This window comes from Balearica regulorum, chromosome 2, assembly GCF_011004875.1.
Source record: "Balearica regulorum gibbericeps isolate bBalReg1 chromosome 2, bBalReg1.pri, whole genome shotgun sequence".
Classification (NCBI taxonomy): Eukaryota; Metazoa; Chordata; class Aves; order Gruiformes; family Gruidae; genus Balearica; species Balearica regulorum.
The window spans coordinates 31,469,487-31,540,693 of NC_046185.1; the positions used below are offsets into that span (position 1 = coordinate 31,469,487).

The window sequence follows — 71,207 nt, forward strand, 5'->3', positions numbered from 1 at the left end:
CCTCATCTCTGAAGCATCGCCGTTGCTCTGGGGAGTCATCGTTGCGGAAAAAGGGGACATGGAGTGCTGCTGCTCTGTCCCAAATTGGTTTTACTCTGTGCATCTCATTAGACCGCTAAGTAGTTTGATTTTTCTGTCTGCGGTTTCTATTCACTTGTTGAAACATAGCTACGGAGGAGTAGCAATTACCCTGCCAGAAATTTGCATTTCTGGTAGAACTGATAACAAATGCAACTTTCTGTAGGAAGTTTTATGTGGTTTTGTTTGTGGTTTGTTTTCCCCCTATGCTACAGCCAGCTCTAATACAGACTGGGGGAGGAATTCTGAAGTTACTGCTGCTGCAGTGTTCTTAAGAAATGTCAAATAACACAAGTAAATAGTCCGAGGTCATGAATTGGCAACGCAGGGGGAGACTCTCTTTTTATGGAATACCAGGTCTAGGGGTCTTCTTTCCTGTCATTCATTTCTGTATTTCAATTAAATCTTTAAATCAGTACATTCAGATTTCTGGACAGATCCAACATTCAGAACGAGGTATGTCCTTTTCTTATAAAATACAGGGCTTATAACCAAACTACATCCTCACATCCATGTATGTTTCTTTGAACTTGGAGAATTAATAACATAGCTGTCTCCTAAAGAGAAGTCTCTTGAACAGTTTGTGTTCTGGGTGAGCAGTCACTGGTGTGGACCAGTGTTCTACATTTTGATTTTTATCTTCTTCACATTTTTAATGCATAGGATCCTAACTCGAAGATGAGAGAAGGAGAGTGTGGAAAAGGCAGAGGAGAAGGAGGGGATTGCCTTGTCCATAGTTTACGCTTGAGGATTTTTTCCCCTTTGAAAGTGAAAATCAGTTCAATCATTTGCTAACCAGAAGCACTTCTCCACTAAATGTTAGTGTCTGTGTTGCGAGTGGTGTAGGTTCTGTGTCATCTTAACAGATGGTTCAGGAACCTCTTTTTCCAGGGTTTCTTCTTCCATAGCGCTGGCGTTTCTTTGTAATGGCTGCTGGTGCTACTAACCTGTACCCTCATCTTGTTTCAAAGGGCAGCAAAGGTTCTGTTCTTGGGCCTTCTCAGGTTGTGCATTGCAGGGCAAACCAGCTGAGTGAGGGCTTTTCTGAAATGTTTTCGATCTTCTTCCAAAGTTTGACTTCCTTTCTGTTTCAGATGCAACTGTACAGCTTTGGAAGAGTGGGAAGGTGACAAAATGCAGTCCTTTATTCCAAACAATAAAAGATTAATGTATTCTTATCTTGTAATAGATATAAATGACAAACTGAAGTCATCCTCTCTTATGAGTAATAATGACTGTTGGCCACATATATCCTGCTGTTGCTTTATAGATGATTCTCCAGTTGGATAGCTTGAGTGTTATACTGGAACAGGAGATGTTGCTCTTGTAATTTCTCCTTGGGCTGATGAATTCAGAACCATTCTGGTGGTTGTTCCAGGCAGGAAAAGGCTGCCATGAGATGTGTCTAAGCGTAACCCCACACATCACATACAAATCATCTTTTTTTCTGCTGGTGGGCACATTTTAGAGCACCAAACTGCAGTTTTATCCAGCATCATCAAAATAAAGTGATACTAGTATTGAAGGATCCTGGTTAACAAGGGTCAGTGTGAGTTACCTGGAGGCTGCCCGGAGCACAGGATGTGCACAGACAGGTGTTTCTGAAAGACGGGTGTTTTTCACTGTCATTTAGAGGTAAGAGGGAGCATAAAGGAGCTCTGCAAATGGCCAAAGTTACTGAGTCCTCAAGTGTAATTCTGTGTAGCTGGATAAATCAGAAAGCCTGATATATAAGCCATTCTTACTTCTTAACAGCTACTGAAAATTTTTGGCACAGAGTCTTTCTGCAACAGAACAGCACCTGACACTAAAAGGACAATCCAGGAAAGCAAATTACTGTGTTCCAGCTGAACTGGCAAAGCTTCTCTTTCTCTTTTTACACCTCTTTTAACTTCCAACTGACAGGCAGCAAAGCAGTCCACAACACATTTCTTGTGTGTAACCCAGGTCCTTGCCCTCTGCCTGTCCCTGTCTGTGTGACTTCTGCCTTTTCTGTCTCATCAAGGACATCACAGCATCATACTGGGTCCCAGCCCAGGCTGGATTTCTGGTATTGCTTGGAAAGTTCCCAAACTGCAGGCAGGGCAGCGTGGCTCCGGAGAAAGAGGAGATTTGGAAATGGTAAACTTGAGTAATAATTTCAGTCCTCAAAAGTGCCGTCGCTGCTAGCCAGAGCTGAACCCTCCAGCTTCAGGAGACAGGAACACGTGTCATCAGAGAAGAGGTTCACCCCCACAGTGCAGAAACCATCAGCACGAGGTCTTCTGCCGGTGTGCGCGGTGGCTCGTCTGATTAACGCACCGGCCGAATCAATGGGAGTCTGAGCTCAACTCCCAGCGCTGGCTGAGCCTCACCTGTCTGAAGGGCAGTCAGCAGGTTCTGCACAACCCTTTGTTAAGCCTTCGGGAGTAGGACTCTAACCTACGTTTTCTTGGTTTTCAACACAATCTTCATGGAGACTTCCCCCCCTCTTTTAAGCTCTCACGGAGATGTCAAATGCTTGCTGTTTCATACTCGGTACTTCTGTGACTCGAGGATCATGAAGGTGCTCTCCAGCTAATGAATTTGCCCCCACTCAGTATCTGAGAGATAGGTATTGTATTTCCCTCTGCCTTGCTAATAGGGAAAATGAGGAAGAAAGCAATTATGTGATTCACCCTAATTGCACAGTAAGTCAGTTGGGGTAGTCCTAGTGTTACTGCTGAGCCCATAGACGTGTCAGCAGGTTAAAATTAGATGATTCGCTGATCCGGTGAGACGCCTGTCTGTATACAGGAGTTGTGTCTTGGGATATCTCCACTGGGTTTCAAGGAGATCTAAATATCCTTGCTCATAAATTATGAGCTGCTTCTAGATTTTATAATGCTCCTTTTCTTCTACCAGTTCAAACTGAAAATGCTAGGGCGTTTGCATTAATGTGGTGGAGAAACAAGCCCCCCCTATCTCAGCTCCCTGTGGATTAATGCTTTTCATCCAGCAGAAACCACAGCTGCCACAGCTGTTTTACGGGTGACTACGAAATGGTGCTCCTTTGTTTGTTAGGCAGTTCATCTGAGTTTGTCAAGCACTGCTCATCTGGCAAGTGCCTAATGGGAGAAGGTTGCGCATTGGCCTTTCAAGATACCATTACTGGTTTGCATGCTTGAAATAAAAATAAATACATACATACATGTCGTCTGGGAAGCAGTTGCAACATGTGGCAAACCTCCTACAGGATCTCTCCTCCCAACTTCCCTGTGGCTCTTTCCTAGCTGTTCTCAGCAGTTCTGATAACTGGGTCATGGGGTGGATGGTTTGTGCTGTGAAGGGGCCTCTCTCGCCCCCTCATTCTGTACCGTAAATGTGCCGGTTACAGGGACAGGCACAGGCAGTGGGCGAGAGATCTACCCTATTATGGCAGCGGCTTTGTACATTTGAGAAAGTTTATGTATGCATACGGATACAAAAGTAAACTGGATGATGTTACTAGTGTATGAGAAAGTTTTTGCCCTGAAAAGTTTATTTTTTTCTGTGTTGATGTGCATCGTTAGTTCAGAAAACTACAGCTTATCTTGTAGGGTAACGTAAACCTGACTAAAAACATCATGCGATTCCTCTTAAGAGTTGGGCAAGGGGACTTGTGTGGGAAGAGGCAGATGAGAAAACTGTCTCATTCTATGGAATCTTTTGAAAGGCATTAAAATCAGCCATTCGATACGATGGTGATGTGCCTGTAGAGGTGGTGTTTCTCCTTACGCATACAAGAAGAGCCCAGATAAGCCAGCTTCTTGTGGAGATCACTGCTTTTTCATCTCACACCAGTCAGATCTGACTCGGTCATTCTTACTTGAATAGATAATTAAAAAATAAGTTGAGAGCATTGCAAAATTAATGTGCAAACTAAGGCTTTATGAAGGAATATTAAACAATGAAAAATTAAGCTGAAACTTGCTGTGAGTTAAAAGTAATTATGTTCTGTTTCTCAGGTTATCTGTCTTTGCTGTTGGCACGCTGTAGCCAACCACAGGCACCCTCTGTGCAGTAGTGAGTGTTTCAGTTCTGATTCCAGAAAACCACGGAAAGATCAACATCTTTCACTTCTCAAATGACGTGAGTTACACAAGACCCATGATCGTCCAAAGGTCACAGCACAAGATCTCTTCTCTCAACAAAGGAGCAGCTCTGTTCTGCTCTGGTGAAGCAGCTGCTGGCTCAGATTTCAGTTTATTCAGACACAATATGTGCTCTAGACAGATTCTCAGTCTACATAAATTAATGTCTCGACTATTTAGCATTTTCCCCCCATCATTTTTTTTTCCCATTGTCATCTTTGTAAAAAAAACAACAAAAACAAACCACCTCTTTGCATTCAACCACAAGTGTCTGATACAATACATAGATAAGATCTGCTGTCAGGTTAATGCTATTACAAACCTTTTCCAGAATTTCTTGGTCCACGCAGGATTTTTTTCCTAGTTCAGGAAACTGAATCGATTAGACACATTTTGCTGACAGAGCCTGCAAAGTATTGGGAGCTCAAGGTTTCAACCTGAAAAGCATGAGGTGGTGTCTGCTACTAACCTCTGAATTATGGCATTACAGCCATAGGAAGGTCACTAGTAACTTAATCCATTTTACTTGTGTATCCATATGCAGTTTCCACTGTATTTGTTTTATTTTAGCAGAAATCACCTGAGCCAAAGGCAGGATTTTTTTTACTTGCTCTTGTGACCAAATTTGGAATTTGCCACTGCCACCATCTCCAGCTTAGCCAAGACACTAACAGACTCTTGCTGCAGAAGATCCAAAGGGCTTTTTCTCTCAAGCTCTTGCTTGTGCAGCGTAAAAAGTACACGTGCAAAACGTGATGAAAGAATCAAAGCATTATCTATATGATTTATTCTCCTTGTTCTTAATATTCTCCTATTACAGCTTCCTCTTCCCAGCTTATTATCATCCTTCAGGAGGAACAGCACCTGAAGGGGATACAGGTGAAGTTGCAGTGTACAGCGATACTTCTCCAAGCGTGGTACAGCTTTTTCTGGTGAGCTCAGTACAGGACCCTTGTTACACATAGGCACTGCACTAGAACAGCTAACGGGGCCGCAGAGTTTGTTCCTTAGCGGATGAAGGGCCCAAACCCAATGCAGCTCTATGATGTGGCCAGTCCCGAAATCGGCTGAATGTGTCAGCTCAGACTGAATTTGCTTTGATAAATAAGACCTCACCTTCTTGGTAAAATTACCTTTTAAGGCCCAAATCCTCAGTAAATCAAAGTGATTAACATCCTAAACAGCGTCAAAACCAACAGCTGGAATCCCTATCAGCATGTCCCACGTGTTCCCGCTGAACCCAACATGGCACTGGCATTACCGCACAACTACAGACGTGCTCTGAACCCTACCAAGGGCTGAGGCACACAGACTCATCCGAGAAATCCCTCTTTGCAGTTCAACATCCTCAATGTGTTGCAATGACATCCAGCTTGCCGCTGGTCACTCACTGCAAAGCACAATTCGCTGAAACAACGTTAAAAGGTTAAGTCCATTCATCATGCTGGGCTGAACTTCTCTCCAAAAATGAGAGCTTTTAACTGATTTAATCTTTGAGTCATAGCTCCAGTTTGTGATGGTGTGGGTGCTTAAGGAGGGGGCTGGTAAACCTCTGCATGAAGGTCTGCTGCTAAGATCCTGCTGTCCTGCGTGTTTGCAGGGCCAGAGCAGGGGACCAAGCTGGGTACCGACATGGCCATGGACAGGGGAAGCTAAGAGAAGAGACAGAAACCAGAAAAGCAGCCAAGAAGGTCGGTTAGAACTTAACATTTAGCATTTTAGCTTTGAAAAAGTGGGAATTTGCAGAGGGAGTGGGGAGGGTGGGAGGGTTCCTCCTCTACGTTTTGAGCAGCACTACCTTTTCCCTCCAGTATGAGCAATAAGAAAGACTGAAATTGGGTCCTGTGTGAAAATCAGTCTTCCCAGTCTGTTGGAGCATCTTGCTGTATGCTGAACCCAGAGCTCCTCCTGGAGGTCCACAGAGTCAAAGCCCTGCTCCTGACAGAGCTCATCACTGCTGCTTGGCACAAACAGCAGCACACCAGGCACTTTAACAACCCTATATACATATAGGGTATATACAATAGGTAGGTAAAGGGTAATATAGTAACCCTACATACAGCTATACATATGCTGCCCTAGCTGACTTCAGTTAGTCCAGCAGCTGGACGGAGGTCCCTTTGGTTAGTTGAATCCAATCACAAAAGTACATGTAATACATCTGAATATATTTACATATTAACTATATCTGAAGACTTACATTCCTCCTAAAGTGCACAGGGGGGATTTTGTAGAAAGGGTGCTAAACTCAGGGTGGAGAGGGGTCCACGTAAATCCTGTTTGAACCCACAAAACATTCCTTGCACACTAAGACAGCACGTCTTTGAAAGCTGCTATCATGCCAACAAGAGATATCAAGACTCAGTACCTGCACGAGACAAGACCACTAGCTCAGACCAATTTGCTTCCCACCTACATCATTAAATTAGGCTCATTTACAAACTGCAGATCCTCAATTTAAACACACATTGCCATTCAAGTCTAGGAAAATCAGGTGCCTCCTCTTTGAGGAGGTAGGTGGGTACCTACACAGCCCTGCTGCCTTAGAAATGGCCTGGGTAACACCTGCTGGTAAGACAGCCCCAGGGGGGTGAGGGTGTTGGGCAAGGGGGATGCCCAAACTGCCTGGAAGGGCATTTACCCAAAGCTCATCTTGGTAAAGAGGGAGACAACGATCAGCTGTATTAAACAACAACCAGGGAATTACCAGGAAACTTTTAGTTGGGGGGTGGTGAGGTCAGCTAAGCAGATGTGCAAGCAAATCGTGAGGATTTGAAGGGTGCGGGAGAAGAGGGGAGCAGGGCTGGTGGTGGCCCTGCCAGGCGCAGCCACCCTAGTTGTACAAGGAAGTTTAGAAATTTCTAGGCACACATTAACATTTCATAACTATATTGTCTATCTTTATCTGTTGCACTGCAGATATTGATCCTAAGTGTACAGTTCAGCAAGTTAATTACATGTTAACAACAAAACAATAAACCACTTAAACTGTGATCGGTCACATCAACCGGGCAGGTTTTCCCTACAGCGTCTATCTGACCGAACAGTGCTGCAGTGGCAGGTCTTGCAACTGCCTCTGCAATGGGCGCACATGCAAGAAAATATGACAGCTACGTAAGATGAGACTGCTGATAGCTGGGATTTCTTAAGATGTTCAAGCGAGTAAGTAATTTTTGAGAGTAAAGCTTCCTCTTTATGTTTCTAGAAAATGACATCATAAAGTAATTTAGGCTCTACCTCTTGTAAAACTGTGATATTTTCTCATCAGAAATACTCACCATACATGCCCATCCTCTTCTTCCGCACCACCTGCCACCAAGCGGCTGTATCCACAGCAGGCACATGTATGTACCAGAACGGTTCCCCGACATTTTGTGAGGAAGTCTTTGGGCTTTACAAAGAGGCAAAGATGAACTGCCCGAGGAGATTCCAAGGAGATGTATGAAAAAATGCATTATTTTATTTGTTTGAATTCATCCTTGCCTGCAGTAATTTTATTTTTTCATGTTTAAAAAAACTTGACCATTCTTCCTTTCAAGTAGGGCCTGGAAAGTAAAACACACACATATCTGAAACAATGAAAGATCTTTGGGGCGGGGGAGGAAATGAGGAGATAAAAGTAGGTATTTTGGATGTATTAAAATAAAAGACTCTCTTGCAACACAATTGTTAAGTGTGAAGGAACGCAGCCCAAACACCAAAGCAAAAACTGCTTTTTTCTTTAAGCCACATCAACTTTGAAGAACTCTTGAATTCTAACCTGATGTTGAAAGACTAATACATCAAAAAATGTTTCAAAATATCTTCACATCCTCTAAAGAGCACTGTATCCTAATGACAGTGTAAAGAGTACTTACAGTTTTGCCTGATAGGAAAATAAATTTAAATACAATCATATAACACAAATATGGCACCAAAATATTTATTTACAGCATATATATATTAATTCTTTTCACTTTTTATGACTATATTTCCCCCCTTTTAAAGCTATCCAGATTAAAAATGTCCAAGTCTGTTAAGAGAAGAAAACATTCCCAAAATAAATAAGAAACAAGAAAGGAAGCCAGCTATAGCACACCATCTGCTACCAGTCCTCTTGTAAAATACATTCCAGTTAATAGAGAGTACATTTACAGTAACACATTGACACTATTCACTCTCATCAGCTTACATACTAAACAAATACCATGTTGGCATGAAGAGAAACATATGTTCCAAAAAGGAAGAGCCATTTGTCCCTGTGTCATCTGAATTTGCATAGGAAAGAGCCACCTCCTCACCTGAATTAAATCCCTAGAACCCCTTTGCTTTTGAAGAAAACAGCCATCTACTGTCTCCGAAACAAATAAGGCAACAAGCACTCCAGTTTGGGAGGTTTGGTTTGTGGACATGACTGAGTACAGCTTCACCAACCACACATGTCCTAGCCTGTGAACTGCTATGTGATTGCCTCCTCCAGCCACTACACACCAGCTTTTAGAGAAGCTCACCCGAATGACCAGAGTTTTTCTTTGCCCCTCAGAAATTTTGTTCCTGAAGTACCTGGTCTGAAATCAACAAGCTGAAGACACCTGAAGCTTCTCAGGATCAATATTTGGCCAAAACATTGCTGGAGGTCAGCAGTCAGAAGCTAGCTTGCAAAGGAGACCTTCCCTTGGATTTCTTCTCCCCTGCAGAGTGTTCACATGGAAAGTTTTTGCACAAAACCAGCAGGTCCACATTTTCTAAAACAGACTGAAAATCACTTTAGTTTCAAACTGGAAGCTTAGAGACCTATTTTGGTTAGGTTGTAGAGCACTTTAAACATGCTAAGTGCTACGTTAGTGCTAAGTATTGGAAAACTACTAATTCGACCAAGAACAGACACTAAAGCCAGATTTTTCCAAGCTAAGCACGGGACTGTGTTGGCATGGCCTCACATTTAGAAATACCAGATGTGTCCACAAGCACACGGCCAACCTCGCATGGCGATGCAATCAGTGCATGCAAATACTTTCTGTACCCAATTCAGAGACTTGCATAGACTGCATACCTTGAAAACAGGATTCCAGTCAAAATGATTAGCAAATGAGTTCTAAATAACAACTCAGAACATTTCTTATTTTATTAAATATGCCTGCTTTCAGCTGGCATCTCATCCTGAATTTCAGCAAGCATTAAAACTGGAGTAAGATTTTGTTAGTGTTTGGTTTCCTACTGAGAGTTCAAAATATGTTTTCAAATTTAAGGCAGTTCTTTAATAATTTTTGTTTTAAAACAAAAAGTGAATAGTTTCAGGTTTTCTATACTCTCAACAGAAAGGGACAATTTTCCAGGTGCTTCCAAACTTTGGGACAGAATTAACACACTTACTTTTTTCCAGTAGGAAATTTATCCAAAGTGGCAAGGCTTGATTCTCCTTTCATATGGAAGCAAACCAAAAGCAATTCCACTACAGGGAATGAAAAAGTCCTGAAAAACTAAATCTCTCCACAAGGTTTGTAAATTTTGGGTTTCATCCATGGAATTCAACTTGAAAGCTTCTGAGCATGCTAGCATCCAATGTCCAGAAACACACATTAGCTTATGCTTAACCCAAAATCCAATAAGCTGAAGCCTACTGGAGGTAAATATCCAGCAAATCACAGGCTAAAACCCCCAGGAGAATGGCTTAGTCGCCTTTTCCTATAGATCTACAGAAACCAAGTCTCCCACTATTCCCAAGTGGTTCAATCATCAGTAAATTTAAATTAACTTGAAAACAAGAAACCTAGATCAATGTGAGACTGCTTCCCACATCCCTATGAACTCCACAGTGTTTTACTATTTCCTTGTGATTGACAGCAGGCTACTAGCATAGAGCTTAAGTCTTACTTAATAAAATTTGTGAGTACAAAGCAGCCTTTTTAATTTTTGTTTTGTATTTGAACAGTGATTTCTCTACATACGTAGTAGTTTAGCACTCAGAGTGGCATTTGTTCCTTAAGCTAAAAAGCTGTCAGTTGGTCAATAACATGTCAACTTTACAAGTAATTCAGAATCAGTTTTTAACCAAGGTTAGCAAGGCATTTCAAATACAACACACTGGTATTATTTCTGTTCAGAAACTGAGTAAAAGAAATGAAAATGATTTTGAAATTGTATAATTAAAAAAATGTGTTACTAATTCCTTGAGGATGGGTATTATCATACAAAGTAAAGACTCATCCTAGAAAGACACAGTGGAGGAGAAGAACACAGGAAGGTCAAATCTCTTCTGGACTTTTGACAGGGTTAGCGGAAATCAGTTTTGTTTGGCAGAGATCTATAAGAACTTGGACATTTAATTTTTCCCAATCACTGTAAAACTGTTTTTAACTGAGCTGGAAATAGTTCAAAATACAATTTAAGTTGACCTATAGAAGTGCATGGGATATTCTGGCCACAGTTTAACACAAAACCAAAAACCTATCCCATTTCAAAAAATCTACAGAAGAGTCTCCTCTAGGACACCAGAAGTTGCTCCAGACAGCCTGTTTAAATCTCCATGCCCAAATGAATGGCTATTAGCTCTTGGGCTCAAAGGAACTTAAAAGTCAGGACATGTATAAAGCTGTTTTGCTAATATTCAAATAGTCTGAACCAAATAACCCTCTAGGATAGGGCCTTGATGACTTACCAAACTTATGAATCCAGCTGCGTGCACAAGGGAGGCACGCAGGTTTTACAAACCAGCAAGACATAGTAAGACACTAGGTAATAAAAACCAATACTAATAACAAAACAAATCTCTGGCCAAGGCTGAAAAAAAAAAAAACTTTGATGCTTGGAGGTTTTGGTAACTATTTCATTTGTTTGTTTGTTTTTAAACTAGTTTTATAATATGATAGTAACACTGTTCTTAGCAAGATTTGCCATAAAAAACCAGCCTGTATGAAATGCAACTACACTAAATCAGTACAGTTATAGAACAGCATTACAGCTCTTTACATCTGCACTATAACGTTCAGTCTTATAAAAAGACCATGCTCTTATGAAGCCCAGGCAGCCAGCTTCTTCATTTCATCTTCATCCTCCGCTCTCTTCCTGGTCGATGCTGCAGAGAAAGAGAGATTAACAATAACCGTCAACTGATGTAACAGTCAGAACTTTATTTGTTAGCGTGCAGACTTACACAGTGCTCTTCAGTTTGAAGATCTCGGATCAATTTACTGAGTAGCAAGCTAAACATAGGTAATGCAGTAATGAAGCTGATGAGAGACATGACTATTTTGCCACACCATTATCTCACATGTAACCCTGAGGTTAACGATATAGGTCTGATGTAACTCCTACTGAAAGACTACCGCAGAAAATACATTTAACCTCTAAAAACTGTCACAGAGAGCAAGCATGCAAAGAATGCTGCCAGTTCTTTCACCGCCACGTGGGCGGGCACAAGTGACCTACCCCTGGCCGGCTGTGCATCCTGCTACCTTTCCAAATAGCGCTGAAGGGTTCTGCATGTGCAGGTCCAGTCTCCAAAGGGACTCACTCCATTTTAACAGAGTGTGTCATTTATTAAAAGGGAGAAAGAAATTCCTGAACTTATTTTGTTCAGGTGACATCAGCTAACTGCTGTGTTCACAGCAACAGCAATCCTCAGCTCTGTACCAGGTCCCACACATACTTTCTCTTTTTTTTTTTTTACCCAGATCTCCTACCACACATCTTTCACATTCCCTGAACTAAAACCTCACCCAAATAGTCTTCATTCGCTGACCTACAAATGGCATGCCCTACAGCCCAGGTTCAACCTCAGGCTGCCTCCATCCGTGGGCTGTGCACGTCACGACTTGCGCTCCTCCAGACATCAGTGGAACACTGTAACTGGGTGCAACACCCTCGCGCGTACGTTTACAGCAGCCAGCTGGCTCCTGCCTGTGGCAGCCATACGGCCAGGAGCCCACTGTCTTGAGAGGGGCTGCACCTTGGGGCACCAACTTGGGGCACTAAAGGTGGAGGAGGACATGGGAGACCCAGGGTCCAGTCCCTACTCTGGAGGCAAGTGCTGCTGACTCACTGCGTGACTGGGGATGGTCACCATGCCTCACTCCATCTCAGTTTCCCCATCTCTAAAATCAGGAGGGTAAGAGGCATCTCCCATTACAAGCATTATAGAATTAACTGTTTGTCTTATTTGGGCATTGCTGTGTAACGGTAAGCATCCAGTTTTGTAAAAGATAACACAGTTTTGCAAGGCCTTACACTAAATGCAACCAGCTATTTTTGCCTGAAGCAGTCACACAGATAGATGAAGTAGCAAATTAAGATAGAAGCACATGGAGGTGGAATGGGTTTAATAAAAATGTCAGCTGGCACAGCTGGATCTGGAAGAGGATGTATGAACACGTCATAAATGCCCAGACTGCAATTTGCCCTGGGTTTTCCTAAATCCATTTTTTACTAGCTGTTCTGCAATTGACTTAAGTAGATGAGGCAACAATCCCAGTTTGAACATTTTAAACTGCTTCTCAGGGTTTTTAGTGCTGCCTACATCTAAGAGCCTCTGAGCTGAGCAGATCTAGGTAATCTGTTCTGCAGCAGAATGCACCATAAACAACCTGTGCCACGTGTGTGCTGCCCTTGCCACCAAATATTTATACTCTTTTAGTCTTTCAACTGAGAGAGAACATGAGGGACAAGGGTAAAAGGTATAGTTAAAAGTTGACTGTCTCTGGCTTAATTCAAAATAAACAGGACAGAACTACAGAAAAGTAAGACTGCTGCTTAAAGCCAGGAATAAGCCTGTTCTGTAGAAAGAAAGCAAAGGAATTACAATATTTCTTTAAATGTGTACTTCCTGCTGCCTCCTTCATTTCTAATTAAAATACCAATGGCAAATATCAAACCACTGCCCTATGAAGCTGGATCTTTGTGACGCAAACATTTTGAATCTAGGTCAGACTCTAATTAAAAAAGACTAAGGACTTCATTGCCAAAAAGAGAAAAAAGGTCTTCCTGTTCCTCAGTGATCTCACTACATTTCAGTAGGAGATGCATTATTTTATGTGCAAGGTCAAGTTCCCCAAGTTTGCCTCCCCAAATCTACACAGACTTTGATCTTAAATGTTTTCATACAGCAAACTAGAATTCCACTCTGCTTTTTCTGATAAACAGATACAAAAAAGGAAAAGGAACCTATAATACTTAAGAAGTTAAAGCACAGTTAAAAACATATCTGGAACTCTCTCTTCCCCTCCTCCTCCTCCTCCCAGCATGCCTTAATCATGAGAAACATAAAATGGCAAGCAAGCAGTTTACCAGGGCGAGAAGGCAGTGATGTGGATGGAACACTTGGGAGTCTGACATCTCTCATTCCCTTGTTCAATTCTTCTTGCTCCAGTTCTTCTAATTCTGCCATCAACTCATCCTAAATTAAAGGAAAACATTATTTACAAATTCATTGCCCTGACAGTGATCTCAGGCAAGGGCACATTTAACAACCGTGAAGCAAAGCACTACTGAAAAAAGAGTTTACAACTGAAAACAAGTATCAAAAACCAGCATATCACAGGTATAATTTTTACTAAGTGTGGGCAATAACAATAAACCTTAATTGAAAGGTGAAAGGAGGACACTGGAAGTTAGAAACAGGACAATGAATAAAATTAGAAAGAAAATTGATGGCAGTGTAGTACTCACCAAAAAGGCAAAGAGGGGAAAAAAGGTCCCTCTGCCTTCCTCAGGTTTGTTCCAAATCTAGAGCCTGTACTCTTAGAACAGATTCTAATTTTAATGTGCAATTTCTTCCATTTTAAAAAGCAAACAGCTTCAACTAGTTATAAGGTAGACTGTCATTAAACATTATGCTTCTGCCCTATCACACAAGTTCAGGATTATATACGACGTCAAACCAGCACTGGAATCAGAGCTGTCTTCCCGAGTCCTGTTTTTCACTCTTGAAGCATGAAACACTCTCGGGCCTTTAGCTGCAGAAGCTGATTTGGACAGTTGATCTAATCCACTTGTATAATACTAAAGAGGCTATACACTTTTTTTTAAAAAGTCAAGGACTTACTCCTTGGCCAGAGTTTCCCAAGAAAGGAAGCTAAATTTTACACAATTGTAGAGAAATGGACCTTTGGCACATTGATAAAAATGGTTTAAAATGAAACAATGGGCAAAAGTGGCTGTAGCAAAGTGAGATCTACTAGGTATTGAAATGGGCTTTGCCTACCCATTTATACCTTGCTTATCACCAATGTGAAAATTAAAATTATAATTACAAAGGCACCGCAGGCCTTCCTAGACTTACTTTTTTCATGTTTTTATATTTTTAATATAAAAAAAAGGCTACAGCTTGCCTGTCTGACCTAGTTCACAGTGCAAATACTAGGATATCATCTACAAATTTCAGCATCAGGTCTACACCTGGTGATGTTCAATTAACAGCTGATCTCTGAAAGAAATGTGCAAGCAGGGGCCCCATGTCTTACTTAGGCATTTAGCTAAGGTGCAAGTATGTCTGCACTTCAAGTGTCCCAGTCAGTGGTATAAATACAAGCCTCTTACAAATTTAGTATCCAAGTTGTTGTAAAGTCAGTGGAAACAGGTATTTCTGAAGACCTCTAGATGGTCATCTAACACTCTCCCACACCAAATTAGTCCTTACCACCCTCTGGTGAACAAGTAAACAAGAGATGCATCAGCCATGACCGGGTCTTTAAAAAACCCCAAAAACAAACAAAAAAAAGGTGAAGGAAACAGTGATTATGACCCCTACACTTTTAAAATAATAGTGTAATGGCTAAAATGTTTGTTGGTGAAGTGGAAGACCCAAGTTTTAAGTTCTTCTAAGCATCAAGCACGGATTTAACTTATGTTTCCCACAACGCAGGCATTGCTTTACAACTAGGGTGTGGAGTATTGCAACAGCAACAATAAATCCCCTTTCTCTTCTTGAATCTTGGCCAAAAAGATGGCAAAGAGAAGATATCATGTGAACTCTCAGGTTCCAGGCTTTGTCCACCAGAATGTGGGTATTTTGCATTTGATTATTAGAAACAGGCCTCCAGGCAAGGGTCACCCCTCCCAGCGAGCAGGGAGGACAGAGCTTGTTTGCATTCTTCATTACATACACCATGTAAACCCAAGGAGAAAGAACCCTTATGTTTTTGTGTCTATCTGGAGCAGCAGAAATTACATGCTTCCATGATCTCCTTAAACACATGGCACATGTAAAGAGGAAATCCAAACGTGTGGTCAAAGTGTGCTTCAAAAAGATAAAATTAAATATCATCCTCCAACACAAATCACCTCATCACCCAGCAATTAAGTTATTGATTCTAGCAGTCTAAAGCTGAAGTGGGCTGCAAACCAGGTTTCCCAATTACAGGACAAGTGCTATCAGTATTAGCCTCCTATGCAAAAGCTGGTGCTGGTACAATGATGCCCTGTGTGACAGTGGCTTATTTTCTCAGAACAGAAAACATGCCCGTCAACTTAGACTAGTATCTCTTAGAAACTTCCAGGTCAATCTACAACATGCTTACTAAATCTAGACTCCTAAAAATTAAGCACTGATGAAAAGTAAGTGTCACTGTATAGCTATTTGGGATGGCAGTATGTTTTTCAGTTGTTTGAAGCCTAGTTTATACAGGCCAAATCCCATTCCTTGTGCCAGTACCGATTACTCTGATTACAGAAAAGTCTATTTACATTCAAAGTGGAAAAACAAAATACAAAGAATCATTATTATTTTCAAAAAATTATAAGTGTTGAATGAAACCTCCCCTCTCCCCCAATCAAGCAAATACCATATAGCATATGATTTTTAATTTGTTGTCATTTGGGCACATCGGAATGAATTAGTTGGGGAGAAAGTGAATTGTTTGATTCTTTGGGGCATTCTTCAAACAATCCCTAGTGCTTGGTTGTTTTAAAACATAGTTAAAAACCAAACCCAAACTGGTTATGATACTGAGCCTGATCCCTAGCTCTGGATTCTACGGATTGTAGGAATTTTGATCATACTTGATCCTTGAGTCCTCAGCCATGGTTGGATCAGAAATAAGTAGTGTCCTGCTTAGATACACAAAAATCAAGTCCAGGGACACTGGATGAAAGCTACTGCAACAAATTTTCAGAAGGCCCTAAGTGCATCGTGAGGGTTTCAGAAGAAAAGAGCTCAAGGAAGAAACCTTATTGCCTCCAACAGGAATTACTTCTACCTAATGCACCTACTTCTGTAGAATATCTGGAAAACAGGGAAAGGACTTGCACCTCCAAGCATCAAAAAAAACCCCATTAAAATACCAGTCCAAATGTTCAGAATTGTGAATAGCAGCCTGTTTGTGGCATAGGAACATGCACTTAGTCAAACGGATGTCTATTTGGAGCACAAAAAATTGTATGTTTCAGTGTCCACTTGGAGCATACAAATAGCACATTTTAGCGACCTCCTCCTTCCATGGTAGAAATGAGAATAACAACCATAGGAGTGCAGTTAAAAATGGCCTTTTAAAAATTTATATATAAATTAATATATATATATTTACATATATAGAAATTTTATTTATTTATAAATAAATTATTAAAATGTCCTAGATAGGATAAGCTAGAACCAAGGAATTTCACATCCACATCTTTTGAGAAACAAACCCCTAGAACAAGCCACCACACAACAAAATAACTATGGAGTCATTTAACAGCTAAAACTCACAGGCTTTACTGAAGTACTAACCTCATCAAACTCATCACCAAAGGCAGCTCGGTTTGAGATAGCATCTGAAATTTCCTGGGCAACATCTTGCTGTTCAGTGATATCTTGCATCAAATCATCAATTTTGTTCAAGTCCCTGGCAAGATAACATGGAAACATTTTATAAAAATATATCATTCAAATCCTACAGAAGAGACTCAAAAACTAACAGATCCTATTTTCTTTTTATGCCCATGGCTGTATAAACAGCAGAACTCACAGGGAATAATTTCCCTCACCTACACCTTAATGTTTCTTGGCAACCTTCTGTGTGTTTTAGCCAGTCCCATTTCTTCCGTTTTGGGATTATGAGAAAAGTCAAAGTGCAGCAGTCTGTGTCTGTCTCCCTCTCTGCACTCCTCATACCTCTGCCAGCCAACAGTCACATTCCCTGGGCAGGTCTCCTCTCCTTCCCGAGGTCAGCATCTTTACAGATGCATCTTTTTGATGTTAAGCTTTCACCAGAACTGAGGGAACTTCACAGGACTATATCCCATTTAAAAGCCTCCCCTTATTATTAACTTCATTATTGTTTCAGTTCCTGTTTACTTCTCCCAGAACAACCTTTAACTCTGTTTATTCAGGCAGGAAAATGCCTTATGAAACAATATAGGACATACAAAAACACTACATGCACACAGAAAAAATAACCCTCTTTTTTATTCAGGTCTAATTAGTACTTTAAATCACACAGTCCAGCTTACGGACTTGGAGGGAAAGAGTCCACTTAGTTTCTTCTACTGTTTTCTTCTGGAAAGACCAAGGGCAGAGGCCAGTCTCCACTGCCAAAGCAGACTTAAAACAACAGGTACCACACAGATCTCTCTAGTTAGCTGGACTTCCTTCTAGACTTGCTGTTAAGATATTTTTCCACCAGATATAACATTACAGCACCAATAACATTCCTGACATTAAATGCCTGAACCCAAAATGAAGTCAAAACTGCCAGAATTGATACAATAAACTGTAGTGATGAAATAGTTTGGAAGTGGTTAGTAAGCTCAACTTGAAAGCTATTAGAAAGCACTTACATATTTTCATGCACTTTTTTCATAGCTTGTGCAGCATAACCCATATTCTTGAGCACTTCTGTGTTGGTGTGGGAATTTTCCAGTGCCTCTCTCTGGAACTCAATGGTCGAAAGCGTCCCATCAATTTGACTCAACTGTTTCTCATATCTCTTTTTTCTCTTCAGTGCTTGTAAGGCAGCTGTAAAGCAAAGAGGCAAAGTGCTCTGTATATTTATATAGCAAAACACAAAGACAAGTAGTTCAGCACCAAGCCAACCTGCAGAATTTGTAATTCTCACCCTCCTACCTTACTAGTAGGGAGACAAACTTTGACCACACCAGATCAGCAGCCTGTTTATCACCAACATGCTGTTGCATGAACATGCTGGGAAGCCTCTTAGATTAATTCCTTTTAGCACCACAGGGAAGAGCAGCTTCTTCCTCCACTGCGGGAGATCTTGAACTCCATCCTGCACACACAGGCAAAGCAGGGAAAATGGGGAGGAAAAAGAAAACCGTCAGAGAGAAGTCAGAAAGGAGGAAACAGAGGAAAGAAAGAAACGAGGTTGCAATACATAAGTAAAAACTAAAGACAGAGTAAGAAGATCTGTCATGATAAGCACACCTCCACCAGTGCTGCTTTCTAAACTCTGTCTCAGCAGCAGAAACTGGCAAGTGCAACAGAAAGCCAAGTGGCCTAACCGAGCAGGTGGGCGAGAGCAGAGGAGGACTCACACTTCTCTGGCTTTCAGCTGTATCTATTCCTTACAATCACTTAGGAGCACAATATTTAAACCTTAAAACTTGAAAACGTATAGAACTTTGTAGACATGGCTACAGTCAAATCCAGCTACTCCCCATTATCTTTGTAAACCATTGAGATCAGTCTTTTATATTTGCTAAGTTATGAGCAACATACTTTGCCCAGAGTAAATCATTACCAGAATAAATGCACGTGACAAGCAGGAGGAGAAAAGGGCTTTCTCTCCGCCTCGGGGTGTGGGAGACACACAATCTTGCCACAAGCATTTCCTGACCACTGTCCTTTCCAAACTACAGGTGTCAGGCAAGAACAAAAACCCAAACAAACCAAGAGAGACCGAGTTCACCCATTGCTTTTTCAATGCTATTAATATTGCATCCTTTCCCTTCTCTCTTATATTTAATTTTTAAATCAGGTTCAGAGCCAGCAAGCAACTGCAGCCCCCCAGACTCAACCAACCGATAGCAGCAATTCCTGCTGCTGTCCTATTAAAAAAATTGCCCACGTGCAATAACACTGAACCTTGACACTGGGGTACACAACTTTTCAAATGAAGGTAGGATCCCTCCAAGGAGGGGGCATAGATTTATGGTGTGTAACACCACAGTAAAAATGTTAGTGCTTTGTTGACAAATGCTTGAATCAACACGATCAAAATTGCTCATCATTAGCTGCACAAGGACAAGCATTCATGCAGGCTAAGATACACAATGTCTTTAGCGCCTGCAGTTAAATGTTTCAGGACAGCAAACCCGAATCACAACAGATTAATGACAGCATTCAAATTCAAGATTTTCCCAGATTTTGGGGGATAGTCTAAAGATCATGCATATTCTGAAAAATATGCATGACACCAGATGATGTCATGCCAACAGCAAACGTGAGAATTGTAAAATTCTCATTGGCAATTCCAAAATATATCAGTCTGACTTAATCCCAAATAATCTTTTAACCTACTTATTTATGCCTCTTATTGGTAGTGTCAGGACACCAGCCCCTTCCTTCCTTAGCTTTAGTTGAATCAAAATTTGATCCTGGATTCTTAGGTTAGAAAGCCAGAGATCCCAGTTAAATTTAACGGTCTGAAAATGTGCATAACACCAGCTGCGTCAGGGAGGACTCTAAAGCCCTGCGGGCTGAGGAGCACCAACTAGCTGATGCAGAAAAGCTTCAAATGGAGTAAGTAGCTACCACAGGGAAATATTTCTAATCGGTGATTTTCAGAAATGGGACTCTGTAATGGTGCTGTTGTTATTGGCTGCTCTGAGAGAAAATGGATTTCCTCTGTTGCACACAAAGCAGTTGTTTTCAAAATCCTGAAGGTTCCTGTATTAACATTTAATTAAACCACACCCAAATTAAGAAACCACAGAAGAAGCTAAACTCTGTGTGACTTCACCTATTCATAAACAGCTTTTCCAGTTATTGTAGTGCAACATACCATCTTTATTATTTCTCTTTAGTTTTACCAGTGACTTACAGAACAAAGCACTTCATAGGAAATCAATTCATACTGCTTCCTTATCAACCAAGGCATAATTCCTGCACCACACTATATGATTTTTCTCATTTATATTAAATGAATGCCCTTCATTGCAGTGTTTTGTAATAGTAGCTCCCATAGCTAAGAGAATTTCCTTGTTATTTGAAATCTATTTTTTTCTGTTTTACAGATTATCATGAACTTTAAGTGCTTCCCTACTGTGCATACAAGCATTTTAAGATTTGTGTGCAACTCTTACAAGAAGATTGACATGCTTTACAGAAATGCTACTGCATTATAATAGCCAAACTGAAGAAGAACAGATCTATCAAAAAAAAAAATTGAGCAGAGAACATAAAACTGAAGGTCCAAGAATGGCACTGAAAAAGGGTGTTCCCCATTCCAAAGATTTCAAAGAAGGAATACAGCCCAGGGAGGAAGAGTCTAAGCAGGGTTAGAGTCTGAAGAAGCAAATAGAATTAATACCAATTCAACCAGGAAGAGGTGGAGGTCTTCTCCAGGAGAAAAAGCAATCTCATACACTGTGTCTGTTGTGCTCCAAAGAAGCCAATTCAACTCCTGCATTTCATAATGAAGTGGCTAGCAGTTGGCTGGGCTTTTGCACGTTTCCTGTGTTCTAAGTCCAGCAAGCAGGATACAGCTCACAGATTAGGAACCACTGCTTTTAATCCGAGTTGGGTTTTTTTTTTTCCTCCCCCCCCTCCCCCCCGAGGTAAGTGGCTGGAACAACAGTAGCCTATTATGTCAGTTTAAGTATACGTATTAAAGAACTACTGTAATTAACATACAGAAGGACACTTTTCCAATATCACTACTATGCTGATACTTCACTAAGGAAGCAGAAATGGCCAGCTGGGCAATAGTAATCCTGGCCACACTGGGTATCCAGGTTTCTAAAGGAAAGAACAAAATTGGTGACATAGAAAGAGTTGTGGCACCCTCCTCATGGTTTCATGACAGATCAGAATAAAGAGAGACAGTATGGCGATAACAACACCTTCACCTGTCAAGCCCACCACCAACACCCATCGGAACAGCAATTACTGATGATCAGTTCTTCTGAAGCAGAAATAAAACCATTGTCTAGTAATCCTTAAAATTCCCAGGGGAAAACTGATAAAGAAGGAAAAGAGTGTTTCTTCAGAAGATATAGCACCACTGTGAAAATACTGGATCTCATTCATAGATACAGTTCACAAACCTCCACTTCAGTCCTGCGAGGGATCGATGGATTACAGCTTCTGATCTCTGAGCCTATTGCTCAGAGATGTGCTGGACACACTGCAGCACACTCGAAGCCTAGAGGAGATGAGCCAGGGGCTCCAGACGCAACAGGAACCAACAGGGAAACACTGGGAATTTTTGAATTCCAGCCACGCCAGCAAGTCAGCCTCATCAGGGACACAACTGAAATGCCTCTACACAAACGCACAGAGCGTGGGGAATAAACAAGAGGAGCTGGAGATGTGTGTGTGCCTGCAAGGCTATGACCTTAGTGGCATTACAGAGATGTGGTGGGATGGCTCCTCTGACTGGAGTGTTGGGATGGAAGGGTACAGGCTCTTTAGGAAGGACAAGCAGAGCAGATGAGGAGGGGGTGTCACCCTCTATGTCAATGACCAGCTGTAGTGCATGGAACTCCACCTGGCGATGGATGAGGAGCCGACCAAGAGCCTATGGGTCAGGATTAGAGGGAGCACTGAAGCAGGGGACATCATAGTGGAGGTCTGCTACAGGCCACCTGACCAGGGAGACCGAGCAGATGAAGCCCTCTATAGGCAGATAGGAGCAGCCTCACATTCACAAGCGCTGGTCCTTATGGGGGACATCTGCTGGAGGGACAACACAGCAGAGTGCAAGCAATCCAGGAAGTTCCTGGAACGTGTCGATGATAACTTTCTCCTCCAAGTGACAGAGGAGCCCACGAGGAGAGGTGCCATGCTGGACCTTGTTCTCACCAACAAAGAGGGCCTGGTAGGCGATGTTAAGCTCAAGGGCAGCCTTGGCTACAGTGACCATGAAATGGTGGAGTTCAAGATCCTCAGGGCAGCAAGGAGGGCACACAGCAAACTCACTACCCTGGACTTCAGGAGAGCAGACTTTGGCCTCTTCAGGGATCTGCTTGGTAGAATATCATGGGGCAAAGCCCTGGAAGGAAGAGGGGCCCAAGACAGCTGGCTAATATTCAAGGGTCACCTCCTCCAAGCTCAGGAGCGATGCATCCCAATAAAGAGGAAGTCAAGCAAAAACACCAAGAGGCCCCCATGGATGAACAAGGAGCTCCTGGGCAAAGTCAAACACAAAAAGGAAGCCTGCAGAGGGTGGAAGCAAGGGCAGGTAGCCTGGGAGGAATACAAACTGTCCGAGCAGCCAGGGATCAGGTTAGGAAAACCATAGAATTAGATCTGGCCAGGGATGTCAAGGACAACAAGAAAAGCTTCTATAGGTATGTTACTGAGAAAAAGAGGACGAGGGAAAATGTGGGTCCCCTCTGGAATAAAACGGGTGACCTGGTTACCCAGGATATGGAGAAGGCTGAGGTACTCAAGGACTTCTTTGCCTCAGTCTTCACTGGCAAATGCTTGAGCCACACTGCCCAGGTCGCAGAAGGCAGGGACTGGGAGAATGCAGAACCGCCCACTGTAGGCAAAGATCAGGTTCAAGAATATCTAAGGAACCTGAAGGTGCACAAGTCCATGGGACCTGATGAGTTGCATCCGTGGGTCTTGAGGGAACTGGTGGATGAAGTGGCCAGGCCACTCGCCATCATATTTGAGAAGTCCTGGCAGTCCAGTGAAGTTCGCACTGACTGGAAAAGGGGAAACATACCACCCATCTTTAAGAAGGGAAAAAAGGAAGACCCAAGGTACTACAGGCCGGTCAGTCTCACCTCTGCGCCTGGCAAGATTATGGAGCAGATCCTCCTGGAGACTACGCTCAGGCACATGGAAGATAAGGAGCTGATTGGTGACAGCCAACACGACTTCACTAAGGGCAAATCGTGCCTGACAAATTTGGTGGTCTTCTATGATAGGGTTACAGCATTGGTGGACAAGGGAAGAGCAACTGACATCATCTACCTGGACTTGTGCAAGGCATTTGACACTGTCCCACACGACATCCTTGTCTCTAAATTGGAGAGACATGGAGTCGATGGATGGACCACTCGGTGGATAAGGAATTGGCGGGAAGGTCACACTCAAAGGGTTGTGATCAACGGCTCCATGTCCAAGTGGAGAACAGTGATGAGTGGCATTCCTCAGGGGTCGGTACTGGGACCAGCACTGTTCAACATCTTTGCTGGTGACATGGACAGTGGGATCGAGTGCACCCTCAGCAAGTTTGCCGATGACACCAAGCTGTGTGGTGTGGTCGACACGCTGGAGGGAAGGGATGCCATCCAGAGGGACCTTGGCAGGCTGGAGAGGCGGGCCCATGCAAACCGCATGAAGTTCAACAAGGCCAAGTGCAAGGTCCTGCACATGGGTTGGCACAATCCCAAGCACGACTATAGGCTGGGCGAGGAATGGATTGAAAGCAGCCCTGAGGAGAAGGACGTGGGGGTGTTGGTTGATGAGAAGCTCAACATGAGCCGGCAGTGTGCGCTTGCAGCCCAGAAAGCCAACCGTGTCCTGGGCTGCATCAAAAGAGGCGTGACCAGCAGGTCGAGGGAGGTGATCCTGCCCCTCTACTCCACTCTTGTGAGACCCCACCTGGAGTACTGCATCCAGCTCTGGGGGCCCCAGTACAGGAGAGACATCGAGCTGTTGGAGCGAGTCCAGAGGAGGGCCGTGAAGCTGATCAGAGGGCTGGAGCACCTCTGCTATGGGGGCAGGCTGAAAGAGTTGGGATTGTTCAGCCTGGAGAAAAGGTGGCTCCAGGGAGATCTAATCGTGGCCTACAGGAAAGATGGTGAGGGACTGTTTATCAGGGAGTGTAGTGACAGGACAAGGGGTAATGGGTTTAAGCTGAAGGAGGGTCAGTTTGGATTCGATGTTAGAAAGAAATTCTTTACTGTTAGAGTGGTGAGGCACTGGCACAGGTTGCCCAGACAGGTTGTGGATGCCCCATCCCTGGAAGTGTTCAAGGCCAGGTTGGATGGGGCTTTGGGCAACGTGGTCTAGTGGAGGGTGTCCCTGCCCATAGCAGGGGGGTTGGAACTAGATGATCTTTGAGGTCCCTTCCAACCCAAACCATTCTATGATTCTATGATCTCCCTTCCATCAGGTACAACGAAAAAAAATGCTGCTGAGGCCATGAAAATCATACCACCCTAAGTAAGTTCATAATCAGCATTCATAATCCTGAAAACCTTGTGGGGGAAGCCACATACCAGTTACAACTGAGGTGCTAATTCAAAAACAATAATGCACTTGCCTCATTATAACCATTCCAGTTCATGGCAAGACACGTGAAACAATTCATGAAGATTAGAGAACAATAGCCGTAACTCACAGAACAAAGACACACTAAAAGCTTCCTCCTATCTCCCTGCCAGAAACCCTCAGTCCCAACCTGTCACACACCCTGCCATTGGCATGACAGCCCTGTCCACGTTAACATGCCACTACTACATTGTTGTTTGGTTCCAACAGCCTTCTGGTTACAACTACTTCATTGAAAAGGAATGCTACGCGGCTACACAAGCCCTGCCCAAATATACCACGCAATGTATTTAGCAGCATCTACTTGTAAAAGCCTACCTGCTATTCCAACTTTCTATACAGGTTTTGTCAGTAGTACTACGTGGCTCTTTATGGTTAAGATTTAATCCTATTCTGGATGGCTTCTTTTAACTGAATTCTTTTCAGTCAGCCATTTTTTAGCATCTGCAAAAGATTTCAGGCTGAAACAACACTCATTCAAGTGTATGTTATTTTCACAGGCACACTTCAGAAAACACATTTCCTTTTAAACAGAGTTCTCAAATATTCAGTATCACTTTCTGTCCTTTAAATTTTCCTGTATGACCTTCAAAATATTGAAGATGAAAGGCAAATTTGCAGATGGAGGTGGCAGCTGTATACTGGCTGAAACTGGGATACCCAAAAAAGTACAGCAAGAGATATAAAAAAAAAATAAAACCATGAGTTTATATCTGGAATGGGGACAGATGAAAAGGCAGCGCTAACTGCAAAAAGAAATACTGCTTATCATGATGTAATCTCTCCAGAAGAAATTCCAATACACATCGCTGTTTCAAAAACCCTCAAGTAGTCTAGCTACAGTAAAACATTAATGGGCAATGCTGGAAATGTATCACCCCAAAAGTGTAGCTAATTTCAGATTAGGTACAGGAACTGCAGAGATACTTCATAATGAAGTCAAAAATACGTAAGTGATGTTTCACATCTATTTACATAGCTAACGTGTTACAGCTTTTAAATCAAGTTAAGCCTACTGATGTCACATGAACCTATTCAAGAATCATCTGAACTCATGAAAAATTGCTGGTGCTTGAATCTGCTCTCTCGTGTCAGTATAACTGACTCAGACCCACGCACCTAAAAATCAAATGAGATCATGCTAATTTTTGCATTTTCTATACTTAGATACATCTTGCTCCAGTCTCGGACACTGCTGTTTTAGTTTCCACAGGCTTCTCCGCAGATGCAGTTAAAAAAACCCAACATTAAAAGTTACCTACAAAGTCCCTTTGAAGCATTCACTTTAACAAGGCAACGTAGATTAAAACTTTCATCCTCTCATTTGTGTGTATGTTTACATAATGCTACAATAGATGCTGGTTAGCACAGATTTCATCTGAACTATATAGTACAGTATACCAGCTAATATGCTGTCATATGTAAATCAACAGCAATTAAAGTAATTGATAGATCAAATGAAGGGGTATTCTTGGGGATTTAAGTTTGCTCATTAGCCTGCTAAATTCAAGCACTTTGGCACAGCAAGGTTAGTTTCTCTTCTGACTGTAGTTACACTATCCCATTTTGGCTTTAGAACCATTTTTGGCATGAAAAATTCCAGCTCTGCACTTCTTGCCCTGTCCTTAACTGTAGGTCCCTGAGCAAATGACTAGAAGGGAGTTATTTTTAACCACGATCAGCTCAACAATCCAGTTTGCAGCATGACTCCACAAACAACTGCATAGTTAAAAAACTTCTGGAATTGCACACTGAGCACAGAAGTGGAAACAAACATCTGGGAGAAAAGCTTCCTATGTCAAACGCTGCACGCCCGAAGCACAAGGCCAACACACACCCAAAACCAGCATCAACCAGCCGAGTTAAAGGAGAAGCAGATCCACCTTCTCCCAACAAGTGCTCATTCCTGCCTGTGCACCATCCTTTCCTTCACAGGTGCCCAAGCACCTGTGCGGCTGCCAAGTCAAATGGATAAATGGAACTTAACCTACCCTGGGTAAAAAAATAACCCAGTCAAAAAAAAAACCCACACAACATTTTACAGCTGCATCCAGCTTTCTGAAACACACCCTTCAGGGAGCTCTGCCGAGGAAAGGAAGGGAGCAGCATGGAGCGGGGCAGGAGCAAGGAAGCATTTCTTCTTCCTGCAATCGTGCCAGCTTAAAGTCCAGGCTTGGGATGAAGTTCCACAGCAGCACGTCTGGATCTAAACAGGAATTGCTACAGTCACAGGAGCCGGCCTGTTTTCTTGCATCAGCCCTGCCGCTCAGGTTATTTGCACGATGAACCCAGTCCCAGGGGCTATGTGTCCCACAGCAAATTAGTTTTCAGCTGAAACTAGTTTTCCTGAACTAGCTCACTGTGCCAGCACCTGCACAAGGGGACAAGAGAGACACCAGTTGAAGCCAGGGGAGTAGGAAGTGTGCGGGTCAACCCTGACCAGCCCAGTTGTGCTGCTGAACTGGCTTTACGCCCTCCAAACTATTTGTGCCTTCAAATCTGAACTGTCTTGACTCACGTTTTTAAATCCTTTCTAAGAGTTACTTTATTTAATTTGCTTTTTGCTAATAATTATTAAATGCTTAAGTATTACAAATACGTTAAAGGGCTAACCAAAACACCTTTAACAGGCAGCTCCTTACAAGTTCTAAGTTCATGGCATTATTTTTTTAAATTACTGAGCAACAGCAAGAGCAGATGAAAGAGTTACTTTCTCGTTACGTCACAAATCTTTAATTCAACGTGTTTTTCTTCTGTTTTGAAGTATTTAAAGAAAAATAAAGCTCAGAGTATACAAACAGGACTCCAGGTGACTTTAGGAAGTAATTAACTTGTTTCTCAAAGGCCTGTATATCCCCAAGACATTGGCTGCCATCACTTGTTTCCCAGAGATGACAACATCAGTATAGGCAGGATCCAGACCTCATTATCCCTTAGTATCATCTCCTTTGCAGCTAACAGCAGCCCAGACCAGTAGTTACTAATGCTCCAAACTATCATTCCTTTCTTAGTGGTAACATGTACTACTTATATGATTTGAGGCAATGGAATCACTTTGTTAGTTGCCAGCAGCATATTCTCCAACCCTTATAGTGGGGATAACGTGAATTTATCCATGAATATACATGAATGAGATCCTCACATGCTTCAGCTCCTTCGCTATCTGCACGACCAATGCTCAACACCCAAGCTGCAACCCCCTTCCCACGTTGAACAGTAGTACTTTGCACCACGTATCCAGCCAATTCCTGCATCGACTGCAGCGCAAAGCACAAACAAAGGTATCACACAGTGAACTACAGATATCACTGAGGAAGACAGCGTCCTATTATCAGCCCTCCATAATGACTCCACAATGTATTAAATAGTTGCCAAAGACCCAAAGCCACCACCATGTCCTAGCGTGCAAGCACCGTGGTGACACTTGCTCGGAGCCCACACATCACGAAGCACACTGCATACCTGCACAGCCCACAGACCCGACCCAGCAACAGCCCCTGCGAAACCCCGAGTGTCCCTCTTCTTAACAGAGCCCAGCACTTGGAGGCGCCGGTACCCTGGGATTTAAAGCCTCGCAAGCACCCGAGCTGCCGCCGCCGGCCCGGGCGTGCCCGAGCTTCCCCGGCGGAGGGCAGCGGGGCCCGGCCCGGCCCGGCCCCGGGTAGGCGAGGACTCACCTCGCTTGTTCTTGGTGCCGTGCTGCCGGGCTATGGCCAGCTCCCGCTCGATCCTCGTCTCCAGGTACTCCTGCTTCTTGCTGAGCATCTCCTCCGTCTCCCGCAACCGGGCCAGCGCCTCCTGCGGCGAGGGTCCCCCGCGGCCCTTGGAGGCGGCCGAGCCGCCCCCCTTGAAGAACTTGGAAATCTTGCTCATGGTGGGTCCAGCTCGGAAGGGTCTGGCCGGCCCGACCCGGCTCGCCGGAGCCTCCCCGCCTGGCACACGCCGTAAAGGCACTTCCTGAGCCCGCGGGCGGCGGCACAGCACCTGGCGGCGGGGCGGGCCCGGGCTGCCCGCCCAGGGGCGGCTCCGGGGAGGCCGAACTGCAGCTGCCCCCACGGGCCTCACGCGTACCCTGCGCTAGCGCCGGGTAGAGCGGCGGGAGGCGTAAGCGAGCTCCGCGGGGCAGCCCGCAGGGGTCCCGGGGGGAAGAGGGCAGAGCCCCGGGCGGGGCAGAGGGCGGCCGAGGCGGTGCCGGGCAGGCGTGCCCGCTTTGCCTGCGCTGCAGAGGCGGCTGCTTAGCTTGTGCTCCCCCTTCCCCCCCACTTTCAGTCTCACGAAGGTGCGTTTGAGGAGGGCTGCAGGCTGTAACAGCGCTGGCAAGGCCAGAACAGCCCGCGCCCGGTGCGGGACGGGCAGCTGACACGGGCGGAACGACTCCCCGCGAGGGCGGCGTGCAGAGCCGGGGGTGACACAGACCCAGCCCTCGGTCACCGGCTGTAACACCCAGGCACGGGAACGCACGCGGGTTAGGACTGAGAAAATAAACACTAAACTCTTAACAAACGTGGCTTTTAAAAGTATAAGTGCATCGCTAGGGAAACCACAGCGGCGCTCATAAATTACAAGAGCGCAAGAAGCATCTTGGAAAGCTGGGTTCCCCTTCCCTCCGCCTCTTTCACGAGGCCCTGCTCAGAGGGCTGCCGCGACCAACGACAGAAGCGAGACACAAAAAATACTTTTCCCCCCGGTAGCGGCAGCCTGACGCACGAAAAACACCAGCGGCTCTGAACGGACTGCAAGTCTGAGGCGCCGCTTACGCCCACACGGGCTCGTCAGCGCAGGTTTCCCGGAGCCCGGCGAGGCGGCCAGTCCTGCCGGGGCCCCAGCAGCTCGAACCCGCAGCCGCCCGGGCCCCGGCGGTGGGACGCTCACGCCCAGGCGCCCCTCAGGCCCCGCCCAGGCGCCCCTCAGGCCCCGCCCACCGCTCCGCCAGCCCCGCCCCGGGGCGGGGATCGCCGGCACATCTGCATAGCAGCCCCGCCCCTCCCCGCGCACCCTCCAGTGGGCCCGGCAGCCCTCGCGCGCCCTGTTTCAGCAGCTTCTCCGCCCCGCCCCCGGCGGTACCCGCGCGCGGAAGATGGCGGAGCTGGAGCTGGGCCGGCACTGCGGGGTGCCGGGCTGCCGCCGGCTCGGTAAGGGGGGGAGGCCCTGACACAGCTCCGGCCTCCCGCGAGCCGCCGCGGGCGGAGGCGGGGACGCCGGACCGGGGGAGGAGCCCGGGGTGGGGCGCCGCGGCGGCGGGGCCGGTAGGGGCGAGTGAGGGGGCCGGAAGGTGGTGCCTCCCTCTCGGGGCGTCCGCAGTGCTGCCGCAGGCCTGCGCGATTCATCGCCGGGCCTGTCGTTACGTTGTGTCACTGGGGGGTTAATCCTGTGCTTTGCCAACGGCTGCTACCCTGTTTTTCCGTTCTTCACCCTTGCTTGCCTTCGCTGATGCCAGGAAACTATGTTAATAAAAATGTAACCTTTCAGAATGAGGTAGCAAAACTGCTTCTGCCGAAATCTTACGGATGAAGTGACTGAGATCTTTGTGACTTGACTTGAGCTGTGTAGTCCAGTTGCATGGAGGTCCCTTAAGACCAAATCCGAAGGATGGAGAAATGAAGTAATGGCCTGGAGGTGGCATTTGCTGGGAGTTCAGCAGCCAGTGAAGTGATTTTATCTGTAATTATTGATGTAGTAGATGGGGGATGTTTGCTGAGACTTGGGAAGCATGTGCAATTTAAATTACACGAGGACAGTTTGTATGATATGAAGGACAGAGAAGAAGGAGCGGGCTCATCAGGACTGTCAAGTGGAGGAGATGCTGGCTTTTTGGAAGGGATAGCATCTCCTCCAGTTGGCAATCCATGTAATAAAAATATAAATTGTCTAGTGCTCCAGCAGTCAGTAAACAGTATTCTTTTTCTAAATTCTAAATATTTCCACAATAAATTCAATTTTTAGCATAACTGGTAAGTTCGATGGCTAGCTAAACATTCTAGTTTCAAAGTGTGATCGAGGGCCCTTCCAACCCAAGCCATTCTATGATTCTATGATATTGAAAAAAAATTTAATTTAAAGCATAATTCCAACTTCTGGAATGTATATAAATACTCATATGTTTTCCAGTAATACTAACTAGAGGAGTTAACAGCGTACCTGTGTTATAAAAGCCACTTGTAGGTACTGTGTAGATGCAGTTGCTAAGTGTCCTTGTAAAGATATCTACCCTGTGATATAGGTAGGAAAAAGTTAATCATGTAAAAATTAAGCTACAAACTATTAGCAAAGCAATGACCACATTGTCTAACTTAAATCTCTTTGTTTCAGATTTTCTCCCCTTTGTATGTGACGGCTGTTCAGGTGTCTTTTGGTAAGTTTTCCTAAAAGATCTCAGTGTGGCAGTTATATAGACCTGAATGTTGTATAAAATGTGACTCAATTCAGATACATTTAGTTAAAAAATAATTGTTTCACTGAACTTGCCACTTTTTCCCAAGTGACTATGGTGGAGTTTTGAAATCAGTGGGAATATGTCTAGAATACAGGTAGAATATTTCGAAAGGCATCTAGTTTAGACTCTGTTTTGTACTGATTTTTGGGAGGAGGGAGTTGGGTATTTTTTCTTGTAGAAGGTCTCTAATCAGGGCCTGCACTTTGCTTTACACTTCAGTTTAGCAGAAGGCAGCTGAGGTAAACTCAGATAAGCTGAGGGCAGATTTCACTTTTAACGTTAGAAGCCTTCATGGGATTTCTGCTGTTGTGAAATGTGATTCAAAGTACATTAAAAGACAAACTCCAGTTTCTTTGAGCTGAATTATTAAGCATGCTAATGTCCTTATTCTCTTGAAATGTTTTGTGGTCTTGGGGTGTAAGTTCCAAGAGCTAATGGCTTACATACTCAGAACATGATCAATCCATTTGAGATGTGAAATACATAGGTTAGTACATTTTTTTAGAAGATTCATTATTTAATTGAAGTGTTCCCATGATAAAACTCTTTAAACACGTAAATGTTTTCACATGCAGTTTTCTTTTCCTGAAATGTTGATAACAGTGTGATATTTTCTTCTTTTGCCACACAGCCTTCAGCACAGGAGCCGGGATGCTCATGGGTGTTCTGAGGTAATCTAATAATACACGGCTACCTTAAAATCAAAATTCTGTGCAACTTCACTTACCTAATTTTCAGATTAGATATATACACGTAGTATATAAGTATGAATTATTGAACTGAGAATGTGACCAGCTTAAAAAAAATGAACCTACTCTTTTTCTGCCTGTCAGAAGTAAATTGAGTTTGAATAGAATGATGGCTCTTTTTCTAACTCTGAGCTAAACTTAACCAGCACAAAAGTAGGAGAGAATCACTGGGTTAGTTTTGCCCACAGAATGGAGAGCTAGCACAGTTCTTTTGGAAAGCTGGGGTGGTGACTTGTATCTGTAATATTTGTTTATTTACACAAAATATTTTGTACTAATGCCTAGGTGAATATAAGAAACAATTCTGTGAAACCAGATCAGCACAGATCTTACCCGTGCTCATACAAGGACTGCAACGGAAAGGAGCTTTTGCCAGTTTTATGTCCCTACTGTGAAAAACATTTTTGTCTAAGGTGAGTGGAACAGAGTGTTTAAACGTAAATACTCATTCTTTAGTGTATGGAAGAGGTAATAAAAGTTTTACGCTGTTGTTTACAGACACCGGCATCAATCAGACCATGAATGTGAGAAACTGGACACACCAAAACCTCGAATGGCTGCCACCCAGCAGCTAGTTAAACATATTATAGGCAAGTACAGCAGGATGTATATTCTATAGTTTTCTTCAGAAGGTTATTAGAGCTTGGGATCTCCTCTGAGGGTTCAGGTTTGACCAAGTAAGAAGAAAGGATGAGGGTTGCTTGTTTAAATAGCCCTAAACTCACATGTCTCAGTCTAGATGACAAGACAGCAGAAGCATATGTCTATAAAGAGAATCTTTCAAGATTAAATAGGGCTCAGGTTTCTTTCAAAATTATTGTCTTGTTCTCATTTTACAAGTACTATAATGTAAGGAATTATACCTAAGCATTATTATTTGCATATTAGTTCATGTGCAAATAATGCAATTGTATTGTATTGGGTGCGCATACCAGTCTGCTGGGATTATACCTATACAACCCAGATGGCAAATAAAGGGGAATCTACAATGTAATGCTTTGCAGCTTTTAAAGAAGCTCTAGGACAGGAAGGAGAAACAAACAGCACTGCCTAACTGGACAGTGGGGTTCTATGTAGAAAGGAGGACCTGAAACTGTTGCCATACGAATGCTGTGATGGCCACAGGTATAGAAACTCAGGAATTTGTATGTATTTGGCTTTTGCAACCTGTGTTTACCTCGTGATAGTGTTTGCCTGTTTCTCAGTGTAAATGAGTTCTGCAAGAACTGTAACAATTCCAAATATTCTTGAATAGCAGTACCTGATATCACAGCCTCGGGAGGACGTGAAAGGGACATGAAAGGGATGGGAACCTTGGAGATATAATGAGGCCCAATAGGCTAATTCCAAGATATGTTCAGGAGACGGTCTGAATCAGCACACTTACAGTAATAATAATATTATTAATAATAATATTGTTCTCAGATTCTAAAAAAAATGAGGAAGCAAAGAGCAAAAAACGTAAAGGAGTGAAAAACAGTGAGACAGCAGCAAAAGTGGCATTAATGAAACTGAAAATGCACGCATGTGGGGACAAGTCCTTGCCTCAGGTCAGTCATGTTTGTTTTCAATAATTGAATTTTCAAAGGAAATGGAAAGTTTTCTAAATTTCTTGTTCTTCATCTAGTTCCCTCAGTTTGGTTTTGGATTTAATTCTTCAAGCCCACAATCATTTATGCATCTATCTCAGCCTGGTACCCAAAAACAATCTCACTAGTTTTATGTCTGTTATAAGGCACCTGTGTAGAGTTTGGAGCAGTCAGGTCAAATTCCTTTATTTCCTTTATTTCCAGTGAGGCATTGGCACAGGTTGCCCAGAGAGGTTGTGGATGCCCCCTCCCTGGAAGTGTTCAAGGCCAGGTTGGATGGGGCTTTGGGCAACCTGGTCTAGTGGAGGGTGTCCCTGCTCATGGCAGGGGAGTTGGAACTAGATGATCTTTGAGGTCCCTTCCAACCCAAACCATTCTATGATCTACGTGGTTCTTAAGTTGGATTCATTACAAACTCTGGTTCTATTATAGTGTATCAGCTGAAACTGAGTTTGTGCCCGATTGTAGAGCAGGGTATAATCACAACTGCATGTTTTTCCCACCCAGGCTGAATTTGTACGTTGGGGCATTGCAATGTACCACGGGGCCTTATCATAAGAACATGCCTTAAAAGGTTGAGTTTGATAATTTGGAGGGTTGGGGAGTGAGCATGCCAACTTAGGTTGGTACCAAGATGTTTCAGGAACAGGGTCAGCTACCCACCCAGAATTGGCATCTGAAGACTGAGGGTGGTGTAAACAATACCAACAGTTTGATTCATTACCCATTTGAGAAATTATGTTCATGAACTGAATGATACAATTATCATCCCATTCTTGAAATAGGGAGGAAGAGGGTACAAATAAGGGTAAGTACAATACAGTGGGCGTTGTGAGCATCTTTTTACAGCTGAGGTTTCCATGAAGATAAAGTGATGATTCCTCGGCCATGCTGCAGGTTTGTTCAGGTATATCCATTCAAGTATAGTTTACCTGAAGCAATAAGAAATTACTCGATCTTGGGAATCATCCAAGCCTCTATTAAAGTTAAAGGGAGTCCCCATTTAGAAACAGTTTTCCATATGCCCTTTTCTCTGGGAGTTAGTAAACTCACAGATATTTTAACCATCTGTCGTGGTTTAACTCAGCAGGCAGCTAAAACAACCACACAGCCATTCGCTCACTCCCCCTGCTCCCAGTGGGATGGAGGAGAGAATTGAAAATGGAAAAAGAAAAAAAACCAAAACAAAACCTCACGGGTTGAGATAAAGACAAAAAAGGAAAATAATAATAATAGAATATACAAAACAAGTGATAAGCAGCACAATTTCTCACCACCTGAAGTCAATGCTCCGCAAGACCCCGAGCGGACCCACCTCCAGGCCCACCCCACAATTATGTACGGAACATGATGTCATATGGTATATAATATCTCATTGGTCAGTTGGGGTCAGCTGTCCTGGCTGTCCCCCTCCCAGCTTCTTGGGTGCCCCCCCACCTTCTCATTGGCAGGGCAGTATGACAGGCTGAAAATTCCTTGACTGCTTGGCAATAACTAAAAACATCAGTGTGTTATCAACATTATTCTCATCCTAAATCCAAACACAGCACTAATCAGCTGCTAAGAAGAAAATTAACTCTATCCCAGCCGAAACCAGGACACCATCAAAGGGTAGTTAATAAGAACAGTGTCACCCTGAGAAAAACGTCAGGCTGACAATGAGGGTTTTAGATGTTTTATTGTTTGGAGAGCAGGAAAATGACCTTGTTCCATCGGGCATCTGGTGGGTGTTTGCCAGTTGTTTAAGCATTGAACAGCTTTAGGTAGGGCTTTACCCCATTTTCCTGTATATAAACTTTACCCTAGAGCTCATTTTAGTAGAGCATTCCACATTTCAACTGTGCCATTACTTTGAGGTCTGTAGGACAGGTGGAACACTCTGGCAACTCCCTGATGTTCACACCATTCCTGGAATTATTTTTTTTCTTTAAATGACTGCCATTGTCAGACTGCACAGCAGAGGGCATTGGAGTGTCAGCAAACCGTTGATTCAATCCTGCCACAGTAGTAAGAGCATCAGCTTTACGGCAAGCAAAAGCTTTCCTTAAGCCTGATATTATTTCAACTCCAGTAAGGATATAATGCCACCCCTTAGGTGTTCGAGGGAGAGGTCCAATATAATCAATTTGCCAAGTGGACCAGGGGACTTATTTCCTACAAAAATGTCCCTAAAAAGGTGACCTCCTCGATGGGGCCCTGTTTCTTCATCAGTTGTTTCAGTAGCCCAGTTAGTGTTGCCCTGTATCCAGCTCACAGAATACCCATACCAAGTATATTTAGGTTTCCTAGTTGCATTTGCTATTTTCAGGGGTCAGGGGAAATTCCAATTTTACCTTAACAATTGAACCACTGCTCCATTTACTCCAGTTACTAATATTTTCGGATGTCTCAGAGGGATAGCTTCAGGACATGATTCTGCTTTATTCATTAATAGTTGTGCTTTGGTATCTATGAGGAAATCAGTCTTTAATTTCTTGTTTGCTATGCCTCAAAAAGTGGGACTTGGTCCTCAAGTGGTGGAGGGTAGTGCCATTTGTACCTCTACCAGTCCAAGCCCCTTGTCTTGTGTCCCTGATGCTGCTCTCTGATACGAGATAAGTCAGGATATTTTTGTGGTTTAAAGGGCTTTCCATCTATGGGAGGAGCACTAGGTAGAGATGTGGATAGCTTTTCCTCCTTTTCCCCTTCCTTCGCTAGCAAGCGTAGTTTTTTCAATAGGCAAACCGTGGAGCAAGTCACCAGTGTACCCCTGATTTATGCAGGCACGCCACCACTTGTTTCACTCGGATCATGCACTTTCAGGTTGATTAGGAAGTCTCCAGATGGTATTATATTGTTTATTTAAGTTGGCTGATGGCTCTGTGGAGCACTTGTTTGACCTCCAGGTGAGAATGAGGGAGTTAGAACCTGGCACTGCTCCTGTCATATGGGAGGGTCAGGGCTTAGTTCTTGCATTTGCAGAGCACTTGTGAAAAAGGGATTTCTGCAGGTAAACCCTGGCATATTTGCATAAAGATAAATTTCTCTGACCATACAGCTCCTTTCCCATTAGACCTCAAATCAGAGGACGTAGCAGGAATGTCCCAAGGATAGGTTTCTCACCTGGGGCTTCAGCTCAATGTAATAAGGTTATAATAGCCACTTGTAATTATGCTTCCTGCAATTCATCTGGACCCTGCCAAGGAATTGTAGGTTCCTTGCTCCAGTCTTGATAATGGACCCCTCTTGCCCACTGAATAGCTAAGGTCCAGAAGGTTCAACCAGGATTCCCTCTGAAGGTGAGAAATATTCCAGGACCTAAATCTAAGTCTTTTGCCTCTCCTGCAAACAGAGATACTCTGGCTGCTTCATCATGCTAGAGGTGGCATAACCATTTAACTATTGTCTGCCCAGGTCGGTTTTGGTGTGTTGCCTGAATTTTTCACAAATAATCCATATTAAAATCTCAAATGTTAGTAGTATCCCTTCTCTGCGGATTGTTCCCCTGTGGGTCATCACTAGTGATTTCTTGTGTCAGGGTTTGTATTGGTACAGAATCAATTACTTCCTCACCAGATTGATCTGGGCTGTCCCAAATATCTCCAGCCCAGGCACTGTCATATGTATCTACGCAGACCTTTACAGGGTCTATATCACTACCTTTTAACAGTTTTTTATGATATTTCTTGTTTTTTCTATAACTTGTGGCACTAACTGTTTTTCAAGAGATGCTCTTTTTCCAGACTTACTATCAGCCTTTAATTTGGTTATGCTAATTGTAATCCTTGGCTGACAATTCACCTTTCACTTTTATAATTTCATCTTCTAACCTTTCAACTTGTTCATTCTCAATTTTCCATACTGTGGCTAATAGCCGGCACATTCCTTCCTTCTGTCTGTCCTTCTTCACTTTCCACATATCCTTCCACTTATTAAACTCATTCCATACGGCTTTTGGATTACGGCTTAGTGCCTCTAACCACTTCTTGTTCCACTTGGGATCTTGTTATCTGTTTTCTGTAAACCCCTTTCTCCAGGAGTCCCATTTATTGGGGAAATCAGTCATCAATCTGACCCAAGGATTCTGCCAACTTGGCCAATTTATTCTGTCACTCGACACTATGGGAACAGACAGGTTCTTTTGGGATCCTTGGCAGAATGATGACGGCACTAAGTTGTAGTTACAATTAAAGCTTTATTATTTTAAACAGACATTGATGATCAGCATAGCATAGAATTTTATAATCAGAGCAGCACAAGATTTTTATAATCAGAATCAGTGTAGCCCAATTTTATAAGTAGCAAAGCACAGAATTTTATAGCACAGCTTACCTTGTGGTTCCTAGTCACCTGAATCCTCTGCAGATCAGATGAAAACTTAACACTTGGCTTATATATTACACTACCAATATCCTAGTCATCATCTAGACTCGGAACATGTAAAAGAGTACGAGTCACTCACTTGGTCCTGGGAGGAGGCATCCCTGGCCACTGGGGCTCACAGGTTTTGCAGTCCATCAGCAGTTCTGCTCCAAGTCCCACTTAGGGCTTGTACGTGCTTGATTTTATGGACGGTGCTCTGTGTGCTGGTAGGCTTCCCTGTTCTGTGACGGCTTCATCACTACCAGGTTGCCTGGATGCCTGGGACCTTCAAGGCCAGTAAGGAGGGGAGGAGTCAGCGTGGTGCCCAGCAGCCTTGAGGCTGATAGCAAAGGGGAGAAGAAGGGCCAGGGGGCACTGGTCACACATGGCAAACCCATCTCAAAGGTATGCTCTTCGTGCTGGGTTCCCAGAGGCTTCTGACACAGACAGGACACAGTTTGCACAACTCTGTACCGGTCAGATTGAACCTGCCTCATACAAAACTGAGATTTGTGTTCTGCAAAGCTTTTTTCTGCTACTCAGATTTAATAGACTTTTATTACATTTCTGGATGAGATAGGAAGGGCCTGAGGTCAGTTGTTCCTGCCTTTGGGTTGGAAAAAGGGTTTTGACAGTTGCTTTATGTTTCTTTCAGCCTTTAATTTATTTGATTCTTGAAACATTTCACAGATTCCTTATTCTTTTTCACTACTGTGGCCAGTCAAACCTGGTGTTCAAGTCTTTTCCACATATCAGGATTATGTTGGGTTTAGAAACACCAGGATTCTTTCATCTCAGGTTTCACATCTGTACTTATGAATTCTCTTAAAAGAACTGTATTTAAATTACTTTTCACCACATTATTATGTTGGAGCATATTAAGTTTAGGCCTGTTATATTGATTTTATAATAACTGAAAACACTCTATGTCATAGTCTTATTGTTACGTCTTATCTTAGTAGAGTACATTTAATTATTGTTTTTAAAACTACAGCTATTCCATTACTGAGTCCTGTTATGAATTTCTTTTTTTATACTTTGTCATGCTTAGAAATTAGATAACTCTGCTGAGGCAGAAGTCATAATACAAAGACTTGCTTGTAGCATTCTTCACAGATAGTACCAGTTTAATAAATATGTGCTGAAGGGAAAGTAATTAATTTCAAATATTATGGAACACAATTTAAAAAATCCACCCTCAATATATATATAAGAAAATTTTAGAAGTTACTTCCTAATTCTAAAGACATTAAGCTCTAAAAAGTGTAGCACAAATTACTGTATGCTAATTTCTCTTACTATTCATTTTCTCATTTGGATATTGTTTAATCATCTAGAATAGTGTTAATTCTAACACTGATAAATTAAGCCTGTTAACTTTCAGCAACTCTCTATTTAAATTGTTTCCTAGACTCCTTCTAGTCACCTTCTGCCCAGCTTGTTCCAGTTTGATGACAGATTTTTTGAATAAGAAGTTTCTGGAATGCGTCTTAGGCACATTAGCTCTCTCATCACTATGTAGAGAAGATTGACACGTTTTTCTTGGAGGTGCACAGCAAAAGGACAGGGGGAAATGGGCACAAGCTGCAACATGTGAAATTCCAATTAGATAATAGGAAGAAAAAAATCACAGTGAGGGTGGTCAGACTTTGGAACAAGCTGCTCTGAAAATTTGGGGAATTTACATCTTTGGGATGTTCAAAACTTGATTGAATCTGACTTGGAGCAACCTCATCTACCTTTATAGTTAGGTCCAGCTTTAAAGTGCCCCCTGCTTTGAGCATGGTTTTGGACCATGTGACACCAGAGGTGCTTCCTGACCTTTCTTATTCTATCATAAGGAAGATCAGGTTGTCTTACAAATGTCTTTTCTCTGGCCCCTTTGTGCAGATTAGCTTTCTGCAGATGGTTGCTTTTGGTATCAGACCTGCTATAAGCTACCCTTCTTGAGACTGCCCAGCTCAAAACAGGAGGGCCATGCTGCAAAATAGTGTTAGTTATTGTGTCCCTGACTGACCAGTATTTTCTTGGATATGGCACAGAAATTCCAGGAGGCATATCCCATAGTTAGGAATGCAACAGTAGAATGAGCTGGTTTGTGCATTAAGTTCCAGGGAACTATGGGAGACTGTCTCATCATCCTTAAAACTGGAGGAGCAACTGTAGGAAGGTGCCAGAGCTCTGATAGCAGTTCGGCGATGTTAGCATGTGTCCATAACAGGATGGCCGTTGTGTTAGCTGTTTTACACATTGTGGTCATTTATGTTTTAGCAATATTCAGGTCCTGCGTGCCTTGCCTGTTTGTAATATTCCTCGATGTTAAAGATTTTGTTGTGTGTGGAGAGCACTCAAGTTTTGAGGAAAATGCACAGGTTGAAATTCAGACTCAGTTTTATGAACATAGCTGGGGGAAGGGTAGTTCCTTATTATTTTAGGGAACACATAAGTAAATCCTTTAAAAAGAAGACTTCTGTCTTGTTTGATAGTGTCTGGCTTGGACTCCAGCACAAGTAGTCTTAACTGATGAATATACCAGTCATGCTTGCTCTGTGTCTTCTGTTGAATGCCAAGAAGAAAAAACCTGAAGAAGGGATTGTCCCAGTCCTGTTCAAAATCTCTCCCTCATAGGTTACTCTTGACATTTCTTAAACAAATGTTTCACTCTAGTAGATCTTGAAAGAGCATGTAGTACATAAAAGGAGGAAAAACAGGATAAAGGATTAGCTGGCTGTGACCGGAATGTTAGTTTGTGAAGCAGGCATTTCTAGTACAGTGAATTGTTCAGTTTTAACCGCCTTTGCATTCCAATTTGACGTGATACTGCTGCCAAAAGCCAACACTGCTTATTTGAACTCACCTTTTTCTCCCCAGAGCAGTCATTATTGTCTAGTAAACCCAGGGCAGACACCTTTTTGTGTCTGTCTATATATAACAGTCTAGCTGTGTGGTGAAAGATGTTCTCTCCGCCTTTCTGAATCTACTGTCCATTATATATGTGCCTGCAGCTGGAGGGGATTGGACTTGATGGTCTCAGTCATTTATATTCTGCAGCAAAATGGGGCCTTATGGAATAGAACAAGTTTCAGTTGGTAATTTTTGGGTTGAAGTTTAAGTTATTTACTGAAAAACTATCAGATGCGTATGACTGCAATTATGTGTCTCTTCTGTGAATAATTTTTATTTTTTCATGTTTTTCTAGACAGAAAGAATTTACTTTCAAGTATTTTTACCAAAGGGGAACAAAGAGAAAAGCAAGCCCATGTTCTTTTGCAGTAAGTGGAGTATTGGCAAAGTAGTAGATTTTGCAGCTTCCTTAGCAAGCCTTAAAAATGACAACAACAAATCAACATCCCAGGTAAATCAGTAACAATAACAAACATTTTCCAGGTGGTTGGGTTTTGATGTTGTTTTGTTTTCTACCCTTTTGTCTCTCCCCCACCCCACTTCTTGCATCTCACATAGGCAAATCTGGATGTTAATTTCTGTGCTGTTTGTCTTACAGAAATTGAGATTGTGCCATACTGCCTCTGGAGAAGCCTTGCCGTTTGAGCACACGTTGGAAACATGGCTATCTGATAAAGACTACCCATTGTACAATGGTGGAAATATAATTTTGGAGTATCTTGATAATGATGTTCTATCTATAGAAGATACAGAGTCGTACTTTAGTTAATCAGTAAATTATCACAAATGAGAAAAAAAAGCAAAGATTTTTTTTACAAGTGTGGTATTCAAACCAAGTCCAGATTTTAAAATCACTGGTATGCCAGAATCTGTCCTCAGTTGTAAAAACACAGTTCCCCTCAATTTCTCAATTGCTTGACTGACAGAAGAACTATGTCCTGAAAGGAAAATTAATTATTATAATAACTAATATTACAGATATTAATTTTCTAGAATAAATTCTTGCTTTATTTAGCTGTATAATGTCAATAATGTTTTCTTAAATTTTATATTTATTTTTGTGTAAATGATGGGAAAAGTATATATTAAAACCAATAAATAATGAAAATGTAAACTTGCAGTGTATCAGTTCTTTGAAGGAAAGAAACACACTACACTATTGCAGCATCTTTTCTACAAGAACAGATTTCATTGGGTTTGGAATCCAGCACTGTCCATGCCCCAGGTCCACATTTTCTTTTGAAGGAAAGCTTTCTGAAGCAAAAGTAAATTCACACAGATGTCCATCTTGCATTTGTAAATCTCAGCACCATTGTGTGATTAGGTGGGGGATAAAAAAAGAACTTGAAATTATCCTTTTTCTTATTCTTGCATAAAAGAGGAAGAAATACGGTAAGAGAGGAAGAAATAGAGTTGACTAGAAGCATAGCATTCAACAGCTTGCATTTTCATCCTGGCATTTCCAACGTTAGGTAAATCTGTCTTGTTTCCTCTGCAGCAGTCTGCAAGATGGACTTACTAAGTTTTGAAGCAGTTGTTCACAGTGATTGTACATAAAGAAGTTACACCTCTGGGTCCATAAGCATGACCTATAGAATTAATTGCTTTCTGAATTGTCAGTCTTGAAATTGTTTGGTGAAGATTTTTCAGAGTATCAGTATATCGTGGTTTTACCCCAGCCGGCAACTGAGCACCACGCAGCTGCTCGCTCACTCCCCCCCCCCAACAGGATGAGGGAATTGGAAGAATGAAAGTGAGAAAACTCGTGGGTTGAGATAAAGACAGTTTAATAGCTAAAGCAAAAGCTGTGTGCACAAGCAAAGCAAAACAAGGAATTCATTCACCACTTCCCATGGGCAGGCAGGTGTTCAGCCATCTCCAGGAAAGCATAACAGTGACTTGGGAACAAACGCCATCACTCCAGATGATGATGCCCCACCCTTCCTCTTCCCCAACCCCCTTATAAACTGAGCATGATGTCATATGGTATGCAATATCCCTTTGGTCAGTTGAAGTCAGATGTCCCAGCTGTGTCCCCTCCCAACTCATTGTGCATCCCCAGCCTCCTCGCTGGTGGGGTGGTGTGAGAAGCAGAAAAGGCCTTGGCTCTGTGCAAGCACTGCTCAGCAGTAACGAAAACATCCCTGTGTTACCAACACTGTTTTCAGCACAAATCCAAAACACAGCCCCATACTGGCTACTATGAAGAAAATTAACTCCATCTCAGCTGAAACCAGGACACAATAGTTGATGTACCCCAGTGTTTGGACCTCTTTTGGTGGACTTCAAAGCTGGATTGTAAATTCAAAGCCAACATAGCAAGGAAGAACCACAAGATTATTTTTATCACAGCTGGTTTGAGTTACTGAAACATAAAAACATGTAATGTTGCACACAAATATCAGGGCCAGCACTTTCGTAACTGTAAGTTCTGATGTATAACCAAGAAGCCCTGGTTCATCTTTCTTGAACAGACCTGTTACAACCTCAACTCATTCTGCAGGGGCCTTGAGCCTGTCTCTGTTTAAGCTAGAGGAGTAGACATTTGCTTTAATCTGTTTCCAATTATACAGCCAATGATCTCCAGCTGGGAGGAGCTGGAAACGCAATCCCGCAATGACAGAAGGGACAACGCATGAGTGGGTGTAAACAGAGTGGTGGGAAGCATAAACCCAAGCCCATTTGCAAAGCTGTAGCGTGTTTCTACCGCTCTGTGGAGCTGTGCAGTGTGAGTGAATCACTGAGGCAAACCTATTCATTGGATACTAAATAGGCTAGCAAGACTTTCAGCTGCAGCACGTAAGGTGTGATCCGTTGCTACTGAAATGACCTCATGGCTCGTGATTAGGGCACAGTATTCAGACAGAAGGGGAGAAATCTGTCTCCCACAGCCTGACTCGCTGCTAAGTTAGTGTGACTCATCTTTCAACAGATTTGAAAAGAGCTCTCTGTCTGTTTCAGACATGGGGCGTTTCCTTTCAGGCAACTATCTTCGTGTGCTGTTCTCATGTTCACAAGGATGTTCCAGCTTGTACATGCACGGTGGCTGAATGTACGCAGTAATGGCCTGAGGTGTAATGGCCACAGGGAGACTGAATGTCTACATTGTTCAAAAATGTCCATATGATTCATTTCAGGGGCACAAATCTGGATTTGGTGTTTTGGCTCATGCAGTTACCGTGTTCACTGAGAAAAACTGTCCAGGTTTTTCTCTAGTATGTGGTTGCCTAAAGGGAACCACTGTCCACTCGCTATAATGCTAGGTTCTGGTTCGTTTGGACCGGTTTGAAAACAAACAGGTAGCCATGCATGACATACCTGTTCTAGGCACAGCTGCAACAACAACAACAAAAAAATCACAATGTAAGAGGATTCTGCCTGGCATCTTTCCCCATTGGCAGAAGAGTAATGTGGGCTCGTTCCAGTGGCTGTAAAGTATCATGGCTTTGGTACTGCTAAGTAGTATACCTTTATAACAACTTAGGAATATCTGTAGGATTATTATATATTGATCAGACTTGCATAAAAACCAAAAACATCTCACGAATTGTGTCACTAATTGTTCTTATTTTGCTTTACAGTACTCTTTACTGTAGTTTTAATATATCTTAGGTATTGATAAATTATTTTACTGATGTGGTGTGAGTGTCACAAAAAGGAGGGTGCTTCTGGTTTCCATGAAGGAAGGGGTCTTCAGCAGCTGAATATTGTGGAAGTCTTTGTTTCCTGGTAGCAGGAAGTACATGTGCACTTCTCCACTTCCCCCACCTATCTCTCCAGCTGTTTGTCATCTCCCTTTCCAGTGCAAGAGGAACAGTTTCCTTTTCCCTTGCTATTTCTTTTCCTTCCTTTCCTCTGCAATTCTCTATTCGCTTTTCTTTGCATCTTAGGCTGCTGTGGTACAGAATACGCAGTAAGAGGCCAGTCATCGTTGTGGGACAAGTGAGTTGGGAAGAGCCCCAAACTGAACTCACTCCCCTTGCTGTTGTTACTGAAGCAAGTGGAAAACGCTGCTACAGAACAGCCTCATTTTTTTTTCCACAGAAAATCTCTCTCTACTTACCCCCTTCCTTCTGCCCCTGATTTTTCTGCCTTAAAATAATAGCAGCCAAAATAATTAAAATATTTGTTGTGGACAGGGAGAAGATAGGCGTGGGATGCAGGAAGTAAATCTTTGGGGAGATCTTGAAAGTTTTACCAGGAAGGTTGCTTTCATCAATCATCAGTTATTGCTAAGGGCTAGCAGCTTGTAAATGTCAGTACAAATATGGCAAGTCACAGTTGATAAGACTACAAAAAGTTTTCACATTCACTTTCATCTAATTCCAGGAATATGTCTGGGATTGTATGTAGAAGCTCATTCCAGTTAGTTTTCAGGAACTGAGAAGGAAAACCAAATTTAGCTAGTCTGACAGATAAATAATTGAAGAGAGGTGAAAAGTCTGTCCTAACCATCGACTCTAGGAACAAAAGCAAAAACTTTCCCAGAGCTCCAGTATCTTGCCTAGGCTAGAATTGCTCATATTTTAGCTGTTTAGACACTAACATATTTTTACTTAGAATACACAATTTTTTGTTTTTCTAAAGTTTATTACCTTACCACATTTTCATAGGGAAAGTTAAACAACTGGATTTGGAAACAAACCACCACCTCACACTTTGGAGAAGCCATTTGATATTTGAAACCATTGTTAATTTTACAGGCTTGTGTTTAGAAGTTGCTGAACTGTTTCACTTTAATAAACAAAATGTTAAACTCACTTCTAGTAGATGCAAAGAAAATGTATGCAAAGTTATTTAACTGAGGAGGAATTTGTCAAAAGAAATTATTAATTAAAAGAAACAGTTTATTATACTGTTTTATAATAAACAGTACTTGCAGCTGAATTATTAAAATAGACGAATATCAAGCTCTTTGGTTGTTATATGTGTATAGTAATTTTAGAGAATGCACAAGGTCAACGTTTTGCAAACAGATCCTGGCCTTGTTCTAGTTCACATACTGCTACAAAATTGCCTGGCATATATTTGTGATATATGTAACACAGTTTGGAAAGGGTTATTGACACCAAGAGCTCAATTTTGCTCGGATATGTGACCTGTTAGATCAGCTGGGCAATGCTGTAGCAAACAAGAAATAATACATCACACTAAGAAACTAGGCAGTAATCTCTCATACTTTTATTTTCATCAGTTTCCTTTTGTGTATCTGTTTTAGAAAAGCATGTATCCTGGAGTGTCATCAGTCTGATTTGAAGACTTCTATCAATAGATCACCTCTCTTCATCTTGCTTATCAGGGGTCACATAAAAACAGACCTCCTTGCAACTCAGTTCTCCTCACAGTAGCCTCTTACATGCAATACAAAATTTCCTTTCAGCTGGAATGGAAATTGTGGTTTGGATTAGGGAAATTCTTACACTTGAGAGAATTTCAGGCATTTCTGTTTGGTTTACTTCTGCTGATTTTAGGCTCAATGCAGAATTTGAAATCCTCTTACAGAGCCTGTAAAACACGTGCTGTAATGTTAATTCTACTAGTAGCGATGTTAAAGAAGCCATTTTCCATAACACTGGCGCAATCCAATGTAGCTCGTACTGACGCACGTTTGGCAGCTTGCCTCAACAAAAACTGAATCAGAGCCAAAGCGCCTTTCAATTGGCTGTATGCTTTTAGTATAACCTTGTAAAGAATGACTTGCAAAATGATTAGTAAAAACACACCTTATCATCTCTGCAGTTCTTTCATGACTGTGAATACTGTAAAAAACAGGCTTATATGACTATTCCTTTTTATGGAGTGGGAAGGAGAAAACATGAAAAGGCACAGTGACTTGTCCCACACCACAGAACCGATGGGAATGGAAACAGTGTCATCACTGAGGTGGAAAGGACAAAACTGTCCCCATTGGGCCTTGAACAAGTGCCTAGTTGTGGGTTAGACTGGCACTGGGGAAACGGGGTAAAGCTGCTGCTTTTGGTGATGTAGGCATTTAATGATCATTTTAAATCACAAAGCAAACTACGACCCTTTTCCTCCTTACAGTAGATCATAATTTTACATATGACAGTAAATGACATCAGTTGCCATTTGTGAACACGAGACACCATCTCAGTGTTTTACCTTTACTTAATGGAAGACAATAGGGTCAAAAGACCACAGAAAAATGACAACACTGGTATCAGTCTTGGAAAGGGAAACTTTTTTCCTCAGTGTAACTTAATATAATATTAATTATAGTAATCTTTAAAATGTAGCATTTGAACTGCAAATTGATTTCAAAAATCTTTGTTTGAAAGCTAGGGAGTTTTCTAGGAAATGTATTTACTGTTTATTTTAAAAATATCCACTATCTCTAGTTACTGATTTAGTATTCTTGTAATTAGCATTAATGTCAGCAGGAGGGGCTAGCAAGGGGGCAAAGGAAGCTCTTTTGAGTGCCGAGTTTTTCAGGAAAACATGAAGACCTCAGAGAGAACCACATCTGTAAAAAACTTGCTCGTTTTACTGCTTTTAAGCACTGTAACCTGAATTGATTAAATGCTATTTTACTTCGGGGAGACTGTTACACATACGTTCATGTTCTTTTTCATGGGCCTCCAGGCTTTTTTCCACACGTTGAATAACGCAGTCTCGTTTTCAACCCTGGCGCCTTCAGCAGCTAAAAGCCCAGGTAAACGCCAATCGCGTGCTCCACAGGACAGCGTTTACGGTATCTTCATACTGCCTCATCCAAGTATTAAAAATAAATCGGCATTAAAGGCTAATTTCAACATCTTCACTGTAATCTGAGGGAGCAGACACCGCTACCACGCCCGCCGCGGCGGGCAGCCACGCCCCTTCCCCCCACACCCTGCGCAGGCGCAGCGGCAGCCGCAGAGCACCGGGAGGAGGAAGGGGGGATGAACGGCTTCCACCCTGGCGCCTGCGCACTGGCGCGGCTGCGCGCCTTGGCGAGAGCGGGAGCCGCGGTGGAGGTGACAGCGGCGGAGCGCGGCAGCGGTGAGCCTCTTCCTCCTTCTTCGGCCGCCATTTCGGGATGCCGTGAGGGGAATGTGGTGCTGCCTCGGGGGGGCTCTGTGGCCCTGCCATCGCTCGGGCCCGAGCGGTGGCAGGGTCATGCAGCCGGCCGGCGGGGCTGGAGGGGCTCTCACCCCGGCCGGGTAGTGTGGGCTGCCCTTCGGCCCGGGATCCAAACCTCTACTTTGAATGCACGGCCTGAGTTTGTGGGACAAACTCGTCACGGGGCGTCCTGAGGGGACAAAACTAAGCTGGGGAAAAAAAATACACTTCTTCCAGTCAATGTAGGCGCTGGTATTTAACTAGAATACCTGTTCTGGAGTTACTGTTTTGGTGAGGTTTTAAGTGTAAGTGATTTTTTTCCCTCTGCTACATGAGTCTGTGCCGTTGGACTGGATGTCAGTGTGCTTTAAGGTTCCACTAGTACTACTAGTCTTTTATGCATCACAGAGTAACTTTATCTAGTGCTGTTGTACCCAGCTCTGTGTCCTGACAAATTATTTCTGTGTTTATATAACAGAACCTATACTTTAAAGGCTACGATAAGTAAAGAATGTTACCAGTGTGATTGAAGCATCATACCCCTTGCATTTTACCCAGCTTTTCTGGCCATCTCTACCAGTTTAGGACCAAGGCCGAAAGAGGCAAGGACCATTAGATGAGGATGACTGGAGACTCGTGGATTGTGTTAATTGCACAGGTGTTTTTTATACTGTTTCAGTGCTGAGTTGTTTGTTGGGTTTTTTTTTCCTCTGATCTTTTATCTAATCTTTGTGAATCTGCAAGTGTTACGAAACTGCTATCCAGATCATCACTTTAAATCACCTAAGTAGCAAATACCTAGAAGGCTTCTGAAAGGGCTAGGGCTCAAAAATGAAACAGACTTGCAAAATTCAGAATGCCATTGTGTCATTGAATGAAATTGTGGTCTGTTGTGGGTATATCAGAAATAATGTACAATATACTGATTTGTATTTCACATTGCTCATGAAAGTAGAGATGCATAGAAGATAATGTATCTTGTATTCCTTCATTATATTAAGAATATAGAAGACACTTTTAAATGACTGTGGAATCCTGTAACTTCCTTATGTAGGATCAAAACCATTTCATATTTGTATTTGGAATAAACCCCTAGAACAAAGCATGGAGGGCTAAAATACAGAAAGGATAGATTTGGGGTTTAAGATTCTAATCTTCTAATTTAACATATTCAAAGTATTTAAACCATACTTAAAAATAGACTAAACTGTATGTCAGCAGTGTTCTGCAGTAAATTATAGTGATGATTCTAGTATTTTAAGCAAAAAGGCCCTGAGCTGTACGCTATATTTGAGAATATGCTTGTGTGTAACCACACTATTGCTTTTCAGAGCCTTTATGTACATTGAGGTCACTGTCTAAATGTGGAATTTTGTATATACATGTAACTTTCAAGACTGAGGCTCTGTACTTGTTAATGTTTTTATGTTATGCCTTTTTGATAATCACAAAATGGGGAGAAAAAAATCTGGTAACTTAGAATAAACTTTTAATACTTTTTAAGTTTGGGATTTTTTTCAGAGTAAAGGATAGGACAAACTTCCATATTCTAGCCAGGAAAAAAAAAAAAGTGCAGTCCAGAACAGGAGGAGTATTAAATCAGAATTTATAAAGGAAAAAAACCAAAAACCCCATAATCATTTTTGTGTTAATCTTTCCTTTTGGTAGACTGTATATCTAAGAAAAGATGGCAGATCCTTGGCAAGAATGTATGGATTATGCAGTTGCTTTAGCAAGGAAAGCTGGGGAGGTAAGTGTAAACTATTTATAAATAATAACATTATTTATTGAGTCTAGTATGCATATAGCTTTTGAAGGAGTTTGATGTTTGATATTCTTCTGAGGAGTATTTTGTCAAAAACATAAATTAGCAGACTTGTTCAGTGATCTTCAAGGTGGGAGTGTCTTTCATGTTTACAGCTTGGTTATTTAAGAAAACAACTTTACACTTTTCTTTGCAGAGTCCAATTAAAGACAAAGGAGTGTCTTCTGTTCCTAAAATTTGATTTAAAAAAAATTTAAAATTCTGAACTGAGGTAAACAAAGAGTATCTCTGATGTTCCCCTTAAACCGTACCTGTCTACTGTATTACCTGAAAGCTGTTGACAGTCTTTCTTGCAAACACCTCAATGAACTTTACACAGTGGTTTGTTCTCTTCATGAAGACTGCTGTATTTTTATAAATAAGAAGCATCCCTTGCAGTGGTGGTACTTTGCCCATTTGTGGTCTAAGATGGCTTAGACCAAGAAAGACTGCACATCTTGGCAAAGCCTCAGCATAAGGGTGGTTACCAAATGTTCAGTTCTTGGTAGTTCTGCTTGGTATATTTGAATGCTGTTGCAGCCAGACAAGATGGCACATGTGCTAATTCTGTCCCCTGGAGCTGCAGAGTCTGCAGAACATTGTCCCTGCAACAACCTCATTAAAGTATTCCCTCAGAAAATCTTTCTAAGTTGTAGTAAAATAACTCTGTGGGCTGTGAGGCATGGATTCTTGCCTAAGCTGACTCTGATAGTTTTAAGATCATAAATGCATGGTCTGGCTAAAAATAACTGACTTAAGCTCAGTCTTAAGCATTTCATTCAACTCTGGTATTTAAATTTATAAGTCTAAAACTTGTCCTAACAAAACAGAGCTCAGTTCTGTGTACCAGCGGATCTTTTTGTAGTACTTAGATTTAAGGTCATGTAAAAGTTTGTGCTGAGTAGGACTGGAGATAGATGCAGGGGTAAGCCCCAGCTCCTGCAGTTAAATCCAAGTTTTGTCACTGCTTGTGTTTGTGTTTCGTATGTGCGGTATCGAAAATTACAGTAAAAATGATGCTGAAATTTTTGGGAAAACTAGTATTTTCCATACTGTTAATTGAGAAAGATTTTTTCTTTTTTTTTTTTTTTTTTTCTTTTGTTAACAGATAATCCGTGGAGCACTCAAAGAAGAAATATCTATTATGACTAAAAGTTCACCAGTAGATCTAGTGACAGAAACTGATCAAAAAGTAGAAAACTTCATTATTTCTTTCATAAAAGAAAAGTATCCTTCTCACAGGTACGGCTTCTTATCAATACGCTTTTGATAGAAGAAGGGGAGAGGTGACTGGAAGAAGAAAATGGAAAGTTTATGATTTTGCTTGGTAAAATTTCATTACGATTGGCATTACAGAATTCTCCCTTACCCTCAGTATAGTATGTATTTTAGAGTAGTAGTGGGTTGAAGTTTTGCCCAGGGCTGTAGTAGCAAAATAAGGTGTCCCCAGGGTCTACTGACATGAGTTTAGCCTTGCTCAAGATTTATGCTGAAAGTCACTTCCAGTTGAGCCAGCTGTAAATAATTTCTTTGTTTTTTGTGTTGGAGAAACAAAGGTGGCCCCAAGATACCCAGAACCCAAATTTCTTGTCTGCTGTTGAAACTAGCATGCCTTTGCTCTCTGTGCTGGATGGGTCCCATGGTACTGAGTGTGCCTTTAGAAAATCTCATACAGTTTAAGAACATCAGATGTCCTTAAAAGACAGGAAGGTCTGATTCTGCATAACTGAAAGTCTGTCATATAAAATACTGGGGGTTTAATTGCTCTTCCCTTTTTTTTTTTTCCCCCCTCCCTCTGCCCTTCCACTCCCTCCCCCCCCCCCCCCCCCCCGTAAATTTATTCTTGAAGGATGAATTCTACGTATTTTACTTACTTTTATTTACATGGAGCTTTCTTTCCCATTTTGACATAGTGGCTCAAGTTTAATACAGTTTCTTTAAAGTGGCTTTTCTAAGTTTTCTTGTGTTTTCTTGGAGATTTTCTTATTGTAGCATATGTGAAACGTTAATAAATATGCATAGAATTGGAACAACTGATGTGATGCAAAATGTCAGTAACCTAACTGAATTAGTATAAGCATACAGACTTGTGGAATGACCTTGAAATAACAGTGTCTCTGACATTGATAAACATTTTAGAATATTTTAGCTTCTTTTTATATTAGATAATTGATACCACATTAGTCATACTGGTGTTGAATTTTCTCTTTCTAATGAATTACTCATCCGTCTAAATCACTGTTCAGTCTCTCTCCTCTTTGTGAAGATCCACTGGTTTTTGGAAACATGCTGTTTCTTTCTGAGCAATCATCTTCACTTCCATGGTTAATCATAAAACTCCTAATCAATATTAAAGGGACCTTATTTGTTTACTCACAGCGGTTCTCATTTTGCATGTTTGTGGAGGAAAGCATGTGTTTGATGCCTACTTTTCATAGGTTGAGTAATATGTGATAAATTTAACAATATGCAAAAGGCTTGGAAGAGAATTCTACCCACTTAGACTCATTCCAGTAATTTTGCAACTCAAAACTACTTTCATGAGCAGCAAAAACTGTGAAATTTGCGTTCCTGTGGCACTGTGCCTTGCGTATCCCTTGGGTTTAGTATTATGGTGGAGCATGCACTCTACTGTCTTCTTCAGGAAGAGCTCTGGTTTGGATTTTATCCCTTTACCATGTTACCATTTTGTAACGCTTGTAAAACTAAACAGTTTTGAGACTAACAATTTTCTGTCATATTTGGGTTGAAATCAGACTACAAATTTAACAGTTACTGCAGTGGTCTAACCAGATGCATATGACCACAAAGACTTTCTTCAGTTAAAACACAAGCTCAAAAATAGTGGTTTATAGCACAAATAAACTGAAAGGTATAAATAGCTACAAGTATTCTGACCATAATTTGATGATGCTGTTACTGAAAAAAAAAAAGATGAATACTTCAGTGTTCTGAATGCCAAATTCCAGTAATGGACATTAAAATGTAAAGTTCTTTTCCCCATGTCTTGTGCTTATCTCTGACATCTTAAGTAATGATGGAAGCTTGGTCAGATTTTTCCATATAAATTGTGTATTTCTCAGCTTTTTACGTACAATCACTGGTGGTACAAACACCTGCATCTCACTTTAAGAATTTTAATTTCAAGGGCAGTGTTGTAATTCAGACATTTTAAACAATTTCTTTGTGTCTTTTAAATGTTTGCTACTCTAGCTTCATCGGAGAAGAATCTGTTGCAGCTGGAGAGGGCAGCATTTTGACAGATAACCCCACATGGATTATAGACCCTATTGACGGAACTACCAACTTCGTACACAGGTCCACCTTTAATTTTTTTTGTGTTAGCAACTTCAGCTGATTACCTTTTTTCTTTCTCCAGTTCCATGAGAGTAAGGTTTTTCCACTTTTAAACATCTTTAAAAGAGATAATATGAACTTGTTAATAGTTGCAAATTGCTATTTGCATTTATTGACAGCTATTGGGCAGGTTTTGTCATCACTTTAGCATTTCTGTAAATGTTATAATAGTCTCACTCTGTAACCAACAGCAGTTGTTCCATGAGAGGCCTGTACTATATAGCAGGGGTCAGCAGCCTTTGACATGGGTGCCAAAGATAGGTGGGTAACAGGACTCAGAATTAGCAGTTGCAGCATCTTCAGAGAGGCTTTGGTGAGAAACAATAACAGCTCCAAGTGCGGATTTCTAAGAAATTTCAAATTCATTGAGATCTGGGAGCCGCTACCATGAAAGAAAGCAAAATATCACCAGTGATTGTCTAGTGGTATTTTGCACGAGGATAAGAAGGGGGCTTTCAGTGTAATGCTGACTGCCTATTCCTTCTGTCTTCGAAACATGATAGATTTTGGCCCTGATGAGCTTTTCTGAGGGTACTTGATTCCAGTTTTGAAATGACTGTCGATATGTGCGCCACAGCTGCTGAATCCTGCTAAGTAACATCTTCAAAAAGCTATAAGAACAGAACTCGTTTTGCTGGATTTATAGACTTAAAAGTGAATATTTTGCAGATAGTAAAGCAAATGTTTTGGAGCTGCAAATTTTGAAGAGTAAAAAATAATAGTAATAAAAAAATTAATTGGTTGATTGCTAAAAACTTAGACTGAGATGCAAGCCCACCATGTCCTATATACTCCCACTGCCTTCACTCTTCCCCCTGCGTTCTTCCTTCTCACTTCAATATCTGTCTGTCTTGTTGCTTTGGTGGAGAAAGTGGACGTGGTGGGAGAGAAGTGACTTGCTTTTTTTGATGAGACCATTTTGGCCAGCATGTTCCTTCTGAGAAAGGTTAGTAGCATAGAGGCTTGCTTGTATTCTTTGGCTAGAAAATGACAGTCCCTAAGCTGCAACAGGCTTAGTTTCAGTGGGTGGAAAAGTTTGTATTTTAAATGGTAATCCGTCTTGTTGGGTCTATTTTCATAGTAAATTTTGCAAGTTCCAGAAAACTAATATTTCCTGTATAGTCCAAGTTTCCTTTTGAAATATACATTACATTTAACTGAACATTGTTTTTATTAAGAGTAAGTGTGGTAAAGAAAGAAGCATAGTATCTCACTATAAATTAGTGAAATGTTTTGTTTTGTAGGTTTCCATTTGTGGCAGTTTCAATTGGCTTTGTTGTAAACAAAAAGGTATATTTTTTATTACTTAATACCTGATCAATCAAAACCAAATTAATTCTTTGTTGCTAGTTATAACTAAGATCTGTATTTTCATAGTAAATAGGAAGAAAGGGGAAAAACCTCAAGGAATCTTTACTTTTTCTTGCAGATAGAGTTTGGAATTGTGTACAGTTGTGTGGAAGACAAGATGTATACTGCCAGAAAAGGAAAAGGTGCATTTTGCAATGGTCAGAAACTTCAAGTATCAGGCCAAGAAGGTAAGCTGAACTGAGCAGCTTATTTCTAGTAATTACATTTATTTTGCAAATGAGGCATCAACAGTTTTAGACCTGGATATATTACTGTTTCTTAGCTCATAGTTTTGGTTTGCAGAGACAGGCTTTTTTTGGCCGTGAGTTGTTCAGTTTTGAGAAACAGCTTTTATGTTCTCTTTGATGCATACAACATGCTTGTGATCTTTGCAAAATCAAGACTCAGCAATTGAAGATTGCTGATTCCTTGTGTGTCTGTGTGTTGTAGTTTTTTGTTTGTTTTTAACTCTTTGTATGTCTGTAATCTATCTGTGATTGTTCTTTAGAGTCTGTTACAAATCTACCAAACAATTCAACTTCTTCAAAGTGTAAACTAGTGGTTTAAATCAGTGTCACTCTTGTATACTTACTACCCTATGTAAAGTAAAATTCACACTTAAAGTGAGACCTTTAAAGATCTGAGGACTGTTCTAATTTTTATAGCAATAGAATTTTGTTTACTAATGGCATTGATTGATGTATATGCACAATTGAACTAGATCATGCATTGTTTGCTGTGTTTTATTTTTTCCTGACATTTTCTGTGTAAAAACAGATTTTTATACATTCAATTTATGTAATATTTATATTAAAATGCCTTACTTTTATTCAGTCTTTTAAGAAAGCAATGAAGTAAAGTCTAATAATTACTGTTATAATATAAGTTGTACTGTTGGAAAAGTGAGGTTTTTTTTTCTTTTCCAGACATTACAAAATCCCTTTTAGTGACAGAATTGGGATCAAATCGTGATCCAGAGACTATAAAAATAATTCTATCTAACATGGAAAGACTTCTCAGTATTCCTATTCATGGGTAGGATACTTCCTATTTTTTATATTTACTGATAGTGTTAATATTGTAATAATTAAATACAATCATTTTTAGGAAGGATTGGTTGCATTACATTTGACATCTTAAATGTGAAATATGATTTAAATATTTTTGTCTCATAACTTCTGCAGAGAAACTCTAAGTGTGTTTAACTTTTTCAAGCTGGGACATATATAAGAGAACCCTCACAATCAGTATTGAGAAGCAAACCATATTTGTTTTTGTAGGACTAGAAAGTATTGTATTTACTAGTTAAAAAAATGAAATACAATTGTGTGCCTTTTTTTCCCCAGAAACACAAAAGGAGTAAAATTGGATAGACAGAAGCTATATTACATTTCTTAGTTTCCTTTCCCTGTAGTAATGAAAATCGTTGGGTTTTTTTTATATATATCAGAGGATAAAAGTAGATCTCCCTTTCCGCTTTCAACACTGTGCAATTTTTTTTTTAATCTGTCCAAATAGTTGAAATTGTCCATAAACTGCTCTTACTTTGGTTACATTCCCTGCTTCCTCTCCTCCAGATGAGCCAAAGCCAGCATTTCCACAAACAATTTTACATCTAAAGGTGGTTTCAGTAGTTAGTTTTTTGTTATTCAACGCTACTCATGTTTCTGATCTAAAAGGGGTTGTAGTTTTATGCTGAGATTCTCACGATTCTTGTTTTAACACTTAACGTAGTTTTTTTTTTTCTACTTTCAAAAAGTCTTCTGATGTCATTAAACAATACATGCTAAATTGTAGGTGGGGAATACGTTTTAGGTATGTTGTCAGTTCAACTTTGATATTTTCTTTGTAAACAATAAATTGAAATTTGAGTTGTTTCTTACAGTAACATAGCTGCTATCAGTTACAATTTAATGTATGTTTTACTGATAGTTGAAATAACTGCAATTATTTGTACAAGTCACACTTACTAAATGCATCAACATTTCCAAAAGAGACTGGAATTTGTAAAACAAGGGTTTTGATGAAGTTATTCAGACCAAGTTTATGCTGTGGAATTTATTTTTTGTGATTACTGCTCTTAGGGTTTTTTTGCAAGTCTGAGATGCTTACTGAGCATCACCAGAGAAACTGAAGTAACTGTTTTTTCAATGCTGAGGACAGTGTACACTCTACATGAATTTTTGTATTCAAAAAGCAAAGTAGAATATCTAGTAATTGTTTCATCTTCCGTAATATATTTTAGGTTAAGAAGTTGTTTAACTTGTGTTTGCACTCTAGAACAAAATTGTTTACCAGAATTCATAAATGTAATTTCTGGAAATTTGCTATATTTGGAGAGCTCTTCAAGCTCTACTAAAGCAACACGTCATTCCCAATTTTTTATTTGTTTCACTACAGCGTTCCATCACACTTTCTCTAGCTCGGTTCACTCTGCGTATGCTGCTTCTGTGTTCTCTCTGCACTGTAGACAGACATTGTGACTGTCTTGCAAACTGTTCTCAATTAAAAAAACCAACTATGTCTCTTCTAGGATTAGAGCCGTTGGTACAGCAGCTGTGAACATGTGCCTTGTGGCAACGGGTGGAGCTGATGCCTATTATGAAATGGGGATTCACTGCTGGGATATGGCAGGGGCTGGAATCATTATTACTGAAGCAGGCGGAGTACTGCTAGATGTATCCGGTAAATACATGGGCATGCATGATACTCTTTCATCCTTTTAAATAGCTAATTGGGAGTAAAACATAGCTGAAATGAGAAGGCAAAGAGGTTTTTCAGTCCTCTTTCCAAGTTAGCACTACTGAACAGAGTTCCCATCCAGTTAATAGATGAAGAGAGAGTCAATCGTGTGTTCTTAAGCTACAAGACAACCTTTACTCCCTTGGCTGAGCACCTGGAAGAGTGAAGACAGACAGTAAACATACACTGAAGAGAATTTAAATGTAGCTCACATGAGATACCTGTTGTGTTAAATGCATTTTTGTCCAGACGCAAAGCTTGGTCCTAAATAGTAATGTATCATTTACACTTCATGTTTTTCAATGCTCATTTTCTTGCCAACTTTCAATTTTCTCCAGATGCAAGCTAGTTACTTTGTTTGCTTTGATTTCTAGGTGGACCATTTGATTTGATGTCTCGAAGAATAATTGCAGCAAGTAGTCGAGCTATAGGAGAGAGAATAGCCAAAGCACTTCAAATAATTCCTCTGAAAAGGGATGATGCAACTAACTGAATACCAAAACTACACCTATGTAATTATGTAATGTTGTCTTATACTCCCATGTGGTGGTTGTTCTACACCTTGAACCTGATAAAAAGATAGATAAATAGCTGTTAGTCTTTCAGTACTGGCGTAACTGCTAAGTAGTGTTTTGAGATTGGGCAAACATTGTAAGTAAGCTTTTACTGTTAGGTATTTTATTTAACTTCACAATTACTTAAAGATCTATAAAAAGAAGCAAATGTATACAACTAATATTTTCAAGTTTTATACTACACTGGAAAGCAAGAGACTCTTGGATGTAGAGATAAATAAAAATTACTAGTTCCATAAGTGACAAAACAAAATTTACTGTCTTAACACCACATCATCGCATCTGATCCTGAACCCAAAAAGATGAGGCGTTACTGGTTATCCAGTCTTTCTCTGTCTGGTCTGTCGTTTTCTTCAGTGTCATCACGTATCCATTTCCTTACATTGTTACAGTTTTTGTAGCAGTAGTTCACACATTTCCAAACTTTTTTTAGTTGCTTGTAATTTTGGCTCTAATTTAAAGTCTTTGTTACTTAGCTGTCACTGGTTTTGTAGTCATCATTCTACCGTTCACATGGTAGGTAAACACAATCTCTCCTTTAGCCTCCTATGTGGCCAGTATGTTTGCAAATTCATTACAGTTGCAAAACTAATAAGTTATTGTGCCAGAAAATATGTGCATCTCCCAGGAATAAGTTCTGAGCACACCTTCTATCACCAAATAGACTTAATCTAAGTAAGTCTTGGCAGTTATAATTCCTGTTAATTTTGCTTGGATTTCTCCATGGATGAGTGTGTTTCAAAGTCTAAGGAATAATTAAAATCCAGGATAATTTTCAGCAACTCAGCTGACAAAAAAATAAGCCCACAGTTCAGATTTTTTTTACGTAATGTTCTATAACTTGTGAAAGCAGTGACCAATCTGGATCAGGTTTCCATTGTGTTATAGAGGCACAAAAGAAGGTATGTAACTAAACCTGAAGGGTTTATGAATCTAAGAAATATTAGTAATTTCGTTCTTGGTATCATTTGTTTTAAACTTCAAAAAATATACTAGCTTTTTTTTAATTTTTGTATTTAAGATTGTTAACAGTATCAGTGTACTGTTCAAATAATTAATGCACTTTAAAAAAAAGATTTAACTTAGATCAGTTTTTAGACTGAGTTTTTGGTGTCTAATGTTTCCTAAAGTTGTCTCATTGGTGGTCCAGTCAAGACACAGCAATGCTTTGGAAAACCTGACTTTTTGTGCTGCTGTCCCACTATTTTTATTTTGGAAAATGGTATTCTCTGTCTTGAAGTTTCAACAGATCTCTTATTATAAATTTCACTCTTTTATATCAGTTGATTTTTGCAGATTTTGCAGAAGTATTTAATTTGAAGTTGTATCAAATGCCAAATGATCAATGCCAATGAGATCAGCCTGCTATTTAATAAAAGCCTCTCAAAAAGCCAGACTTACGTTAATTTTACTTTTTAAATTATCATTGTCAAGGATAGAAACTTTTTGAACATTTCACTGTAACTTTATTGCTGTAAATGATATGAGATCATCATTATTTCTTGAGAAGTATGTCTACCATTTCTGTGGCTTTTGTATAACAAATTCTGCATAACTTTTTTAAACTGATTTATTTGTCAAATGGAGACATGTCTAAAAAATACTTGAGATGGGAGAACACACTCAAAATAAATATGCTTTAGCAGCAGCAGTTTTAGATGTGCTTCCTTTCTTAACATTCATCAGAGTCTAATGCTGGGTCCCCACAAGCTGGATTTGTGGGCTTCAAACTTTCTCTGAGTTGAACACTTTCTCTTCTTGGCCTCTGATGTACATAGATCATAAACTGTTGTGCCTTTAGATAAGTGGGATTATGTATACACCTGCAGCAGGTTTTTAGAGTGAATATTCTAACAGCTTCCAATGAGATCGTGGTGTATTAATCATTTCCAATCTCAGTGCTCAAATTTTACGGATGCTCTTGCCTGTGATTTGTTTTGGAGGACCATCACCTCCAAAAGCATGCAGCATTCTCACTGTTAGCTTTTCTAATAATGTTCTTCAAGGAAAAATTTGTATGAATTTCCCTCTTGGCCCTCTCACTCTGTTTGTGTTGGAGACCAGTCCAATTTTTTTTTTTAATCTATAAATGACAGTATTTATCAGCCTGCTTTCTTTTTAACTTCGGTCTCCCTTTCAAGGGGATCAGAAATCCCTTTTGTTTGCTACTTTGCTAAGCATTATCTTCTCAGATAACTCTTCATGTAATATGTGGCCACTTCTTTTCGTCATGTGAAAGGACACCGAAATGTAATTATTAAGTTTAAAGACATTTTGGTTTTGTGTTAGCCTGGAATTTTGGCAAATTTTTGTAATAAGTGTTTTTTATAGTAAAACGCAGAAGTTGTGATTGCTGTGTAATCAAATTGCTTTTGAGAGATTATATATGAGAGGTAGTTTCTGAATGTTCAGAACAATAAACCACCTTGTTTTGTTGCTTTGAAAGATTTAAATATATATATATAATTTAAGATGATAATCTCTGCCACTCCATCTAAGATAAAGTTATATATTTACAAGATACCTTTTTGCTGGGCAGTGAGACAATCAGAAAGGAGAACCAGTTACCACATATTGAACAGATAGACTGTCAAATTAAGATCATGAATATTCCTCGTGAAGACACCAACAGTCCAGTATACAGGAAGCTTTCTCACATAGCTTTCCAGTGAACAAGTCCTGACTTCAGCTGGCAAATTCTGCTGTGGTTTGAATCTCAAGTCTAAATGAAGAAACACTCAAAACTTACAAGTGCAAGAAGGAGGAGATCAGGCAGACCGATTCAGTAACTGGAGCAAGTGAAAAATTCCAAGAAATACAGCTGGAAATTAAAGGACCATATGGGCAAATTTAACCAGTCCCCTCACCTTTACTTTGAGAATTTATAGAATAGAATTTGACTGAATGGTCAACATCATTACTAACTATAGTTGCTACAGACCCCACTGCTATTCTTAACAAAGATCTTCAGAGTAGGGGTACTGATTTTTAGCCCGAGACTAAAACAATCAGTACTACAAAACGAGTAATACTGATTTTTAGCACTGATAAGTATGAAAAAGGGGAGGTAGCCTTAGCCTCCTGTCCTGGCTATCAGCCCTGTCCACTAGTCTGCTCCATTTTATTGATTTGTTGGTAGTTTGTTTTCTATGACAACCTGCAAAGCTTTGCTCCTTCAAAGCAGGGTGTTCTGGTAGATTCAACCCTTCAGTGCTTTTCCCAGCATGAAATGTTGCCAAAGACAAAGTCATAAAAGTCTTCAGGCTCTCGTTCAGCCCTGTTAAGCAGCCCTCGGGAAAATCCCTACCGCCCCCCCAACGAAATACAGACTATTCCTCATAATATCTGTGGCCCAAAGCTAGGGTTTTAATTCTGCATAGTCTAATGCCTAGGTGTGAACTAGACATTCTGACTAGATATAAAACATCAACCTGTGACCTTAGTATGAAGCAATTTAAATAAGGGAGATCTCTTTCTTTTCCTGAGCTGCTTCCCATCCTCTCAAAGCCAGCTGCTAATCATCTCTATTCATTCCTGTGAGTGAAGTTAACTGCTTCACGAGTCGGATCCTGTTGCTAAAGCGCTGACAGGCAACTTTCCAACAGCACATTGTTTTTGGATCTACAGCAGTTGGCATGGCTTCCTTTGTTTGCACAACCTGCAGGCTTCAGGAGGATATTGTCAGTGCTGTGACGTCTCAGGAGTCTCTGCCAGAGTCAGCCAGATCTCCCGGACAGCATAATCCATTCGATCTCTGGATTACTGCTGGTCCTGCACCAAAAGTGACAATGAATGTAGTCTGTCACATCACTCTTTGGTTTGTACAATCTTCACATCACTTCCCAAAGATCAGCAGGAGCTTCTGAAGTGTCCTCTGTGCCCACTGTCTGCTGCCTGCCTGCTACAACGACAGGGCAAACAAAACCTGCCACACTTCAGAGCCACGTGCAACATCCAGAATGAGCAAACTGGAGGACTGGCACTGTATTAAAAAGCTACAAACACTTCAAAGCAGCCCAAAATACAACAGCAACTACTGTACCACGTCAGTAGGAAAGAACAGAAGCCTGCCCGGTTTTGTGCAGTGCAAGATGAAGGTTTATGTTTTGTTATGTCTGGCCTTAGCTCAGCGGTGACCATGCTTACAGCCACGTAAAGCAGTTAATTCAGAGGAAATGATGTTGCCTCAAATACTTGAGAACTACTTTCATAGCAGCTCTTTCTCAGCTTGCCGTGTTAAATCTCCCTCCTCTGCTGTCCCTTGAAGAGATGCGCCTGTACTCTTTACCCTGCCTCTGACACGGGTGGGGTTCAGTCTCGGAGAAGCCTCACGCAGGCTCAAAATAAGCCGCGCACCTCTCCCGGCCTGACGAAACACTAGATGGCAGCCGGAGCCAGCAAAACACCAGAAGGCCCAGGATTCCTTTTTTTTATAGGTGAGATTCCCTTTTCCATTCCCTTCCCACCCTCCTTCTGCTCTCTGTAACTATTGTTGGATACGACTAAAAGCATATCTGAGAATTATTCAAAAGAATTGTACCACAAATTTTTGAGGACTTGGGCTCTGTGTTTCTGTGACTTGACAAGAAATTTGAAATAGGACTTGTGTCAGCAGCATTAACTTTCCCTCCTTTTTAATGTAAGTATATTGAAGATTGTGGTATCTATCCCAAGAACATGAATCGGAATTCTAAAATAAGATAAAAGCCCTACAAATGATCACATTATACTGCATTTAAGGCTGTAGTCATTTCCCCTAGATTTTCGCTGTCATAAATTAGGACATGCCTTTTAGAAGCCTTTTCTTAAACCTACCGGATAATCTTCTGGGCAATCATGCATCAATTTGTATGCAGATACAACAGCCCTGGGACTGCAAATCCAGACACAAATGAGCAGCTCTTTATGATCTGTGAGATGCAACTGTTTTATTTTCCAAGGAGAACACAAAGCCCAGTATTTTACCTCCAAATGTGTTGTGATGATGTAAAGGAGCTTTATCAGCTGTGTCTGCATTGTCCCTATACCCTATAGCCTCCTCTGCTTCCTAATGACGAGTAGCAAAAGGAGAGCTGCGTCCTGGAGTGCCTGCAATGCGCTTTCAGTACAGGTCAGGGTGACTTAAAATGAGCAAGTTACTCTAGTGTGGATCAGCATGATAAAACTCTATTCTACCATGTTTTCTCTATGGTATTGCAAGAGAGTTACACTCTCCTTCCTCCAGCTATCCTCTGCTGCAAGTTCTCCTTTGGACAAGAGAAAAGCTCCAAATGCTGTTTGTGGCAGTGGGGACCTTGGCTGAGGACAAACAGCTGCAGAAAGAGAGTCCCAGCTGAGGAGATGTGTTGACCTGGGGAATTCATGGGGGGGGGGTGGGGGGCTGATCTTGGGGCAGGTAGGAGAGGGGCTGGCCAGAGAAGGCCAACAGCAGCAGGTAGCTGCAAAAGGGACAAGAGGTCCTATTTTGGGACCAGCTTATGGTAGTACCTACAGGGAATTTTTCTAGTTTTAGAAAGGTCATTCTTTTCCAGTTCTCTTGATGAACGGACAAGGTGACATCTATATAGTTTTTCTATATAGCCATATAGAAAGTCGCTGTAGAGATTTTCAATTTTCTACAGCTTTTCCAGGTCTGTGAGTTCATCTGGATGACTTTATTTATTATTAATGGCAGAAACCTCCACATTACTGGATATTTGCATTGGTCTCTTGTAGGCAAACAGCTAAAAAATACTTATTATTTTCACCTCACCACTGAAAGCTAAAAATAATAAAATGTCCCTTTATTTCTGCTTCATTATACTTGAAATTGTGATTACAGTTCTGAACAGTCCTCCAGCAAAACACATTTAAAAGAGAGTAATGGTTAATGTTATTAGAAATTCTTGTTTCAATATTTATTCAGGTGTAATTAGCAATGTATTAGCTGTGTAAAAGTAAATTGTATCCCACTTCATCTGTGCACCTTGTTCGGCTCACGGTGTTGAAATGGAATTCATAATGATAAGCTGTCATAGCAGGGGGAGGTTAAAAGCTTTACTTCTGTAGGCACTTAGATCTTAATAGCAGTTTCCACTGAAAGGAAGTGCAAACCCAGGCATAATGATTCCCATCAACAGTCATTTGTGTATCTGACACTGAAAAAAACCTGCTATTCAGTCAACTGAATCAATTGAGACAGAAAATATGTTTTCCACTACTGCACACTCCTGTTCGGTTAATTTCTCCTATCTTTTATTTAAATATCATGGAAAATTCATAACTAGTAGACTCTGTCAGAAGTATTTCTTTCTGCCCTTTGTGTACCTGCTAGCTACTAAGCCTAATACTTGACATTTTAGGAAACGCCAGCTCAACTCTATACTCAAGTTAGTTCCTCCAGTTCGGCAGGCTCTGTTACTGTTATTTATTTCTCCTTCCTGAAGTTTTCATTGCACTCTTCAACGCACCTCAGCTGAAGTCATGTTGATTACGTCTCCTCGAGAATCCAGAATAGAGACCCGATTGTCTAGTTTTCCTATGCGATAAACATGGAGAACCAGGAACTCCTCAAAACAGACCAATGTTCACCAGTGGAAGTTCTTAAAATTAATCAGTAGGCAGAGCTGAGGAGTGGCAATGTGTTTTGAATCCTATTCCTAGAAGAAATTTAAAACCAGACCTCAAAAAAGGATGTAGCGGAGACTGAAGTTGAAATTCACTGAGAGTTGTTAATTATAAATTACATCTGTCTCGGGAAGCTCTTGAGCTGAAAGCGGCTGATAGCTAGAAGTGTACAGGCTGGGAGGTTCTTTTGTGGTTGTCCTGTTCTTATTGTGGTACTGGAGCAGAAACCGTTTTTTCACATGGCCAGAGACAAAGGCACCTGCCTTGGCAGGAGGCAGAGCCTGCTCACAGCTCACAGGAGTCCACACTGAGTTCCTTCTCTGCTTGAGGAGACTCAAGACCCCCATTCTTGGAGAGTCTCCTAACTACCAAAGAAGAATTTGAGGTTTATTGGACTAGAGAGCAAGCAAGCAAGACTTTAGGGGTGTAGTTTGCAGGGTAGGCTGTACACCTGCACATGAAATGGAGAGTCTTCAGCTCCAGTTCCTGGCCCAAGAACTGCTATGCGTTTTAAATGAAAGAATTACAGACAAAATGTGCAAACAACTGGAAGCAGAGAGAAATCAGAGCCTCCCTCCCTCTCTCAGGTAAGCATGCTCTTCACTGGAGTGCTGATTTCTTTAGACTAGGATACCCTCTTCTCTTCCCCTTCAGAGTGACACAACTTCAAGAAATGTAAAGAAAAGACCATAAAAGTACATTGCAGTCCTTAAACTTCAAAAGAGGGTGGTGATCACAACTGCGTTTTCTGTGGAGTCTGGTCCTGGTGCCACCAGGCAAGTATGCTGGGAGAACTTCTGGACAGAGTCCCTCAAGAAGTTTAGTCTGATTTTTGGTCTCAGAAAGGTAAAATATTTGCCAAACTGGGGTGTCCAAGATGTTCAGCACGGGCAGTACTAGGCCATTCTGGGCATTCGCACAGTTGCACCCTCTGGGCACCTGGGGAATTCTCAAGAAAATTAATAGAGTAATAAGAAAGATTAGATGCCTTCAGTGGGAACTAGATCTGTGGGGTAATGTATGTGGAGACCTACGCGCATACATTTCACCATGCTGCAGATGCTTCAGTACCTTCTCTGTCCGTGGCCATCACTGCTGGGTGTCCGGTACTAGCAGGGGGGCTCCGATTCCCCGGTTTGGATGGGACACAGCCCAAGCGCCCTCAGTTGGTACCTCCTTGGTGTCATGATGTCATCTTCACTCCTAGAAAACAGATGCCACGGGAAAGTTAAGTAATTATATTGGTCCTGAAAACTGGGAAGCCACGACAGACTTCTTTCCTTCCACTCAGAGGGAAAAGAAAATACAATATACAGAACAAATATACAGTACAAAAGCCAACATTTCCCAGTCACTGGTATGCAGGTGATGCATGATACAGACTTGTTATGGAGGGTTCAGTGTAACCTTGGCAGTTGTGTGGAGATGTTTATGTGAGATGGTTCAACTGCTTGAGCATGTGCATGTGCATTTAGCAGAATATCCATATGAAATCCCTCAGATATTTCTTATTTAGCTTGTGTTCTGTGGTTAGGAGTCTGAGTGAATACCTGGAAAATGAACACTAAAACCTGTTACTTCCACTTGTACACATGGCTCTGCTCCAGAAGGGTCTGTACCTACACTGAGCCCTGCAGTTCTGCTGCAATCCAGAATGAAGCTTTTAGAGAGTCCTCTCTGGAAAAGAGACATTTGCACCTATTAAAAGAATAATTTTATTTTAGCAGAACAGCTAGGGAAAAAAACATCGGTCAGTTTTTCCACAAATATTTAAAACTATTATATTGACTTAACCTTCACAAGAAAAGGCACCATCTGCATAGAAGACGGAACAGAAGATAAGAAAGCAGGGAAGACTCAGTTATAGTTTTAACTTATAAAGAGAGTAATGATTTTCTGAAGGTGGCATCAGTTACAATAAAAACCTCCCAAATCAGACTATAGCTGTTGAGATAATGTAAGCACCAAATAAAATAAAAAAAGTGAGATTTGCAAATACATTAATAATATTATTTGGATTATGGAGTCAAGAGTCAAAGACCAGCAAATACTGTGGGCAGATTAATAATAGTCTTTCCTGCAGCCTAAGTTGTCTGGGAGAGGAAATGTTATTGTATCACATATCAAATTTTCTGCTGTATTCATCTTTACCTGAGCATACCCACTAAAGATTTGTTTAATCTGAAGGCTTCCCCACCACCACCACCACCCCACTTGCTTCATATCTTCCAAGATATGCAAGATGACATGCGGAGGCAGTGTCTCAGATGTGTCACTCTTCCATTACAGTCTGTGAAAATTCGTCCCTAGCGTTTCCAAACTCAGTGCCGTATCTGTAATTCCACTCCCACCCTGCCTGTTGTAATGTCTTCTGTCAACGGCTTCGGAGACAACGTGAACTTAATGAACTCAGACTGAAATACCATTAAAGACAGGATGCGTTTATTTTTGAAAAGGGCACGTAAGGGAGGGCTGTCTTATGGTGGCAGAGATCTTGCAAGCTGATGGTAGAGAGGACATTTTGCAATAGCTTTCCACTAGAGGGAAGATGTTTGGGTAAACTGAAGCTTCATGCAACAGAGTGCACTTGGTTTGGTGGTTTCACTTCAGCTCTTAGTTCACTGGCTTTTTAAAGCAGCCACATTCACAGCAGGTACGTAGGTGGGCCTGAAGAGACACACAGCAGGTACTTTGTCGTACTAAACCGGATTGTAGTTGATGCAATTTGAGCTAATTTGGTGACTGAAAGTAGGGGAACTACCCAGAAGGGCAAGGTAGTTCTATATGTAACTCCATTGATTTCATGCGGGAACTCTAAGTCGTGTATTCATGAGCTGCAGAAATGACTCCTGGTAGCATCATGAGAAAATGTTATGTTACTCCACCAAAATCCATAAACATCTACATTATACATATTTATTACCTAGACAATGTCCACACACATCAAAACAAAACTGGTTTGGAGAAGCTAAAATTCATGTATAAATTCATGTATAATGAAGTTTAAATATTTAAACTTTAACTTGGTAAATACTAATTTAACTTGTACCCACCAATTTGCTTTTTTCATGGCTAGGCAAGGAGACCTAGTGTCAAATATTTTCTACCCAACGTCACCTAAATGCATTGCATCACTGAGCCTGCACTTTTAGCAGCGACAAACCAACACCATGTCGGGGAGGATCTGGCGGCACTGGTGGACAGTCTATTTTCCCCAGCTTCTGGGGCACAAGTGTTCAGATCACCGTTGTCTTCTTCAGCTGCAGCTGGTCTTGTGAGTAGCTGCATGCTCAGCAGCCCAACCCTGCAATACCATAGATCTGAATGAAGAGAGCAGTCTATTCTCAAATATCTTTAGTGGACGACAAGCCATTTCATTAGTGCAGGTGTATTTTCCCTTCCTTGAACCTCCTACATGCCAGGCTGAGAGAGCTGGGGTTGTTCAGCCTGGAGAAGAGAAGGCTCTGGGGAGACCTTGTAGCAGCCTTCCAGTACCTAAAGGGGCCTACAGGAAAGCTGGAGAGGGACTGTTTACAAGGCAGTGGAGTGATAGGACAAGGGGTAATGGCTTTAAAGTGAAGGAGGGTCGGTTTAGATTAGGTATTAGGAAGAAATTCTTTGCTGTGAGGGTGGTGAGGCACTGGAACAGGTTGCCCAGAGAGGTTGTGGATGCCCCCTCCCTGGAAGTGTTCAAGGCCAGGTTGGATGAGGCTTTGGGCAACGTGGTCTAGTGGAGGGGAACAGGGGGGTTGGAACTAGGTGATCTTTAAGGTCCCTTCCAACCCAAACCATTCTATGGTTCTATGATTCTATGATCTCATCTGTTGGTAGGATGCTATTGATTTTTACAGCTTCATGTACATCCAGCAAAACATTTTGTCACATGCCTGCCTTTAGGTTCATTTGTATTCCTAATAGCATCATGGAGCACACTTAGCGAAACTAAGCACATGCCTGGGAATATGTCATGACCTAAAGGGCTACCCAGCTTGTGGGTGGGTAGAGGTTGTGACTGTGATTTGTAGGACTCCATAATACACAAGGACACAGAGGCTTTTATCCTCTAAATTTCTCTTATTACAGATTAGCACAAATATCACAAAAATCACCAATAGCAAGTATACCTATGATTAATAAAGTGAATATATACATATACCAAGCTATTACAAATGGTGATCAGCAATCAATAATATAATATCAATCATTAACATGGCAGCAGTTAATAACAGCAGCAACCAATTCTATAGGAACAACCAAGGTATATGCTATTACATGTTACTACAAACATTATTAGTGAAGCAACACACATACTTATGATAAATTACTTATACAGGTATATAATACTGGCCGGTATCAAATTAGACAAATTTCAGAAGGTGCCAAACCATCCCAAAGGACAAACTGATCCCAGAGGGGCACGCAACCATCCCAGAGGTGGGAGGACAAACCCCCAAAACTGGACCAAAAGGGAGTCCAATAAGATAAACAGGCAGAGTCTGATTTCGGAGATGATCTATGTCACCAAGCCTGGATTCAGCCAGGCATCCCTGCTGAGCATCCAAGTGCTCGTAGAAAGTTTGTGCCAGATTCAACCTGTTTTGGAAAGGAAAAGCATGTGCAGCATGGGAAGTTCTCAGAGAGAAGTTTGATTTCGAAGAAAAATTAAGTCCCTCCTAGACCATAGAGGCATAGGAGGGTGTAGGACATCACCACCTTGAGTGGTGTTAATTTCGATTTTTCACCTGTAACAGCCAACAGATGATGCTGTTTACTGTTCTTTTAGAACCACTTTATTTTCCCAGATGTTTCCACTTTTTCAGATGGTAAGTTGCTGTTACAGTTTCTTGTTTTGGGGCTTATAGATAGTATCTCAGGATGTCTCTGGTTTCTAGGTACCCAGCTGTACTTCATAGATGCGAGCTGCACTTCTCAAGGGTGTTTCTAGTTCCCAAGCCTAGTCCCCTGGCTCGCAGTTCCAGGCTGGCAAGCCTTTCTCTGCCAATATTTTTCAGCAGAACATTTTCTTTTGCTCAGTAATTTTTACCCTTCCAAGCAGGGCACCTTCACAGCTGTTCACATCAGGACATGCAAAGACTTCAGGGTTTTGCTGGAGCAGCGCCCTCGACCCCAGCAGGCATCAGAGCACATGCGGAGCCTTAGGAGGCAACACTGACGTTGCTTTTCAACAACTGCGTTTGCTGAAGCTCTCTTCTGTCATGTTCACTCACTGGCATGATTTTCTCTGTGTTGCTACTGCTTCTCTTGATAAATGCCTGCATTTCCGTTTAGCACTTAGTCTCCCACAACAAACACATTTTTTTGTAGTTCTCTGCCATGTATGTTCATCCTTTAATTAACAGCCCCAGAGACTGATCAGTGTCTCAGCTATGCCACTGCAAAGCAAGAAGCTTCAACACGAACCACAACAGCAATGTTGGAATTTAATTATGATTACATCTGTTAGTCACAAAGATAAAAGATACAGATAAATAGTGATCTTCACAAACGTCACTAACATTTGATGTGATAGAGGCTTTGACTCTCAAAGCTGTGTAAGTGCCTGACTCCACAAACCAATGGGAGGGTTCATCTCTTTTTAAAGTCAGGAAAAATATTTGGGTGGTTTGTTTTTTTTTTTAAAATTGCATTTTCAGTCTCATTTTTTTCTTTGAATGCCTTTAATCACAGCAAAAAGGGAAGGAGAGAAGAGTGAGGGTCAATTACAATTGTCCATCCCTGACAGATGTTTGTTTAAACTGTTATTACAGACCTTCAGTGATGGACACTTCGCAGTTGTTTCCTTCTCCTTGTGCCACTTACAGTTAGAAATGTTTTTACTAATGTCTAAAATGAATCTTGCTAAAACTTAAGCTCATTACTTCTTGTTCCACCCCATGTAAGCATATCAAACAAAAATTATTCTTATATTGAGTAGAAAACTTAACAGAGTTGAACCTAAGTAAGGACCTTACAGAAACCCAAGTCCTTCTATTTTGACAACAAATCGTGGAGAGCTACAGTTTTCCTTGTATTTTTCTGCTGATTTCATCCTACCTGTGCCTCCTTAACACTCTTGTAAGACCATCAAAAGGGAGTGTCAAAAGCTCCAATTAAAGTCAGGACAGATGGTGTATTACTTCCTCCCTAGCCATAAGACCAATTACCCTGTGGAAGAAGAAAATACAGTTGAATTGGTGTAATTTGCTCTTGAGATCTGCATTGGCAAGTTCCAGGTTTTTTTTCATCATCCAGACACTTATAATTTATTTTTCAGTTGTTGTCAGTAAGGCCTGCTATTCCTTATTTCCTCTCCAATTCTCTCCCTCTCTCCTAAGAGTGGGTGTTTTTCAGGACATCTTGTTTCCCTCCCGTACGTTCCCCACTGAGGTTGCTTCAGCCTGTCATTAAATATCATACTGGGAAATTTATCAGCCACGCTCGAACAACAAACATCTAAGAATTTTACCTTCCAAGATCTCTCTACCCTGTCCTTCCCCTGTTCCAGGCTGAAAACTTACATTTCTTCAGCTGGTATTAATTATTATAAATTTACTCATCATTGAACTTTTTATGGAAAGCTGAGAAAAAGAAAGAATTGAATGTTTTGGCCTTCTACACATCGAGCTGTTTAGCAAGTGAAGCAGAGGCCTTCTTTTTGCCTGGCTTTTCCCTTACTAAGGCTGTTTATAGCTGAATTTCTTGTTATTTGCCATCTTTTTACAAGTTGCATCTTCTTTTATGCCTTGGTCTTTTGGATCCTGTCCCTAATTGCTCATGCTCATGCTTCTTTTCCTGTAACTATTACTATAACCTCCTTTCCATTTTTTTTTTTCCTCTTGCATTTGAGGGCAGTGATGAAATGACAAAGAGGCAAGCTGCCCCTGTGTCCTCTCTGAATTTATCTGTCCTTCGAATCGTTCCTTTCTGAGTGGCGGCCATTCTCTTTAGCTTACCCTTCCCTCTCATTGGCTCTCCATGAAATTTGAGCGATGCACTACCTGAATTTAGTCAAATTTACCTTCTTGAGGTCTATTGTTTTGTTTTGCTAGTCTCCCTTTTTCTTCACCTTTTAATTATGAATTCTCTTTCTTTTGGCCACAGTCATGCAAGCTGCTTTCAATCTCAGATTGTCTCTACTGATTGTTAATTAATTTTCCAGAATTA

At 41.4% G+C, this 71,207-nt stretch overlaps 3 protein-coding genes across 5 annotated transcripts; 2 read left to right on the forward strand and 1 right to left on the reverse strand.

Moving 5' to 3' along the window:
- Positions 1 to 8,075: 8,075 nt before the first annotated feature.
- CHMP4C (charged multivesicular body protein 4C) lies at positions 8,076 to 29,380 on the reverse strand. The gene is made up of 5 exons (XM_075743816.1): positions 28,209 to 29,380; positions 17,901 to 18,078; positions 16,852 to 16,966; positions 13,431 to 13,539; positions 8,076 to 11,223 (listed from the first exon to the last, which is right to left on the reverse strand). The coding sequence occupies exons 1-5, from the start codon at positions 28,402 to 28,404 to the stop codon at positions 11,159 to 11,161; spliced, it is 663 nt and encodes a 220-aa protein (XP_075599931.1). The 5' UTR covers positions 28,405 to 29,380; the 3' UTR covers positions 8,076 to 11,158.
- Positions 29,381 to 29,520: 140 nt separating this feature from the next.
- On the forward strand, positions 29,521 to 41,661 carry ZFAND1 (zinc finger AN1-type containing 1). The gene is made up of 8 exons (XM_075743817.1): positions 29,521 to 29,663; positions 30,841 to 30,883; positions 31,596 to 31,635; positions 31,999 to 32,126; positions 32,212 to 32,303; positions 33,139 to 33,263; positions 40,843 to 40,998; positions 41,146 to 41,661. Exons 1-8 carry the CDS (start codon positions 29,609 to 29,611, stop codon positions 41,314 to 41,316), a joined length of 810 nt encoding a protein of 269 aa, XP_075599932.1. The 5' UTR covers positions 29,521 to 29,608; the 3' UTR covers positions 41,317 to 41,661.
- Positions 41,662 to 47,406: 5,745 nt separating this feature from the next.
- IMPA1 (inositol monophosphatase 1) lies at positions 47,407 to 59,085 on the forward strand. 3 transcript variants are annotated; one of them, XM_075743820.1, is made up of 9 exons: positions 47,407 to 47,533; positions 49,278 to 49,359; positions 50,522 to 50,655; positions 52,627 to 52,731; positions 54,015 to 54,060; positions 54,200 to 54,308; positions 55,047 to 55,155; positions 56,654 to 56,805; positions 57,237 to 59,085. In XM_075743820.1, exons 2-9 carry the CDS (start codon positions 49,297 to 49,299, stop codon positions 57,353 to 57,355), a joined length of 837 nt encoding a protein of 278 aa, XP_075599935.1. In that variant the 5' UTR covers positions 47,407 to 47,533; positions 49,278 to 49,296; the 3' UTR covers positions 57,356 to 59,085. The 3 variants fall into 3 exon arrangements, with proteins under 3 accessions (XP_075599935.1, XP_075599934.1, XP_075599936.1); XM_075743819.1 differs by having other exon boundaries at positions 47,443 to 47,549; XM_075743821.1 differs by having other exon boundaries at positions 47,500 to 47,914.
- Positions 59,086 to 71,207: the final 12,122 nt, after the last annotated feature.

Coding starts and splice junctions, on each gene's coding strand:
- CHMP4C (XM_075743816.1), bottom strand. CDS start 28,404: ATGAGCAAGATTTCCAAGTTCTTCAAGGGGGGCGGCTCGGCCGCCTCC. Junction 18,079..28,208: donor CGGCACCAAGAACAAGCGAG/GTGAGTCCTCGC, acceptor TTTGCTTTACAG/CTGCCTTACAAGCACTGAAG. Junction 16,967..17,900: donor AAAAAAGTGCATGAAAATAT/GTAAGTGCTTTC, acceptor TTATCTTGCCAG/GGACTTGAACAAAATTGATG.
- IMPA1 (XM_075743820.1), top strand. CDS start 49,297: ATGGCAGATCCTTGGCAAGAATGTATGGATTATGCAGTTGCTTTAGCA. Junction 52,732..54,014: donor ACTACCAACTTCGTACACAG/GTCCACCTTTAA, acceptor TTTGTTTTGTAG/GTTTCCATTTGTGGCAGTTT. Junction 55,156..56,653: donor CTCAGTATTCCTATTCATGG/GTAGGATACTTC, acceptor TGTCTCTTCTAG/GATTAGAGCCGTTGGTACAG.
- ZFAND1 (XM_075743817.1), top strand. CDS start 29,609: ATGGCGGAGCTGGAGCTGGGCCGGCACTGCGGGGTGCCGGGCTGCCGC. Junction 31,636..31,998: donor ATGCTCATGGGTGTTCTGAG/GTAATCTAATAA, acceptor ACTAATGCCTAG/GTGAATATAAGAAACAATTC. Junction 33,264..40,842: donor GGGACAAGTCCTTGCCTCAG/GTCAGTCATGTT, acceptor ATGTTTTTCTAG/ACAGAAAGAATTTACTTTCA.